Genomic DNA, 72089 nt, shown 5'->3' with positions numbered 1-72089 from the left:
CTGTTTGATTATGCTGTATCTTGGTGTGGATCTCTTCAAATTTATCCTACTTTCAGTTTGTTGATCTTCTTGGATGTGTAAATTAATGCTGTTGATCAAATTTGGGGAGTAGTCAGTCATTATTTCTTCAAATGTTATTTCCATCCTGTTCTCTTTGTCATCTTCTTGTGGGACATTATGCGTTTATTGGTGTACTTGATGGTATCACACAGGTCTCTGTGATTTTATTTATTTATTTATTCCATTCCTCAAATTGGATAATTCATTTTTCTTATTGTTGACATCTTACATATCCATAGTACATTTCTCACAATCAGGAAGCCCCCATTGGTATATTACTATCAGCTAAACTTCCGCCATAATTTGGATTTCACCAGTGTTTTCACTAAATGTCCTTTTCCTATCCCAAGATTCAATCCAGGATACCACATTGCATTTAGCGGGATCTATTTGGAGTTTGAGGGGATTTGAGTTAACTATATACTTAAGTGTTTACTTGAATACTAGTCAAGTATCAACTCTTTTGTCTGGTGAGAGCAGCCAAGAGAGATGTCTTCGGGAGAACTGTGGACCTTGCTTTGGGTTTGAGTTCATGGCGCCTTGACTGGCATGCCATGTCTGCCTCATGGACACAGTTTTAGGAAACGGCCCCATCCACATCCTGTAGTTGCCAAATATGAACTTGATGGCCTGAAGATTTTTAAAGCCACATAGTTCTAATTGTTTTATCTATCTGAACAAGGAACAGGAAATCTTGGGAAAGAAGAGGAGGCAGAGATAGACTTGCTGCTCAGTTCTAGGAGAGGAGGTTGAGTGATAGGTTTAAGAAAAGGACTGTGACATTGCCCATTTTGCTGCATAATCATAGACAAGCTACTCATCTTACCTGTGATTCAGTTTCCATATTGATAAAAGTAGAGATAATAAAAGTAACATTTTTTTCATTTTTTTTTTGGTAAGGAATAAATGAGTTAATTCATGAAAAGTGGGATGAAAATGTCTAGAACAATGTGCAGTCCACGTTAGCTGTCATGATTATTAATAGTAGGACATAAGGATGGGTAGTGGACGAAAACATATTAGAAAGGGATTCAGAATGATACTGAGAGCCTCCTGAACCAGTTGTCCCCAAACTGTCCTGTTTCTTCTGAATTGAGACATTGAATGGGGGGATTGGCTTTTAGGAAATACTATATTGGGCTTAAGGGAAGATGAGTATATCAGAAATAGGAGAGAGATGAGGTCCTGGAAGTCCTGCAAGAACTTGGGATGAGAAATATTCTGGGCTTCAAAAGGATTTTGGCTGTGTATCTCAGTGAGGCCAGTGTCTATATGCGATTAACATTGTGGCTTTGACAAATTAGTTGTGAGCAGAAGGTACATATGCCATCTTGGAACATAAATTTATTGCCATCTTATGGTTCCACGATGGCTTTTTCCTCCCTTTACCATGAGGATGGTATGACCTAGAATGAGGCTGCCCCTTCCGCCTGGATCACATACTGAAGAAGATGTATGGAGCAGAGACACAACAAACTTTACAAGACATAAAGAAAGTAGGATGCTAATATTAGGAGAAGCTAAGCAAGGGATAATGAAACCATTTAGATTATTTTTGCAATTTTTCACAAGTCTAAAAATAAAAAGTTGAAATCACAGTATACCAAAACTTATGGGATGCAGATAAATCAATATTAAGCGGGAAGTTTATAACTCTAAGTGATCACATAAATCAAAAACGACTTTAAATCATCAATCTAACTTTACACCTCAAGGAACTAGAAAAAGAAAAACAAACTAAACCCAATGCTAGCAGTAAGAAGACAATAATAAAGATTAGAGATAAAAGAAACACGTTGAAAAATAACATAAAGAAGTCAATGAAACTAATAGTTTTCTTTGAAAAGATCAACAATAATGACAAATTTGTAGCTAGAATAAGTAAGAAAAAAGAGGGAAGACACAAATTAAGTAAAATAAAAAATGAAAGAAGGGACATTACAACTAATACCATGGAAATAAGGGATTATAAGTGAACACTGTATAATTGTATGCCAATGAACTGGATAACCTAGAAGAAATGGATATTTCTTCTATATCTGGATATATTTGGATATATTCCAAAACCACAAGATCATGAAGAAATAAAAAATCTGTAGGGAGATTGCATTCGTAATCAAAAACCTCTCATAAAAGAAAAGACCCACACCAGATGGCTTCACTGGAGAATTCTACGGAACATTTAAGGAAGATTTAACACAAATACTCCTCAAAATTTTTCAAGAACTTGAAGATAGGAAAACACTTCCAGACTCATTCTATGAGGCCAGCATTACTCTGATACCAAAGCCAGACAAAGACACTGTAAGACAAGAAAACTATAGACCAATATCCCTGATAATGTTGATGCAAAAATCCTCAACAAAAACTAGACACTGAATTAAACAGTACATTGAAAGGATTATATACTACAACCAAGTGGGATTTATTCCTAACGGAAGGATGGTTCAACATATAAAAATCAATTAATATAATACAGTACATTAACAGAATAAAGGAAAAAAAACCCACATGATCATCTCAAATGATGCAGCAAAAGCATTTGACAAAATTCAACACTTTTACAGGATGAAACACTTAACAAACTAGGAAAAAAGTTTGGAAGCAGAAGGAAAGTACCTCAACATTTTAAAGGCCACATAAGAAAAATCCATAGCTAACATCATACTAAATGAAGAAAGATTGAAAGCATTTTCTCTAAGATCAGGAACATGACAAGGATACCTGCTTTCACCTCTTCTATTCAACATAGTACTGGAAGTCCTGACTGGAACAATCAAATAGGCAAAAGAAATAAAAATCATCTAAATTAGAAAGAAGGAAGTATAATTATCACTGTGGGTAGATTATATGACCATTTATGTAGAAACCCCTAAAGATTAAAAAAAATAAAACTGTTCGAAAAAATAAAAGAATTCAGCCAAACAGCATATACAAAATCAACACACAAAAATAAGTTGCGGGCCGGCCCGGTGGCTCAGGCGGTTAGAGCTCCATGCTCCTAACTCCGAAGGCTGCCGGTTCGATTCCCACATGGGCCAGTGGGCTCTCAACCACAAGGTTGCCAGTTCGATTTCTCGACTCCCTCAAGGGATGGTGGGTTCCGCCCCCTGCAACTAAGATTGAACACGGCATTTTGAGCTGAGCTGCCGCGGAGCTCCCGGATGGCTCAGTTGGTTGGAGTGCATCCTCTCAACCACAAAGTTGCCGGTTCAACTCCCGCAAGGGATGGTGGGCTGTGCCCCCTGCAACTAGCAACGGCAACTGGACCTGGAGCTGAGCTGCGCCCTCCACAACTAAGACTGAAAGGACAACAACTTGACTTGGAAAACAGGCCTGGAAGTACGCACTGTTTCCCAATAAAGTCCTGTTCCCCTTCCCCAATAATAAAAAAGAAAGTTACATTTCTCTACACAAACAATAAGCAATCTGAAAAGGAAGTCGAGAAAACAATTCCACTTACAATAGCATCAAAAAGAATAAAGTGCTTAGGAATTAACTAAGAAGATGAAAGAATTGTACAATTAAAACTATAAAACATTGCTGAAAGAAATTACAGAAAACGTAAATAAATGAAAAGACATCTCATGTGCATTGGGTTGAAAGATTTAATATTGTTAAGATGTAATTTACTCAAAGCAACCTATAGATCCAATGCAATCCCTGTTAAAATCCCAATGGTATCCTTGGCAGAAACTAAAAAAAACAAACCTAAAATTGATATGGAATATAAAGAGACTCTGAAACAATCTTGAATGAAAGAACAGACTTTAAGATCTCACATTTCCTGATTTCAAAACATATTATACAGCTACAATAATCAAAATAGTGTCATACTAGGACATAAAGAGACACATAGACCAATTTAATAGAATTTGAAGCCCAGAAATAAACCCTCATGTATATGGTCAAATGATGTTAACCAGCGTGCCAAAACTAGTCAATGGGGAGAGGACAGTCTCTTCAACAAGTGATGATGGGAAAATTGGATAGCCACATGCAAAAGAATAAATTTGGACCATTATCTCACACCATATACAAAAATTAGCTCAAAATGAATCAGAGACCGAAATGTAAACTTAAAACTATAAATCTATTAGAAGAAAACAGGGGAAAATCCTCATGACATTGGATTTAGCAATAATTTCTTGGATATGACACCCATCGCATAGGAAATAAGAGCAAAAATAGATAAATGGGACTACATCAAACATAAAAACCTCTGTGTATCAAATTACATAATCAACAAAGCGAAAAGTCAACTTACTGAATGGGAGAAAATATTTACAAATCAAACAACTGATAAGGGGTTAACATCCAGGGTATATAAAAATTCCTTCAACTCAACAACAAAATAACCCCATTGAAAAAAACGGGCAAAGGCCTTGAATAGAAATTTCTTCAAAGATGACATACAAATGGCCAACAGCATATGAAAAGATGCTCAATATCGCTAATCAGGAGAAAAAGGTAAATCAAAATTAAAATGCGATATCACTTCATATCCATTAGGGTGGCTACTATAAAAAAAATGTTGGTGAGGGTGTGGAAAAACAAACCCTTTGTGCACTGTTGATGGAAAGTAAAATGGTACAGCCACTATGGAAAACAACTAAAAATAGGATTACCATGTGATCCAGTAATCCCACTTCCGGGTATATATTCGAAAGAGCTGAAAGTATCTCGAAAATATATTTGCACACCCTTGTTCATTGTAGCACTATTCACAATAGCCAAGCGATAGAAGCAGCCTAACATTCACTGATGAATGAATGGATAAGAAAAAATGTGGTCCGTTCATTCAATGGAATATTATTTAGCCTTAAAAAGAAAGGAAATTCTGTCACATGCTATACCAGGGATAAACCTTGAGGACATTATGCTAAGTGTAAGGTAGTGACAAACAGAAAACTACCGTATGATCGCACTTATGTGAGGTATCTAAAGTAGTCAAATTTATAGAAACAGAAAGTAAATGGTGGTTGCCAGGACCTGTGAGGAAGGGAAAATGGAGAGTTGTTTAAGGGATATAGAGTTTCAGGTTTGCCAGATGAAAAAGTTCTGGAGATCCATCGAACAACAATGTTAATATACTTAACATCACTGAGTTGTACAGGTAAACATGGCAAATACGATCAATTGTATGTAATGTATTTCTTTTTACCACAATTTTTAAAACTTAAAAAGTTTTAAAAAATGAGATAATGAACCCATATAGAAATGAATTTTATAGCCTCCAAATAATAAATGATGGTACAATTAAAAAGTGAACACCCCATGTACTGGGTGCAGTAGGAACAGTGGAATTACAATGATTACTCTCATTGGGGGACACCCCGCAGTGACTCATGATAGCAGTTCGGAAATACTGCTGGGTGGAGTTAGGGAAAGCTCGTTTCTGGAACGGGGGCTCTGGTCCTGATCTCAGGCGGAGCTCCCTTGTCCAGGGTCCCTAGATTTGCCTTTGGCCAGGCTCTTCCTTGTGTATTTCTCCTCCTTAGTCACTCTGGAAGTAGAACTTGGTGGACATCTGCTTCCTTGGTGACTGTCACTGCTTGTCTCTAGCTCATGGAAGATTCAAAAGTTGGTTGACAATGAAAACAGCCAAAGCCTTTTTTCAGTCTTGGCTTCCGATTTTTTGCAATATAATTCCCTCAAGAAACAACTACAAGGCTATTTTTGAAATACCAGTAACAACATGCGAAGTCTCTCCCTGCGTGTCTTCCTTGGCTGATTTATCTGCTTCCTCCACAGCTGGCCCAGGGCTCTCTTTGAGGCTGAGGATTCCGGGCTTGCACGGGAATGCCACACTCTAACCTGCTGTCTTCCTGAAGACACACTATCCAACTGAAGTGTTTTATGGGTACTTGCTTGTTCAAAGCCTTTTAAAAATTCCATCTCACTGCTTGGCATGGTGAAACAGTTGGATTTTTGAACTCTACACGATTCTAAATTTCTGGACTCCATAGTCCTTTTCACTCCCGCTTGTAAACTTACCAAATCTAGGTCAGAACAAAGTCTAAGCCAGCGACTACAGACGGCAACTCCAGCATCCAGAACTGAGGAGCATGGGACCACACACTCATCATTGCATCTGGAGCTTCTGGGGAACTCATAAAAGGAACCAATGTTCCCCATTCCAACATCCTCAGTCAGAATCCTTGGGGATGTACTGATGGTTTAAAAGGAACTCGGGTGACTTTAATCCACAGGAAACTTAGGAACTATTTGATGCACAAAATAAGTCCATAACCTATGTGCCCACCAAGGAAAGGTGATTTCTACAGGTCCAGGGCAGCGTGCCCAGCTACCTATTGTAAACCTTTGCGTGGTCCCTAATCGTGGTAGCCTGAATAATGACCCTCTCCCAAAGAGGCCCACAACCTAATCCAATCCTAGAAACTGTGATATGTTGCCTGACACGAAAAAAGGAACTTTGCAGACATAATTAATTTACGGATCTTGAGATGGTGAGATTGTCCCGAATTGTCTAGACAGGCCCAATATAATCACAAGCGTTTTTATAAGATAGAGGCAGGAGGGTAAGAATCAACGATAAGATGTGATAACAGAAGCAAAGGGAGGGGGGGGAGAGAGAGAGAGACAGACAGACAGAGACAGAGAGAGACAGAGAGAGACAGAGAGACAGAGAGAGAGAGAGAGATTTTCAAGAGGCTTTAAAGACGGAGGAAGGGGGCCATGAACTAAGGAAAGCAGGAAGCTTCCATAAATTGGAAAAAGACAAGAAAATGAATTCTGCCCTAGAGTCTCCAGAAAGATGCAACCCAACGGACTGATATTGGACTTCTGACGTCCAGAACTTGATAATATATTTGTGTTGTTTTAAGCCATTAATTTTAAAATAATTTGTTATGGTAGCTATAAGAAACTAATACAGATTTTCATACCTGTAAGTAGGGTGCTACTGCAACAAATAGTAAAACATGTAGCTGGGCAATGGTAGAAACTGAAAGAATTTTGAACTTGATAGTAAAAGCTCAAATTTCCTGGAATAAGCTGTTGGCAGCAACTGGGCATGAACACACTTCTTGGCATTCCCTCCTGAAACAGGGCCTGTTGCCAATGCTTTGTGCTCACAGTTTCATTATGTGAAGAGCAAGGAATCCCATGCTTAGCTTAGGGAAAAATCCCGTGCTTAGCCTATGCAAAGAACAAGGAATCCCAGGCTTAGCTTAGGATTCAAGATTTCCTGAAAATGAATAGAGGTGGCTTGAAAAGGGAATGTGAACAGGTCATTTTGGGGCTTGAGCACATGGTTCACTGCCTCCCTCAGTTTCCTCTCCTTCCAGACCCTCCACCTCACTCTGCCTGGAATTAGAGAAACTGCTGATCAGTAAACTACATGGTGATGCCCCATTGGTTTGCAGCCCACTCCCTTCTGGCCTCTTGGCATCCACTGCAATTTGAGATTTACTCCTGATTGGCGATCAAGGCTGCAAACTGGAGGGGAAGAGGAAGGGCAGGGAAGTGTGTTGGACCAGGCACAAGGGACAGTGATTCCATTAAGAGCTGCCAATAAATTGTCCGTTGACAGATGTCTCAGGGCACTTTGGAAAGTGTTACTTGAAGCTTTGATGGAATCCTCAGCCTGAATCAGGGACCAGTTCAGGAATATGGAAGCAGAAGCTCTTCTCTTCCTCTCCAGCTCCAGCTGGTCGAAATTGAAGTTTTTCAAGAGACGTGCTCCCAGATTGTAGACTCTAGGTTTTCCTGCGTTTCTATTTGTAACACATTATCATCCCTATTTTATCGACAGAGACTCAGCATACCCAACCTGCTCTAAGTGACAGAGTGACTCGGTGCCAGTTCTGGGTTAGAACCCCAGTGTCCTGCTCGCCTCCCAGGGTTTTCTCCAGCATCTCATGCTGCTAAAGGCACTGGCTGGTCTTGACCCAGTAACCGTCTCCCCACAAGAGTGGGAAGGTACCGTGCAAAATGTACTTAATAGGGCAGTGTATCGTACACCTGGTTTTATTAGTAGAGGGACCGTCTATGCATAAATAGGTCACATGCCACACAAGAGAATACAGACTTTAGGAAAACGAGGCCCATCCATCTAAGTGGATGATCCTGGCCTCCTGGGATTAGGAGGGCGGATAGTGCTAGAGAGAAGTACATTCTGGTTTCAGGGAAGCTGACCCCTTAAAACGTGGGTTGAAGAAGGGGCTTCTTAGCTGAGGTCACAGGTCATCCTCCTCCATCTCCTACATCTATAACACTCATGCCTAGCTCATTCTTTTCCAACGCTGCCTCTTAGGCTCCATATTCAGGCCCTCATTGTCTCTTGCCTGGACCCCTGCAGTAACCTCCCCTTTGTCCCGACTTCTCCAGGTCTGCACGAAGCCATATGTTACATTTCCTGAAACTCACCTCTGAACCTTTGAAATTGGCATGTCCTTCTTCAGTGGACCAATATTTTCAACATCTCCTTTTCACCTATGACGTTGAGTACTAACTTACAGCCTTGGCGTTCAACATCCTTTACTCAACTTTCCTTTCTCAACTTCCCCATCACTTGACCCAGCCATGGACCGCCAGCTCCCATCTGATTGGTTTTCTCCCTCTTGGATGTATATGCCATCGTAATTTCTACCCTTACGTACTTGCTTCCATTCTGCTTTCTCCTTTTCTTAATAATCTTGTAATTTTTAAAGAAAAAAACTCATCATTCATCAAGGATAAATTCAAGTGGTACCCTTTTTATGAAATCCTAACCTAACCATCTTATTGGAGGACATTTAAGTCTTTCCCTGATTTCTCAATATCCACAGTGTCTGCATTACTCCAAGTTGGAGGATTAGTTAAAGGGGGAGAGAATGAGGGCAGGTCCCCCAGTTAAGGGACAGTGGCAATAGATTAAAGAGGCTGTGGGCTGGGTTCAGGGGCTATGAGAAAAGAAATGGGGGTGGCATTCTTGCTAAACAGGTGGCACGGGTAGCTGGGATCTGGGCAAATGGTGTTGGGGTCTGGAGTGGTCGTGGCCTGATTGGGTCTTGCCTTCAAGGTCTTTCACTCAGATGAGCCCATCCAGTGAAAAACACCAGAACAATCCACATTTTCCTTCCTTTGAAACATGAACCCTGCCCTCTGAAACCTCGCTTCTCCCTTATCACCAAACATACTCCGCTTTTTAATTTTCTTCAAGAAAACACCAAAAGTCAGGTTTTGTATAAAAATATATATATTGTTCAATAGTTACATGTCATACATTTCCACAATAACATTTTTCGCAATACCTTGGAATTTAAAACAAGTGTTTGCATTAACGATTCTTGCAAGGATCCCCCTACCGTCCCAGGGTGGAATTGGAGTTCACAGAGGAAAGCAATTCACCTATGTCTCCATATCTAAAAAACACTAGTAGTCAAGATAAATGTAAACATTAATAACTTAAATAAGGTTAAATTTACCTAAAGCATCATGTTTCATATCGATAAAAAATGTTCACACTCTTTCAAAATATAATAAAATAATATCGGGGTGTATTTAGGGAAAACCAGAAGAAAATAAATTAGGTTCAGATTCTCGGGTTGCGGAGTGACTGTTCAAGACTTTGGAGTTTGAATTTTCTTGTCCAGGTGCTTCATGGCGTCTTGGACCCACGGCGCCTTAGGGTCGGCACAGACTTTCTTCATCTGTCTCGTCTGGAAGCTGTGGGGAGAGAGGGGTACGATTACATGGAGTTCCACTGAGATTTCAGCCCAGGAGCGCAGCACGTTCTGCCCTAAGAAGCTCCCATGAGAACTAGAGGAGGAAAGTGGGTGGAAGGCGGGTACCCAGCACACGCTGCTCCTAGAGATGTCCCAGTGACTTCAGGCTAAAGAAATTGGGATGGTCTGAATCAGCACCCAGATGGAAAAGGGTCCCAGGAGTCGCTTCTCCCCTCGTTTTCCCACTGGGCACCTTTGGATATTGGATTACACTCTCTGAGTCTAAGATTGTGAGGCTCCCTTTTTCTTCTGAGGAAGCAGTGGACCAGAGAGAAAAGAAACGTGTGCTCAACTCACATCACAGCTTCTTTGGGACAGCGGCTGCTGGTGACTCTTCTGTAGCTCACCAGCTTCGGTTTGGGGATGATCTTATTGATGAAATCATAGCAGCAGGTGACTGCGAAACCAAATGAATCTGTAAATAGAACCACAAAGAAAAAACATTTCAGGATGGATTAGATTCTTCTGATCTTCATCGGAGTGGGAAAGAGTAGTAAGGAGAAGGCAAAGGGAAATCAGGAGTAGAGGTAGAGCCTATTACATTTCAACATTTCTGCCTATACCTCAGAGCTAGAATGGTACACTGACTCAGTTTACTATGCTGTAAAATGGGTAGAGAGCATTGATAACAGACTGAGGGAAGGGGGAGCTGTTAAAAACTACATAAATCCTGGGAGTGTCATTAGGAGGAGCTAATACTCCAAATTATCCGAGTCAGAGAAGATCAGTTTTGGGACCCCAGGTATAGGTCCCCCTTTAGGCTCCAGGTAATCTATGCCTGGTCATGAGCTTCTCTGACACCCACTGCCTCTGCAGAGCCGCGTCTCTGGAAGCTGGACTGAATGAAGCATAGTCCAGATTCTGGGTCTCTTCTTCTCCACTCCACTGTATCTGGAAATACCCTGCACACCCACCACCAAGCCCCGCTCTTTGATCACCCCAATCTCCTAACATTGTTGAAAGGAGCTGGGACAGTAACTATACTGAGGGTGTGTTTCCAGAGCTAGAATCTTGGAAGGAGCTATATTTGGGGTTCACAGTTGGATTTCTCACTCAGGCTCTGCCCCGCAGCAGCTGTGTGGTCAAGCTTACTTCTTATCCTTCTCTGAGCTTGCTTGCCTTGTAAAAGCAGTTGTCAAAGTGAGGCTGTGGATACCCTTTCTGTTCTAATGGCCCAGGATAACCCAGAGATGGGGTGATGTGTTTCAAAGGGAAGGAGGGAGGCGGCTTACCTGGCTGAGCCAGCACCTGGGTGCTGAAGGTGGACACAGTGAGCAGCAGGCACAGAAGGGCAGCGGAGACCTTCATGGTGGAGGGTGAGGGCGTGAGCTTCAGCCTGAGAGTTGTTGGTGTCTGGGTTTCTCTCTCTCTCTCTGCTCCTCTGGCTGCTCTGCCTGCCTTTTATTGAAAGCCATGGGTGGAGCAATGCTTGGCCCAAAGCAACGTCATCCTCGATGAATGACTAAGTGGAAGTTTAAATGTGCTGAGCAACTTTAGTGTCCTGAGAAGTTTCCAGGAAATAGGAGACGGAAGCAGTGGGTTGGGTAGGACACTTTCTATCCAACGGGTGACCAAAAGAAGTGAGAGTGTGTGTGTGGGGGGGAGATGGGGGAGGGGGGAGAGGCACAGTTCTATGGAGAGTGATCACAGACATGAACCAAAGCGGTTATTCTTAAGGATTCTGCTTTCTGTGAAGTGAATCTTACAGAAGGAAAAGAAGCTACTAGCAAGCAGAGATCAAAGGAGAAATGAAAGCATCCTAGGGCTTATCCCTGGCCCACCTTCAGACAACCGCCCAAGGGGCTTCCATTCAGGAAGGGGCCCTGGGGTCTTGACAGACTCCTCAACAGCATATTAAATCCATTTGTCTTTAAAAGGCAGATGGTAATGGAAGCTTAGCAGAACCACAGGATTTTGTAACCACAGAACTGAATTGTAAGAATCATTGGATTCTTGGAAGAAGCCATGTAGAGCTGCAAAAGAAATTTTCACGTGATGCTCGTGTAGTGCTTACTCTGTGCCAGGAACAAGTGCTCATTTTTCAATTCTCCAATCCCATCGAGTCAGTATTATTAATTCCCATTTTATACATCAGACAACCGAGGCGCAGAGGGGTTAAGCAACCTGCCCAAGTTCCCCAGAGCAGGACCCTGTGTCTGTGTTGTCACTACTAGGACATACTTCTGGAGGAAATGTCCAACTAGCTGCCTGGATATTATCTCAGCATCGTCCGAACTAGCAGGCGAACTAGCAGGTGCCTAAAGGGGAGTTGAGACATTCCTGGGGGTTATGTCACTGTGACTTTGGAGCCTGCGGTCAGCACAGCAGGTGGCAGTGAGCAAGGAGGTGTCCTGAGGTTGTGGCTGTTATCCCAGCTTCTTTCTGGATTTCCAGGGAGCAGGCGTGAGCAGAGGGACAGGACTATGGGACTTAGAACACCTGCTTTCATGCTGCAGCTCTGCCTGAGATTTCCTCAGAGACCACAGAATCGTAGTAACAAAACCCGCAAAGACCTTAGAATTCACTTCAGTGAACTCTGTCCTTTTACCAATATGATAGAATTCCTTCAGGCATGTTAGCATCTGAGCCGATCCTGAAATTCTGGTTTCTTGAGTTCCTCATTCTTCTGTTTCATGTTTCTGAGCCTTGCTTTGCCTCTGCCCAGTGGTCATGGAAGGATCTAGTGACTTTTCATTACTAAAGGGTCATTGAGACTAAAGTGCATGGAGCTTCTTGGCAGACATACCTGCCAACCACTCCCTTTGTAATAAGAAATGAGTTATACGGAACAAACGTCTGTGTCTGGTCAGTAGTAAGGGATCAGAATGGTTAAGAAAAGGAATAACTGTTACTGAGTACTTACTAGGGGCCAGGCATTGTGCTGAGGTGCTTTCCAGCATTGTCTATTCGTCCTCCAAACAACCCAACCTTCTTTGGCTGGAACCAAAGTTAAGTAACTTGTCAAGGATCTCATAGAATAGCAGGTGGGGCGGAGAGTCCTATTCAAGACACTTTAATTCCAGAATCCCTACTCCCACGCACTAGGCTTAATATCTCATGATGGATATTGGTTTCCTAGAGAATCTAAGAGAGGAGAATCTACAGAGAGGCCATTCCAGACTCTTGGGTATCATTCCAAAAAGGCAGAATGAACAGAGGACAAATCAACTTGTGCACTGCTTTGCTGAGATGTCTCTCAAAATCTTATTTTCACTCTGCCTAAATGTTGCTACCTGTCCCCCATGCTGAAATCTCTGTGTTTGGCTCAGTGTTCTGCCAATGGCTCAATTCATTCTTCTTCTTCTTTTTTTTTTTTTTAAAGATTTTATTGGGGAAGGGGAACAGCACTTTATTGGGGAACAGTGTGTACTTCCAGGCCTTTTTTCCAAGTCAAGTTGTTGTCCTTTCAGTCTTAGTTGTGGAGGGCGCAGCTCAGCTCCAGGTCCAGTTGCCGTTGCTAGTTGCAGGGGGCGCAGCCCACCATCCCTTGCGGGAGTCGAACTGGCAACCTTGTGGTTGAGACGATGCACTCCAACCAACTAAGCCATCCGAGAGGCAGGTCAGCTCAGGGTGCCGTGTTCAATCTTAGTTGCAGGGGGCGGAGCCCACCATCCCTTGTGGGAGTTGAGGAACCGAACTGGCAGCCTTGTGGTTGAGAGCCCACTGGAGTTAGGAGCACAGAGCTCTAACTGCCTGAGCCACCAGGCCGGCCCATCATTCTTCTTAAATGAGCAAAATATTTTCAGAAATGGAGATTGTGCAACTTCATAAGTCATTCCAGACTGTCTCACCTTAACTTCCAAGAAGTTTTTTCTCATATTAATAGAACCGCTGTCTAATCTGTTAGTGTCCTTTTCCATGGAGTTGGAAGATTGCATCCTGTGTCCCTGTGGAATCCAGTCCTTCTTTGGTTTCTGTCTAGGTTAACTGGTTTAAAGATGTGGAGAGTTTGGAACCGGGAAGGTCCACGTATATGTGCTTTTCCCCCAATAAATACGGGAAACGTACTTTCTCTTCTTTACATTTTCTTAACATTTTCTTTTCTCTGCCTTACTTTGTCATAAGAATACAGTATAGAATATATATATATAACATACAAAATATATGTTCATCGGCTGCTTATGGAAAAGCTTACTGTCAGTAGTAGGCTATAAGTAATTAAGTTTTGGGGAGTTAAAACTGATATGTGGATTTTCAACTGTGTGTGTGTGTATGTGGGGGGGGGTGGTAACCCCAGCATTGTTCAGGGGTCAACTGTATCCTCTCCTGGTTCAGCCATGCCGCTCTCACTCCTGGTATCCTAGAATCAGAGGGCCTGTAGAGATTGTGTACTTCAAATTCCTCTTTTTATGTGAGGAAACCACATTCCAGAGAGGAAGACCAATTGGCCTGTGGTCACACTGAAACGCTTACTGGCTTTTCCGAGTATTTAGGCGGAATTTTGAGTTTGTGAAGCTGTGTCTCTACTTCAGAAAGGAATCACTGTTTTTTTAGAAAGTGACTCGGTCACTGCAAGTGTCAGACAATAAACAGAGCAGAGGTGAAAGGGTATGAATCAGAAGAGAAAGTCTCTGGAAGACGATAACCATCTCCTTCCCATTTCTGCTCTGTCAAGAAGAGATGCTGTCCTCTGCTGGCAGGTCAGTCAGGCTGTGGGAGAAATGAGTGGAAATTCCCACTCTGAGGCAGTTTTGGAAGTTCCCAGATCTTATGGAGATGCTTGAGGAGCCTACATTCCAGATGCCGAGTCTGGAGCCAGGGATGTTTCACGTGGTCTGGGTTGGAGCCCAGCTGTGTGTGTGTGGAGTGGGGGGGGGAGGCCCCACACAAGGGAAAGGCCCGGAAAGGGGCATGGGAGGAAGCAGATCAAGGTTTTCCGTTCCCCAGAACCTCAAGTTCCCCATGGGACCCCCACCCCTTTAAATCATAGATGAGAAATGGGAAAGTTCTTGGTGAATAATCCTTTATTCCTTCCTCCCAATGAGCTACCCACCCCCAACCTGCATCCTCTGTGTGGGCCTTTGTCATTACCCAAGACTCCCACTCAGTGTCAGGGGTGAAGGAAAGAGGAACAAAGAGTGAGCTTTCTAGAAACATCAGAAGCCAGAGCCTAGCCCCCTGCCTGGGCCCCTTCCGCACTTCCCTTGCTCCTCTTCCCCACCTAGTGCTCCCTAGCCTGCGCTTGCTCCCTGGATGCTGTCCTCCTCCCCCCACAGGCCTTTGAGAAAGACCCATCAGGTCCCTCCCAGACAACTCCCCCAGGCCTCTTCTTCAGCCTCTCCCTTCTTTTCCTCCTGGTTAGCTCTGAGCTCCAGGTAGACCGGTGCCTATTTCCCCAACTCTGCACTCCTTTTCCGTTCAAGGACTAGAAGTCCGTTCTTGACTCTTGCACAGAATATCAGATATGAATAAAACCTCAGAGAACATCTTTCTGTTTCACTGATGGGGAAACTGAGGAAAGAATCAGTGACAGGCCTGAGGTGACTAGAAGACACATGGCAGAGATGGTGGGGGTTTGTTCATTTCTGGGCTCTCGGGGTAGCACGCTGTCTGATATACTGCACTAGCTACTTATTATGATATACAGTCAGCATCTACTCTGTGCAGAGCCCAAGACAGGGGGCTAAGGGGGGATGGAGGGGAATTCAGTTAGAGGCGAAGCATGCTTCTCAGAAGAGATGATAAAGTGAGATTCCATAGGACCCAGGGCTCAGTCTGTGAATAAACCTGAGCATTTCCTGTGTTCTGGATGGATCTGCTCCAGGTCTGTTTGCGTGAAGCAGGCAGGAATGTGGGTGGGGACAGTGACAGGGATAGCCTGTGGGAAGAGAAAGGGAAGATTCCTCTGCAGGGGCCCGGGGAGGTTGGGGGTGGAGGTGATGTCTCAGTCAAGTGGGGCCTGTCACTTAGGCTGTCTTCTGGGCCCGCCCTCACACACTGGCCCCCCGGGGTGAGGGGGCTTCCATGAGGGGGCTGCCGTGGGTGAGGGGTGGAACCTAAGGAAACAGAGAGAATGGCGGCAGCATAAGACATGCCACCACTCCCTCAATAGACGGCAACCAAGGGTTGCACAGCGGGGGAGAAGCCGCTTTTCTCACTTGGGGCTCCCATTGCCCGAGGGGGCCTGAGCAGTGAGATGAGGGGGCCAAAGGGAACTGTGAGCCCATCTGAGGCACCCAGTGAGGGCGCCGAACTGGGGGAGTCTTAGGGAAACAGACCTCATGAAGAGCAGGTGGTGGGGACAGAGAAACACTGTTTGGACAGCCTTCCACTGAATCCTGTTTGAACACCCGTGCTGAGGCCACCTGAGGAAAACTGAAGTGACACGCAGAATCCTTGCAGTGGCTGGAGAGAGGCAGAGCTGTGACAACCCCACTAAGGGGCTCAGGGAAGCCTTTATGGTAGTACATTTAAGACAGGCTTGGGGTTGGCAGCTTTCGAAGCTTCGGTGACTATTGGGTGGAAGAGGAGCACATTTTGAAGGAAGCTTACAGAGACTGCAAATTTAAAGCGCTTACACATCCTCTTGGGAGCTTGTTCACGTACAGATTCTAATTCAGCAGGTCTTAGGTGGGCCTGAGATCCTGTGTTTCTACGCAGCTCCCACGTGATGCTGATGAGACCACTACAGGTCCAGGATCCCATTCGAACAACCTTTAAAGGGCTCAGCGTGGGAAATGCTGGTCGGGGATGGGAAACAGCGAACAGTTCCTTTGGTCTAGACTGGAGTTCTTGTCTGTGGCTCTTGGCTAGGCTGCAAGACCCATCTGGGATTGTCTCCCACCTGTACGTGTCTGTGGATTATTCTGGAGAGAGGGCCCAGGTGTTCCATCGGGTCAGCAACAGCACACATGACCTCCCCATAGTTCAGTGCCAGTGAACTTATCAAACAGAGAGCGTTCTGGTCCTCACCCCAGACTGGTGAATCGCAATCTGTAATTTTACTCTGTCAAGCTGTATTTTTCCTAAGCTTTCTTCTCCCCCTCAGGTGACTGCCAGTGTGTGTGTAGGCTACCCTGGGCTAAAGCATAGGCACATGAAGTAGAGGCTCTGCTGGCTGGGCTGGGTGGCACTAACAGGAAAGAGACACAGGCAGAAAAGAAAGAGAAGGGGGAGAAAGAGGAGGCAGCCTGGAATCATGGAAAGAGCCCCAGGCAGTGTCCGATCGCTAGACCCAGAGGCCTGGCTCTGCCTCTATCTAGCTGTGTGGCCTTTGCACAAGCCATTTGACTTCTCTAAGTCTCTTCTGTGAAGTGTGATGAGTAAAACAGCTGTTTTGCACATTGTCATGAGACCTGTGTGAAATAATAAACCAAGGGTGCTTTGTAAGCAATGTGTAAACAGCTGTGTCAGTCTAATGTCCTGTGCAAGCTGCAGTCCCCAGGACACACACAGCCAGTTCCCAATTTGTATGACCCCAAATTACAGCCCAAGCCTCCACTCTTATTTCTTGCTGTGAAAGTTTATGGGGCATGTATATCAGGTAGTGCAGCGAAGTTTAGATTTCCTAAGGTCTTTCACATCCCTGTTCTCTTGTCTGCTGTGGACAGAGATAGAGCCTTTGGGGCTGACAGAAAACAGAGTCAGAGAGGGCAGCCCCAGCCTTGAGTTAAGGGCCGCAGCTCGTCATGCAGCAGCAGACTGCTCTCACCTGGCATTCATATTCGGACAGGCCTCTGTGGGCCTCCAAAACTCATGTTACCCTTAGCCTCATGCTCTGCCTCTAGAACCCTCCATGCTCCATCCCCCTCGCGGCCCTTGTCCACACTGGACCCCAGCACCTGGTGCAGCGTCTTTCATATAGTAGTTTCTCAATACATATTGTTTGAACCTATGAACACTCCGACAATCTCGTCATTTTCCCCAAATATCTGAATTGTGGGATGGTGTCACAGCAGACAGGGAAGTGAGTAGAGAAGTAAGACTTTTGGTTTCCTGAGTTCCCCATTTCTTCTATTTAGGGAAGAGACAGTGGCAGCACTGGGGGGACAGTGAGGAGTCTTAGCAGACAGTGATTTTCTGGGGCCCCATGGATCCTTCTCAGGGGATGATCCGTTTCTCTTTCTTGGTCGCAAAATGTTCCATCCTGAAAAAGAGAAAGTTCAGATGCCCGGAACAGGTCCGTGCTAGTTTAGTTTCAGCTGGCTGTTTGGTGGAGCCTCCGGTGGCAAAGCACTGGCTCTACTCAAAAGCTCCTCCTGCACTTTTCTACATGGGAGCGTCTGAACGAGAACGCAGGTGACGGTTGTCTAGGGGAGACGGAGAAGCTGGGGAACATGGTCTTGCAAGTCACACACACCTCTTCTGACTTAGATGCAAGGACTTAAAACATGACCAAATAATTCAACCCTACAACTTATTTATTGCTTAAACATATAGCCAGGGTAGTGAGAGAAACTTTTTAAGTGCAGTGTTGTCCTTGGAGCTCTTCACAACGGGATGGGAACAGCAGGCAGGCATGAGTTAGATGTGATCAGAGGGCAGGGACTTTTGTCTGTGCTGTTCACTCCTGCATCCCCAGGGTTCATTACTACCTAGCATTAGGCACTCAACAAGTATGTGATGAGTTGGGTGGGGGGAAATCAGAGCTGGAAGGTGCCATAGAGATCCCAGAGTTGAAAATCCCTGCCCTGCTTAATTTCAAATGGGGAAAAGAAAGTTGCCCAGGGTTTTAGTGCACTCCGAAATCGGTGCAGGCAGGCAGAATGCATGAATGTGAGTGTGTGGCAGGAAGTGATTGGGTCACCGCTTAACATTTTCCAGTGAAACTGCCAGCTGCATTTTTCTCTAGGGGAAACCAGTCTTTGTTTAGAGAAATCTTACTGAGGCATTCATTGTAACTAGGCACTCCTTGTGCTGGAAGAAGGAAGGAAAGAAACTCTGGTGGGCAAAGAGAAGACTGCCTCTCCTAACACGCCGTGGTAGGCAGAGCTGGACATAGGGGAGGAAATGGATCAAATGGGTACTTGCTTAAGAAACAAGAGACCTCCTAAGAGGAGAGGAATTGAAGACCTTTTTGTTCAGTCCCAAGTTCTTGGACACTCTGAGAGTCTGAAGAGGTTCTAACGAACTTGGTGTCCAAGCTGGGCTGAGAAGTCAGGGGGTGAGGGTTAAGCTGGTGGGACCTGCTGGACCCTCTATGTAGATCCCGTAGTCATGCTTTGAAGGCAGTGGTCAAACTGAAGACGCTGTGACCTTGGGAGCCCAAGGGTGGCATCGTGGCCCAGACTGGAGGAGGCATCGTTAGAGCAACGCATGGGGAAACACTTGGGATTGTGTAGGGTCAATTATCCACAGTTAGCCCTCAGGTCAGTGACAGAAGCAATGGCAACCAAGAGCCATGGTCCCTGACTGGTGTGTCAGATCACCCAGCTCTCCCTGTGCTGGAAATTTCGCAGCAGTATTTGTCAACTGGAATGAATTGGTCCCCAAGGTTGTCGGGCACGGTGACAAAGTTGGGAGAGGGTGCTTAAGCACAGACTATTAGATTTCCTCCTACTCTGGGCAACTTGGGGTGCTAGTGACTAACTGAACATAATAGGAGATAAAAATCACTTGTGCCCTGAGGTAACAAAAGGGCTATATCCGTTATGCACACATAATTCTTTATTATGGACAGTTCACTGCTGCAGTACATCACGTGCCCACTTTCTTTTCTTTGATCTGTTCCCAATACAGTTAGGATGTACATATATTCCAAAATTATGACAAGCTGATTTCATGATGGTGATACACATTATTGTTATGTATTTACTGAACACCTTCTAGGACTTATATGCAGTTAATGAGAGAATATTTCAAAATTGTGGGCCTTGAGGCACCCACAACTATCATTTCTTATGTGTGCTTTAGGATTCATAAAGTCATGTGAATCAAACATGGGCATTGTAATGTGGGTGAGACTGGTATCATTGTCCCCATTTTACAGATGGAGAAATTGAGGTTTAGAGGTTGACTTGCTCAAGGACATAGGAGCTGGGAAGTAGCAGTGCTGGGATTGAAATCCAGGCATTTTCCCTGGAAGGCCTGTCTTCTTTCTGCTCAACCAGTTCTTTCCTTCTCCTGGTTATTTTTCTTTCCCTTCGTCTTAAAGATTGCCTTTTGAAATCACCTCCAGCCACCATGTAAATGGAAGGCTCAGTAAGCAGGTAGAAGGTTAAGGGAAGCAAAAGTTTAGGGGATGTGAATGAACTGATGGGAAGTTCACCCTTCTGGGTCCCTCTTCAGATGGATTCATCATCACACCATTTCAGCCCCTGCTTCATGGTCACTTTCTGGAGTTTGTCATCTCCCTGAACTTCTCCATTTCATGGAGTTCAACTTAGCGATCCATTTCTTTGACCGCAGCCTTCCGCTTCCTTCCCCTTCAATAACTCTTCATGTGCTGCGTCAGCTCCTCCAGGTTCCTCAGTCCCTACCTGGCTTCCTTTCCTTCCTAGCCCAGCCTGGCGTTGGTCACACTCTCACCACCATGCTGATTCTATCTATCTATCTATCTATCTATCTATCTATCTATCTATCTATCTATCTATCTATCTATCTATCTCTGTCTGTCTATCTATCATCTATCTATCTACTTAAAGACTTTGATTTGCTTCTCTATTTCTACGACTCTGTCTCCCCACTCGCCAGTGCCTAAATCCAGGTCGCCTGAGTATCCCCCTGTATTCCTGATCACTCCCACCCAGGCTGTCAGGGTTGTGGCGGTCTTGCCCTCCCTGCTGACTCTGCTAGCAATCCTTCCCCATATCCCTAGTTCTGTCTTTCCGACGTACTCCACAGTGACACTCCAAACCTTCGCCATTCCCTTACGTCTCTTGCTCCGGCTTCAGGCTTCAGCACTCTAGGGAGACAACATACTCCCATTAAAAGCAGAGACTGGAAGCATTTCCTCCACGCTCACCCCCATGCCCATATCAAAACTGAACTCCATCTTTATGCCATTGTGTCTCTTCTTTCTTCCTTTAGAAGAAGAAGAGCTGGTCCCTCTTGTGGAAGGTCCCTGATCAGTCTATATCCTTAACCTCCTGCAGCCTTTTCCAGAAGCTGACATTCTCCATTATCTCTCTCTTTCCACTCTTCCCTTCCCTTCTTCCAACCGGCGTGTTCAAGACTTCTTCATTGTTACAAAATTATATTTCCCTTAACCTCATTGTCCCTCAAGCTACTCCCTTCTCTCTTTCTTTCTTTTCATGGAAAAAAACGCTTAAATAATTGATCTCTACTTGTGGTCTCTACATTCTCACCTACAATTAATCTCTTACCTTGTTGCCATTTACTTTCTACATCCATCACTCAACTGCAAATCCATATGGTCTCACCAGTGACCTCCTCATTGCTTAATACAAAGGATGCCTCATAATTCTGATCCAACGTGAAATCACTGCCAGCTTACACTGTCCCCACTCCCTTTTTCAGGAATTGCACCGTCCTATTGTGTCTGAGGCTCTGTTCTCACGCTCTGCTTCTTCTTTACATTGTATTCACTGATAGTAGGCATAGATTTGCTGATTTCTCTTCTGTGTTTATTTCTAAATACTGGTCTTCGCTAAGGATTCATACTTTTACTCACTCTTCACAACAATTTGCAAATGGGTGGCCCTTCCGATGAAGCATATAGTCACAGGTTGACCAGAGACGCCCCCTTCCCCCACCATCTCTCCACTATCTATGGCTTGACTCCCTCACTCACTGGTCTGCCTGGCCCCTGTTGTAGCGGAATTTGTTACCCTAGGTCTACACTCTTTTTCCAACGGATTCTCACAGGTAATCTCTCATTACCCGGCAAATGACTCTTAGCTGTAGGCTGGTATTTCTATCTGACCACTGGGCATGTATACCTGGATGCCGTCCGACTTCAAGTTCACCCTTCCTTCTTTGCATCTGTCCTTTCTACCCCGTCTTCCTTCTTTCTTTCTTTTCTTCTTTCAACAAAGATGTAATAAGCCCCTGTGGCAAATGCAACATTTCTACCTACGAGGGCCTTGAGGAATCAATTTGGTTGCAAGATGTGGTACAGGACTGGTGCTGAGGTTGTATTTGCTTAAGAAGCACACTATTTTCCCTTAGTTTATTCGTGTGGGGTCACTTCAGGTGGGGAGTCTATGGAGAAGTTTTGAAGAGGGGTTTTAAAATTCCCCAAACTATCCCCTGATGCTATTATCACTGTGTGTGCGTACTCTTCGAGGTACCATGCTGGGTGCAAGGAATGCAGAGAAATCCTCATCCGTAGCCCTGGGCTCATCACACAACTCCCAGTTCTGCTTCCTCTACTAAGCGTTCAGATGCCGACTCACCCAGAGGGCCCAACGAGAAAGCAGAGACCCACCTTTAGATTTTCTTCCCCAGGTCCCTTCACATCCAGTTCATCACGAAGATCTCTCCATTGCACGTCTGAAGCATTCATTTCCTCTTCTTCATCCCAAATGACCCTGTCTCAGGCTGGGTTCTATTGAAGCAGTTGAATGTGATTTCCTGCAAGAGAAACTCTATCTTCCAATCCATTCTTTGTCATGATGGCAAATTTATCTATCCCAAGCCATCAATCTGATCTGCTAAAAATGTTTCAGCAGCTCTCTCTGTCTATTTGATGGAGCACAACTCCTTAGTATGGCGATCAAGAAGCTTGACCTGGACCTAACTTATGACTCAGGGCACATCTCACTCATAAATAACTTCTTTTAAATACCCTATGCCATAATCACGCCAATTGGCTAATCTTTCCCAGAACACAGCCTTTGCACGCATGATTTCTTTTGTCTGGAAAGGGAGCTGGACCTTCTCCAAGAATTCTTTCCAAACACCCAATCCCTTAAAATTCTATACTTTCCTCTTTACAACACTTGCTTGCACCCTGTATTTTAAGGTTAGTTATAGGTATGTCTTCACTACACTGTAAGCGAGGATAGGCAGACAGTATCCATTCTTCTTTGACTCTATCTCAGCACCGAGGGTGGGGCTAGCATCCATGCATTCATTCATTCACTGACCATTCATTTATTTATTCACTTAACCAGCAGTAATTAAGTGCCTCGTCTGCTAGGCAGGAGCTCTATACTAGGCATATATTTGCTGCATAAATGAATTGAGAGCCTGGGAGGGGTGAGACCTCAGCTAAATAGGGTCAATATCTAAAAAACTCTGGTTCCTGAATTTTGACTATATTTTGACTCTGACTATATTTTGGGTCTGAGCTGCACTGGGCATCCACCCAGGAGACTCACCCTTCCAACTGACTCACTGTGATACCTTGGCTGAGTGGTTGGCTATCGTGGGCCTTCATCTGCAGAGGGGAAATGATCAATCTCTGAGTCTCTTTACAATTATGAGTTTCATTTCTTCCATCACTACTTCACTTCTCAGGCATCTGCAGAGGAAGGAATACCTCAGTTTTGGAAATCCCCCATTGGATAGGACTTCAGGCTTGCACCGGCATCATTTCACTTCAGACCCGCAACAGGTCTGCAGGATGAGCAGGTAAGGGACCATCATGCCATCAGACAGAGAGGTCAAATGACTTGCCCAGTGTCAAGTGCAAGAAGGTGAGAAAGCAAGGATTGGAAAGCAGGTCTTCTGCATCTACGCCCAGCCCAGTTTTGTCTCTTCCAAACTGCTCACTGCTTTGCCATGTTTCTTGGCAAGGAAATGGGTCCGAACACCCAGATTTGAAACCTGGTAAAATCTGCAGAAGGCTCTGCTCTCACATCTTGGCCCAAAACCGCATCCTGCTCGTCTCTGTTTTCGGATGTGTTTTGCAATGTAATTCTTTTCTTCACTGCTCTGGGTCAAACATCCAGACTCTGGTTCTCTGTCTGCTTCCGCTGTTCATTTTTAATTAGGCTTGTTTTTTCTAGTTCTCCATTTTTTTCCTGTCATTTCATTTTCATCTCTGGGGACTTCTTATCACCTAAACTGGTAGTTTCGGTTACATCAGAAATCACATTTTGAAGGATGACAGCGATTTGTTTCTAGGCCTTCTAGGAAAGAGAAAGTCAGAAAAAGCCTTTCTCTCCCCCGATATTTGCATCTTGCAAAGCAAACAAGTCTTCCATCTTGCTGGGGTCTGCTGGATTCTTAGCCAGACCCTTGGGGAAATCAGGAGGAGACTCTGACTCTAGACCCTTACTCTTTGTTCGTGCCCTTTTCTCTGTGCCAACCAGAGCTCAGCATTCCTGACACCCCATCATTTTAAGGTTCAACCACAAGTAATGGTTGACATGAGCACTGCCGGTCTACGTTGGCTGTGGGAAGGCATGGAAGAGACAGTGACACTCAAGCCACATTTTGCAGATTGGAAATCCTGAAGCACGGAGAAAGCAGTGACATGCTCACAGTCACCCAGCAAATTAGTGACCAGGGCTTGGGCTGAAACTTGGGTCTCTGACTTCTTTCCTGGGAAGGAGTCTTTCCTCTAACACAAGGTTCTTGGAGTATCAGGGGCCTCTGGTAACAAATTTGCAGGCTCTCTGAGCACGGACTCTGAATAAATCTCTTGCAGTCTTCATTCCTACTTCCTCGCTTTCAACTTGAAGACGTTGCGTAGAGAAGATCATGTCTTTGGCTGACATGCTGGCCACAGAGCTCTTTACAGACATGGTTTTAGCCATGCGAAGCATTAATGAGGGAAACTGAGGCATAGGCATGTTAACTGTTGGCCATTGACATGCCTGTTCCAAAGCCGCAGAAACCACAAAGTGGAGAAAACTCGAAGGCCAGTGAACGATCTTTTCCCAAAGCACCATCAGCAGGTTGCCTCTCCCGTTGTTAGATTAGAGGCATGTTGCATTTTCTAGTTGATCAAGCTTATTTGTCTATTGTCTCTCATTTCCGGTCTCTACACAGCCTGCTGTAATCGGCACTCTGTTTTCCCGTTTTATAGTTGAGAAGCTAAGGTTTAGAGAATTTAAGCACCTTGGTCAGGGACACGTAGCGAACCACAGAAGCAAAGCGCTCACTCTGGGGCTTTTTTGCTGGACTGCTTTCATACACAAACTCATAGCCACTAAAGTCATCGGTACTAAGTATCTTCAACAGCCTTGCGTCTTTAGATTCTTCTAGCATCCTCTGAAGTCGCCCTCAGTGAAGTTCAGGGAGTAAATGACTGAATGGGAGTATACATTCAGAGCACTTTCCACAGCCTGGCTGTGTCCCCCAAAAGAAATCCCAGCTGTGCTCCGGGGAGCCCTACAGGCAGATGGCCTGGACCAGAACAGTGACTAGCACCCCACTTCCTGCCCAGCGCTCTCTCTCTCCACTGACTCCAGCTGGTCCTTTCTGAGAGAAGGAGGGGGTTCTTTAGTCTGAGCAGACTGAAGTTTCCTGTCATCCTCATCTATTCAGTACCTCCACTTTCCCTAGAGGGAAGCTAAGACAAGGTGTGATAACCAGTGTTGATCAGATAGCAGTGACACCCCGAGAGAGGTGTTAGAGAAAGATTTCATTCATTCATTCATTCATTCATTCATTCATTCATTCATTCACTCACTCACTCACCACTCATTCAGCCTCCCATCCTTTACCAAAGTTTCATCAAAGATCTATTCTGTGCAAGACATTATGCTAGCTGCTTACACTATTCGGGAATTGATCAAATATAGTACGTGACTTCAAGGAATCGAGTTTTGGTTCAACAGATTGAATAGAAAACTGGAAGTCCTCCTGGGCTCTTTTATCTACCTTACACTCCAAGTCCAGCTCCCTCCTCACTATCCTACTTCGCATTACTCCTCTTTGGGTTCTTAAAACACTTTTCCTGGACACTGCATGGCTCCCAGCCGGGCTGTTAGCTCATAGTTCACACTTCTAATCCGTCCTCCACCCTGATGTCAAAAGCCTGAGATGCCAATCCAGTGGGCCCGTTCCCTGCTGAGACTCCTTCTGTGGCTCCCTATTGTCTTCAGGATGAACTTCAGGGCCCTCAGTGTTGGAGCTTGGTCCTCGTCTCTCTCCACCTGGAGCTTGGCCTTTTTCTCTCTCCAGCTTCAACTTTCCTCTCTTGCCTAAGGCACTCTGGCTTTCAAGACGCCAAGCTGGTTTTCAGGGACACTCCCTCTCCTTCCCCTCTACCAGGGACACACTCTGGGTCTTTTCACAAGTTGTTTCCTTTTCCTGGAGGATCTTACCTTACCTCTTTGCCAGACCAACTTCTACTCATCCTGCAAAACCCAGCTCAGATGTCCTTTCCTCCTGGAAGCCAAGGCTGGAAAAGATGCCTTTCTTTTACATTTCGACGGCATCAATGTTTACTCAAAACAAGTGTTTGTCTACACTGTTGCAATTATTGGTCTTGCTTGTGCCCTCCATTTATCTGGGGGTTTCCTGGATTCCTAATGCATAGATAATGGCTGGACCAAGAAGCTGCTTAATCGTGTTGTACTGAGCACAGGAGAAATTGCAGCAAAAGGAGCTATTTATCCTCTCCAAAGCAGTTTTCAAAATGCAACCAACTTCGTCCACACTTGTGGGTGGTTGGAGCTCAGAAGGAAGGAATGTGTCTGTGTCTGTTTTTCTGTAGAACAAAGGGTCACATTGAAGACCATAGATGTTGCAAAAAGCAGGAGCAGCGCTTAGTCATTGTAACTGGGAAAGTCCACATGCTTTCTTGCGGCTTTTTCCTGTAATATATGCCCTTGGATGGGTCTCCAGAGGAAATTAATAAGCCATTTGACATTTCTTTCTTGCTAGCCAGTGTTTCTTTCTCTTTGTTCCATGGTCAGGGTTTTAGCCCAGACTCTTGCTGCTCTCCCCACTTAGGGAAAACTGACAAAGCTGGAGCTCGGGTGGCTTGCCAGACCTGGGAACTGGGATCCATGCACCTGCCAAGTGTTACAACTCTGAGAATCCACAGAGAACCACTGAACTCCTCCACTAGCTCCCCTCATAGCTGTCCTGCTGTGGATTCATCTTCATTGCAGAAAACTGCTGGTGCTGGGAGTAGAGACCGTTATCATTAGAGCTACCATTTTCACGAACCTATAATATGGGGATGTTTCTGCTGGATACGTTACACTTTAATTCATGAAAATGATTAGAACTTACCACGGGACAGAGACCAGGTCTACATTAACTCATGCAACAGGCATGGTTCCTGCCTTAGTGAAACTCACTTTTAATTCTCTCAATAGTCCTATGAACTAAGACATACTATCCATCCCTGCCCTTTTGCAAATGAGAAAACTGGGGTCTGGGATGGTAAAGCAACTAACTTGTTCAAAGTCATAGAATCAGCTGGACTTAGAACTGAAATCAGAGTCTAGGGCTTCTGACTCCTTTATGCGTGATCTTTCTGTGACAAAGTTTTAATAGGTGACACCCCATGACCCCTCCACTTGGCCCTCTGACACTGATGCAGGCCTGTCTGGGTACGTCATCCTCACTCAGACATCTCGCATGTGCAGCGGAAGCTGATGCAGGCCTGTCTGGGTACGTCATCCTCACTCAGACATCTCGCATGTGCAGCGGAAGCACCTGACCACATAATTTGGAGGCCCACATATGCTTCAGCCTGCCTCCAACCGATCCAGCTCTCACCTGACTGATGAAGCCAGACCTTGCCAGGCAACCTGTAACTAGGGAGACGCCTGACGACATCCATCTGTCCTCTCCCCAACTTCATCTCCCAGAGGCCGGACTTGGTGCTACATGGGTCTCCTTGATGAGCAAATTTTGGTCTTTCGGTCTTTTTTTTTTCTTCTTCTTTGTAAACACATTTACTTGCTGAATGAATGAAAATGGACAGAGGGAAAGAGGTGGAGTCCATCCCAAGGGTGTATGACACCTGCAGAGCTGGGATGCGAGGGCATATTAAAAAGCTCTGGGACCGGCCCCCCCTGACCAACTGGCCGTAAGGGCCTAGGATTCTCACTGTTATGGGGTGTCTTTCAGCTAAAGCAAGTCCCCAGTTTTGGCTTACTACCTTTGAGATATTTCACAAGTCTTTGTAACAGTGTTCTCTTATGTTGTGTACTCAGTGGTTGTCTTTAAAATGACTCCTTTTTTAACTTACATCAATTCAGTTTGAAAAGAAACATTTTATGGCAGCTATACATTTGAAACCAATATTGCTTGCTAAAAATACAATCAAAACAAACGTTGTTTTTCAGTTTGAACTCGATGCAGCCGCCTGTCTGATGTTCTGAGCCCTGAGTTTACTCTCTCATTGGAGAGAGAGAGAGAGAGAGAGAGAGAGAGAGAGAGAGAGAGAGAGAGAGAGAGAGAGAGAGAGAGAGAGAGAGAGAAGGGAGGAGATTGGCAAGCACTGAGGGTTTCTCCTGATTAAATCAGAAAGATTAAAAGATGACTGAAAAGGGAATGCCTTTCTCTTCTAGGGATTCACTGCTGTTTCCTGGTCTCGTCTAGAATAACAATGGACCAGGCTCTAACTCCTTCCACAGTTATCACCAGGGGACAGTGGATGGACCGCCTCTCACCTATTAACACATTGTGAAGCTCAGTGGAGTAGGTGCCCTGGCAATAAAGCCTCTGAGGACTCGCACATTTTGCTGAGGGCAGCCAGGGTACAGCCAGATGACCTGGACCTCGCCAGGCGAGCGACCAGAGGCAGCGTTTGGAAGAAAGGAAACTGAAGTCAGAGTGTTCTTGAAGTGCCAAGATCGTGATACTAGGTGATGGGGAAGCCCCAAGGAAGCCTTGGCTCCCTCCCATTCTGCCCAGCCGTGACTCTGGGAAGACCCCAGGGGACTGGGAAAGGGGGAATTGACTGCTGTCCCCTAGAAGAACTTGGAGAAAGAGAAGCCTTGTCAGAGACCCTGGACGCGGTCCCTCTGTGAACATGGGGGAAAGGCCCTGGGATGCAGGACTTCCTCTTCTAACGACAAGGCAATACTTATTTGCTGCCCAATTCAAAAAACAAGAAATTTCTCAGAAAACCACATGAGATGTGTGGAGGGTGGGGCAGAGGAGGTGATGAAAAGGCACCGTGGGTGGTGAATAGAATAAGGGACCGCATCCAGGGTAGGGAGAGAGACAGCAGCACACACTGGCAGGACCCCACCTCCAGGCGCCCAGGTGGGGATCTCAGGAGCACTGGCTCTTTTAACGCTACGATTTAACCATCAATAGTTAACACATGAGGCAATGGAGGTCCAGAGAGGCTAAGCATTGATGGAGACGTAGCTGGGAGAGAGCGAGCCAGGAGGCAGACCCCCAATCTTCTGACTCCAAGGTGAGGGTGTGGATGGGCCTGGTTGCCCGTAGGGCCTGGCCGCCCTCCCAGGAATAGACAAAGCATGGGTAAGACCAGGCGGTGGCCTTGAACCATCTGAGTTCACAGCCAAGCCTGTTCCTCAGACCTCCTGCTCTGCACACATTTTATTCAGCTACATCCCTAATTCTGTGAAGTCCCTCCTTTCTCACTTTCAGGAGTGTGGGAAGAAAAGCCGTGTAGGTGACGCGTATGTGTAGAAGCCACTTTGGCCTCCCTCTTTTTCTCACAAGTGTCCAGCCTACGGGAGCATTCGCAATGGCCTCATCCACTCCCCTGGATGGGGAGGTGTCCCCAAGGATCGGGGCTTGGATGACTGCAGGCGGGAGCAGGGAGAGAAGAAAGGGGCTGGGCGGCCGCTGGGCAGCTCCACAAGTTGGCCTGGAATGAGGCCCCAGCCATGACCTTCCTGCCTAGCAGTGACCTGCCTTGGGGCTCCGAGCACAGGTCTGGGGCGTAGCCTACCTTTGGGGACAATCCACATAGCTGGGACTTGCCCAATTTCAGAAAGTCTGGAGGAAATTCCAGACTTTCTCTTGCAGGGTCAGAGCATGAAGAGAATCTCGCCCCTGGAAACAGGCCTGCAGGGGGAGGGGGAGGGGTGTACAGGAGGAATCAGGCTTTGGCATGGACGCCTGGCCCTAACTGCTTTTGTAATTAGTGAGGAGAGGGCGGCAGGACAGCGGCTGTCAGAAAGGTTGTTGTAGCTGCTGCCCCTCGGGCACCAGCTCTGTGGGGGGGCGATGAGTGTGTGGCCCTGGCATTGCCTCACTCTGTCCCCTTGGCTTGGACTCATCTCCCCCTGCAGGGAGCCCACAAGGATGTTTATAAAAAACGGCCTGAGAAGACTAAGTCCCATGACCTTCCCAGGGGGAATCCCCTTCCCGTATTTCCCATCCCTCCCAACGGCACCCAGTGTGCAGTGTGCAGGAGCTGGAGTCCAGGGGGCTCTGATTGTAGAAACACAGCATGTCCTTTACTAAGACAGGGCCGTAAGAATGTGGGTGTGATGGGAGGGGAGAGTGAGGAAAAGGATAACACACAAGTTTCAGATGTTCTGAGGGGGGAACCTCCTGTCCCCGTGCAGTGGTCAATACAGCGAGACAGAGATGGTGCATGCTGGGGAAATAGGCCCACTGCGAGAGGAAGGGCGGTCATGCCAGAAAACACTGAAATGACTTGCTTGGGCATCTCTTTCCTTCCCTAAGTCCCTCTCCGAACTGTCAGCACCCAGGCGGGATCTAGGACAGAGGCATAGCCACTTTCACAATTCCTCGAGTGTCCAGGGCAGATCAGGCCTTCTCCACATTGAAATGAACTGAATCATAGAGATCAGAGCCAAGGCGTCAGGAAGAGAGTTGACCAAACAACGTATTTAATTTGCTTGTATTCACTTGGATGCATTTCAAATCGATGTTCATTTAGTGAGTTTCTACACAGTATCTTTGTCATACTCGTATTGCTTTCACCTTGTCCCAACTCTGTGGGGCTCTGGAAGGAGGTGAAAGACTAGCTAAGGGATGGAGAGGAAAAAGAACAAGTGAGATGTGGAGGGTTTTTGGATGAAATGGAGAGAGTGGAAGTTTATGGAGCTTTGTCATATTAAGTATGAGGCATCGTAGATAGGCTATTTCATTGAATCCTTGTAATACTCGTATTAAGTGTGTACTGCCTTTTTGCAGCGGAGGAAGTTGATGTGCAATGAAGTTAAATGCGTTGCCTGAGGGAATCAGGCTAACAGGTAACATTTCTGAGGGGTGACCTTGAGAGGGCTTGAATGAAAATTCGGCGTTCTGTCCCCTCTACCACACTTGCTCCCAAGAACATCCTACAGGTGCACCCCTAAGCTACGGCATCCTATCCAGGCAAATCGTCAGTTCTATTTTAACACATAGGTACCTCAAAACCATAGAAAAAGTGAGAAGAATTTTTTCAGTTTGTTCAGTGTTGGAGATTGAGGCATGAACAGTGAAACAGAGTGTCATTGGGAATAGAGGTTGGAAAAACAAGTATCCTGCCTCATGCTTTGGTTGTTACCACCCACCTCAAAATGTGGCTCTGTCTGTCATGATAACGGGAAAGCTTCCAGAGACAACTCAGAAATGGACGGGTATGGCTGTGTTCCAATAAAACTGTATTTTTAAAAAGAGTTGGCCACTCCTCAGGCAATAGTTTTCCAAGCCCTGGTCTAGACAAGCAACAACAAAAAATAAGTCAAGTCGTGATTTGGCATTTGCAGTTTTCCATGGGTACACGTGCTCCCACCACCGTCAACTGCAAGGTCCCAGTGGGATGTCACTGATGTCAGAGTTGTATCTGTCTTTTATTGTGTCTGTATATTGTATCTGCATTTCTATCATACAGATCCAATAGATATTCACAGCTTAAGAGTATAGGCAATAGTAAAATAATTAGAAACGGGAAAAAAAAGAAAGTGTGGCTTCAGTTGGAATCCTAGATTTTAAAACATTTTTCTTCCTGGTTTTGTAATACAACTTCGAAGGCTGTCACCACGTTTAGTCTAAAGCATGGGTCTGCTTATTCACTTCTCCATTTCTTCTGAGTTGCTGGGTGTGGCTTGGTTTACTTGGTTTTCATCACTTACTGACGAGGCCCTGTAACTGCTTAAAATAATCAGGTCACGGGAGTAATTCCACCTCAAATCAGGTCATTGCGTCTGTAAGACAGAACCCTTTTTTCCACTGAGGATTCATACATTTAGCTGAAAGTTGGCAGTTTGGGCCACTACATCCATTTAGTTTAGTTACTATCTTGGAGACAGTTTTCATGATTGAGTTGGATATTCTATACTGCCTATCGAAAATCTAGTACATTCATTTCCTCATTCATTCATTCACTTGGCGAGTCTTTTATTGAGTGCCTACTAGGCCCTGGGTATTACTGTGATGAATAAGGTCGTTATGAAGGTGCCCAGGGTATGTGGACCACCACCAACCTGTTATATTCAAACAGTACATTGACTGCAACAGGATTCTGTATAGCACACACCATCCAGATTTTCCAAAGAAAGGTATCTTCAGTTTTGAATTTTCAGAACCTGGATACTGCCTTTGCTACTGTGTTTCCCCCAAAACAAGACCAGGTCTTATATTAACTTTTGCTCCAAAAGACACATTAGGACTTATGTTCAGGGGATATTATCCTGAAAAATCATGCTAGAGCTTATTTTCCGGTTAGGTTTTATTTTTGGGGAAACACGGTATGTAAATGGGGTTTACCTTGGGATCTGTTTCTTTTCTTTTGAGGCAGGAAGACCTTAGGGTACCACCATACCCCCAGCCCGCCAGAAATAGGTAGGCAGTTGGGGCAGGCGTGTGTGTGCCACGATGGGGGAAATCATCCTTCTTGGGGTGAAATGGGACTTTGGGTGTAGTTTCCTTTGGCTTGAGAAAGGGCAGGGGGCCAATTTCTTTCTGTATGCAGCACCAGGTTCAGCAGATTTCCTGCCTCAGCTTTGACGGTAACCTTGGGGCTGTCCGGGCCATGGTCTGATCCACCTGTTTGATGCTGGGATTTCAGGGCTGGACAGATACCATCCCTTCTGCACCCCCTGTCCTCTCCCTGCCAGAGTGTAGTAAAATCTCAGACAGTTCGGGAGAAAGGGTAACCCACGGTAGTGGCTGTTCATCTGTGACTCAGGATGAATGAGGAACAGAACAAGAGCCCCTTACAGGTGATGAGGGAGACTAACTTCTCAAAAATAACTGCTCTCACCCCCATTCCTTAACCCAGCTAGGAGATGTGTCAGCCAAGCACAGAGGAAACGGGCCTCTCTCCCTTGGTGGGCTCTAAGTATGAGTACTACATATGTGTGTACATGTGTGTTGGTAGTGGAGAGAGCTTCCACACTAGTGTGCCACTAGAGTCTTGCAGGAGACAGAGAAACGAGACACTTGGAGGCCAGTTCTTTGGGTTGGCAGGTTCTTGTTTTCAAGTATTTATTGGCAGTTGAGATAAACTTCCAGACCCACACACACTTTCCCACTCATAAAAATGGGTATGTTACTATTATTTTCACCTTGTCCCAACCCCCACACTGTCCCAGGGCTTGGTCTCTGGCTCTGAAGTAGCAGGCAAGATAATAGATGTGGAAGTAAAGATGAATTATCTTTGAGCTTTGCTGTTTTGATAGATAAAATACATTGTGGGCATCCAAACTTGTGACTTCTATTTTCAAGCAGCTTATCAGAGTGCTGTGAGATTGAGCTCATGTTCCAGAGATTAACTTTTCATCTGCAAGAAAGGACATGTTACCACGTCAGTCTATAAGGTATGTGCTTAGACTTCAGTTTTCTATGTGATAAGAAGGAAGGAGAGAAGGGGTTGACATGAGGATAACACGTGATGGGAAAACATTATGGCTATCTGTTGTCATTTACGCAACTTTCTGGACCACACAAATGCACTTCCATCCTGTGTCCAGGCCTGACCCCTTTTGTGAAACTCTGGTTTTTCAGAATTAGCTGGTGGCTTTCCAAAAACACTGATTTCTGGGCTCCTTCCTCAAGATCCATTAGATCTATGTATTCATCAGGGAAGGCAAACATTGCACCAAACCACCCCACAGTTTCAATAGCTGAACAAGATAATGGTTTGTGTTCACTCCGCAATCCAATATGGGTCAATGGGGACTGAGTTCTCTATTTCACTCATCATCCCGGGAACTCGTCCAGTGGTTCTACCATACCCTATGACCTCAGAGTCCTTTACTGGGTCTTCTGTGTTCATACCACAAATAAGGGAATGAAGTGGGGCTGTGGAGAAGACACACCTACTCTTAATTGCTACGACAACGAGGTGACCGTGTCACTTTCACTCACATCCCATCAGTAAAAACTAGTCTCCTGGCTCCTGCAGTGGTCTGGGAAATATATTCCCCAAAAGGGAAAGGAAACTTAGTGAGAAATTAGCCAGTCTCAGTCATGACCTCGGATGGGAACAGAAGTATGTATTTATTAGAAGTGTTCATGGGAAATCTAACAAAGGTGGATTGCAGCCCATGTTCTTGAGAAACACCCATCTATAGGTACCTGTGTGGGTAACAGCAGGTGGGGACTGATCCACTTTCAGATCATGGAGAGTGGCTCATCGTGGCAGAAATGTAAATATACAAGCAAACACCCACTAGCGCCCTATTGTTTTCTTGTCTGCAATAGCTTCTCCAGGGGCAGCTCAAGTCCACGAATCCACACCTCAAGGATTGAGAGACTCCACATGTCTCTCTGGAACTCAGGTTCTTCATCTATAAAGTGGAAATGTGAACACATCAAATCAATTAAGCTAGTTGAAATGCCTCTTACAGAGCCTGACATAAAATAGGTATATAGTAAATGTTAAAAGTACATTTTTATACTTAAGAGGGTGGGCCAAAGGTATAAATTTCCAATTATAAATTTAATAAGTTGTGGGGATATAACGTACCACATGGTGGCTATCAGTAACAATACTTTATTGTATATTTGAAAGTTGCTAAGAGAATAGATCTTAAAAGTTCTCATCACAAGAAAAAAAAATGTAATTATGTGGGACGATGGGTATTAACTAGATTTATTGTGGTGATCATTTCACAATATATACATATATAAAATCATTATCTTGTACACTTTAAATGATTACAAGATCATATGTCAATTATATCTAAATTAAACTGGGGAAACATAGGAGTGAAAATTAGAATTTTAGAAAACGTGTATCCACCACTGTGAACTTGATAGGTTACTAGTACTTAAAGACTTTGCCGATGTGATGGGTGGAGATACTAATATAATTTTTGACATTATATAATGAAACATGTCAACATTTGGAAGATCTGCATGACTTAGTGTAGCAATATTTTCCAGAAGATCAATGTCTAAAAAAAAAATTCTCTTTGGTGAATGTGTTGATCACAGTTCAACATGTCTATGAAAGAATAATTAGTCTATTTTAAACTGTTGAGAAGACATTACTTATTTTACTATAAAGTGTCAGAATGAAAAATAAATATACACTCAAACAAAGTTATAGACCCAAATAAACAAATACCAAAAGGATCAATTTGGCTCCTAAAAGCCAGATCCGGCACTCCTGGCTGTTATGTCACATTGGTAAATTGATTCATTGCAAGACATGAGCAAATTTTGGAAGCTAAGTCCTACAATGATCGCATACTACTTTTCCAAAATATGGTGTGTAAAAAAGTCATAGCCCACTCCCATGGGGCTGGAAGAGAGCATAAGTCAGCACCTGCAATAATAATCCATTTTTGATCTCTATCTCTCTCACATTATATAAATCCTGATAACTAAAGTAAAATAAACAGATGAAATAGCAACCTTTTACTTGTATAGAGCTTTGTAACATACATAACGCTTTTTAGTCATTCATTTAGTTAACAAATACTTGTTGAGCATGTATACTGTGTATCAGAAACTGGACTAGGTACTGGGAATATAATGGAGAAGGAAACAGACATAGGCACTTCTCTCTATGAAATTTATGCTGAAGAAGTTTACGCTGTAGTGGGTTTGGCTTAGTTTCATTGAGCAATTACTATGTGCCAGTGAGAGTGCTAGGCACAGTCGCCCCAAGGAATCCTCATAACGTTTCTCCGAGGTTGGCACCTTTATTTTCTGCTTTACTCAGATAGGGTTAATAGTAGTGCCCAAGGCTGCAAAGTGCAGGTGACCTACTCAAAGAGATTTAGGTAGTTGTTGGTGGGGGGGGCAAGGAAGAACCCAAGTTCTTGACTCTGAGATGCTCATCCATCATGAGCTTGATCTGTACATATTCTACCAATAACAGTGGTGATGAGCCTTGAAGGTTGAGTAAGGTTTTGGAGACAGAGAAGAACATTCCAGGAAGAGGAGCTTAATTAAGTTGGAGAAGGTGAAGACAGTGCCCCATGGGGAAAGGATCATTTTTGGGATTAAGGTCTGAGGCCTGCAAGTGAAGAACGCCTTTGGGAAATGACATTGTCCATGGTGGCTAGAGTGTAACAACTTCAGGTGTTATGGATAGAATGGAGGAGGGGAGCAGATTGGAAAGGGACTGGAATGACATTCCAAGGAGTTGGTCCTTTCTCCTTCAGGCAACAGGGAACCATCAACAAATGGGAGTTGTGTTGAGGGGCGAGTTCTGTTTACGATCACACCCACTGGAGAATGAACGTGAATTTGGCACAGTTGGGCAGGGATTCATTAGAAAGGTGTTGCTGTACCCACTCCCAGCCTCCCCTATCCTCTTGGACGGTGAGCTCATGACTGCTTCTCAGACTTGATTGTATATTTGAATCCCAGGCAAAGTGGTTAATATGCAGATCCTGATTGAATAGGTCTGGGGTGGGGTGTGAGAACATGCATTTCTAGCAAGATCTCAGGTGATACAGATGCTGCTTCTCTGGGAACCACATTGTAGAGATGCAAGATGTAGAGAATGATGACAACGTGCCTAAGTACGTAGAGTCCCCATTATATGTCAGTCACTTTGAGGAGCCTTTTACACTACATGTTTATTCCGTGTTCTTAATAATAACCAAGAGACAGTTACAATTGTTACCCCTGCTTTGAGCTAGCTCTCAGAGGGGCTAGGTAGCTTGTTCAAGCCACACAGATATTTTAGCCCAGTCTCTCTGAATCTTTTCTGCCATATAGAGCAAGCACCACGCAGTCAGAAAGTCCATGAACTTCTCGTTAAATTTAAATTCTTTCTGCAGAAACCTTGTACCACATTCTAACCACGAGAAAGTTTCAACCATTACTCATATCCAGAAAGGAAGGAAGAAGCAGTTTTCTCTTTTTGTCTCGTGACTAAGGGCGTGTCTTTAAGGAACCGGCTTGCACGAAAGCAGGTGAAGGTAGGGAAGTCCACAAGATTTGTGAAGCCAGCGTCTTTCAATGCTAGTGTCTGATGCAGCCTCCTGGTGCCCCGGGGTTCGGGGGTGCGCAGGCAGCAGCCATGATGGGCCGTGGTGGGAAAGAAGCCACTTGTTCTCTGTATAAACTCTTGTGGTTGAGAACAAGGCCTGGCAGGCAGCCCAGGAATGTCTCATTTTCTCCTGGGGGGATTCCAGGTTCCAGGGTGCAGGGAGTGCTCCAGTTATGTTAACTGCTGTGCTGTTACAACAGCCACATCTGGGGTTTCCCACTTCCTCTGGCAGATCTGGAAAGCGAATCAAAGGTGACAGAAGGAGGCAATGTTTAAGGTCTAAGCTGAAAACTTTAATGGGGCAGCAAGAGGCAGAGGCTGGGAAAGACTTATTGTCTCCTTTTGGCCTCTGGGAGAGGCTTGTTGTCGTTATTTGTGCTGGTCTGCTCAGGAAGGGAGCCAAAGTAGACTTGACCACAGGGCAATGCTTGAGAATTGACCTTAGGGGCCCAGTAGCTGGGGTGGAAAGGAAGGTTGTTGTGTGTGAACCACTAGTAGCCTCAGAATCACCTCATGCTTCTTCAAGATGTCCAATTCTCACTCTGGACTTAGTGCATTAGAATTTGGGGAGTGAGGGTAAGTTTTTATTTTAACAAAGTTTCAGGGTGATTCCCATGCACTTCAAAGTTTTGGAACTACTCATAGACTCCATTAGCAAAATGGGGAACATGGACAAGAGAGGGAAAAGAATACAGGCTCCAGAGTCAGCTAAACCCAGATTTGTGCCCCATCCCTATACCACTCAGTGACTCCCATCTGTGAATGGGTTTTTGATGCCCTCTGCAGAGGGTTGTTGCGAACGTCAGGTCTGCAAGTGCTTGCCCCATGTCAGGTGTCCAGTACCTGCTTGTGGACTTGAATGCAGCATCTCTCAGACCCCAGGCTTGTTTCTTGTTGAAATAGCCTCACGTGCTCATCTACAGAAGACATTTGCAGGGCATAGGGAGATGGGGGGAGCTTGGATGACGTAGTAGAATTTATTCTCATCCTATTTACCAGCGAATAGACTTGAGATGGATGTGAAAACAGGACCTCAGCTGCCTGGGACATGTGCTGATTCTGACAAGATGCATTTTAACAGGGGCAAGAAAGATATTGACCTTGTACTCCACAAATATAAGTGCAAACATGAGGTTCTGGATAATCCCACAATGTGGCATCGCTAACAGAAAAGTGAAAGTGAACTTGGACTGCATTATTAGAGGTATAAGCTTTGGAATGAAAGAGTAAGAGATGTCCTTTTCTCTCTCTGCTGGTCTGAACAGCCTTAAGGCCTTCCCACACCGTGAGTGGGAGTAGGGGAGATAGGTCTTATCTTTAGAGGAGAGGAAATAAGGTGGTGAAATAAGTCAAGGCCGTATATTTGAGGAGTTGTTTGGGAAGTAGAGTGGTGGTTTACCCCAAATAAAAATAAACAATGCAATTACTGTATGTAATCATCTGAAAGTACAAATCGAGGAAGTGAGCCGAGGGGACAGAAGGAGGAAAAATGAATGGAAACTGCAGAGACACAGACTTCATTTAGTTCCTTGTATGGAAGAATTTTAATAAGAGCTGCCGTTAATGAGCTCCTCTGCCAAGTACAGCAAACGGCTTTATGTCATCGTTCCTTCAACAGCCATGCCAAGTAGGCATTCTTTTTTCCATTTTTCAGAAGAGGAAACAGGTTCAGAGAGAGGAAGTGACTTGGCAAAGTCATACAGATCAGGATGGGTGGAGCCAAGAACTAAATCTCTGGGTTCTGAAGACTCTGATTGCCCTACTGTGCTAGGCTGTCTGATAAGCACAGAAGCCTGAAGATGGAATGTGTTACCTTGTGAGGTATTGAGTTCCCTGTCATTGGAGGTGACTATTTGTCAAGTATTCCATAGAAGGGATTCCATAAAAGCAGTTTGACTTTAGAATCATATGCCACCTTAGTAGCTCATTTGCTGAAATTTTCTTTTGCTGTTCTGTTTCATCGACCTACTATAGTCTGTTTGTCATGGGGCCAGGTACCTGTAGTGAGGGCCCAACAAATGACAGTTTTTATAACAGGCTAAAGGCAGTTGTGATAACCTTGAAAGTCCCTCAGTCCTGAGAAGGCACAGCCCCTGCTTATCACACCTGGGGCAAGCCTTCCTTCCTCTATCCTTGAGATTCCTTGGAGTCAGCTTTGACTTTAAGTATCTACTCCAAGGTGCTTACCAATTCCTTCAGTCTCAAAACTTGGTGTAAAGGGCTTCCATGCTGGATTAAAGCCAGGATTACCAGTAAGCGTGGACGAGGAACACCCATGGAAGTTGTAGATGTATTGCTTCTTGGAGCAAGAAAAGCATGACTTTGGATTTGAATCTAGTGTCCTTTATTGCTTTATGGAGATCTTATGTAAATCACTTAATACCTTTGAGCCTCATTTTGTAGATCGTTGAGTGGCATTAAAGACTCCTCAAAAAATTATCCAAAATCTAGAAAGCCACGCATATGCATAGAACTGTGCACATGCTGAGGAAAGACCTGAAAATACTCTAAATTCTCATCTTTGGCTAGCCTTGAGGCAAGCAGGAAGTGAAGGCTATAAACACCCTAGCTGATGTTGAAGGTACGACACAATACACACACAGAGCCCTTTCGCAAAGACTCGGAGACTTGTTGGTTCTGGGCACTTAAAAGAATCTGTCCAATCATTGTCTATCAACTAGGCTAAGTGAGAATAGATTTCAGTGGCCACATATGAAAAAAAAATTATAGACTTTATAGAATTATTTCAGAAAGGTCACCAAACAAACAAATAAAAAAACAATAACAAAGCTTGGACAGGGGAAGAATCTGATTTTAAGATTTGCCTCATTAAATTACTTAAAATGTTCAGTTTCCAACAAAATTATGACACATGAAAAGAAACAAGGATGTAGGACATATTCACAGGGTAAAAAAGAGAAGTCAACATAAACTATCCTTGAGGAAGTCCAGATGTTGAACTAACTACACAAAGACTTTAAATTAGGTATTTTAAATATGTTTAAAAACTAAACAAAATCATATCTAAAGAACTAAAGGAAAGTATGAGAATAGTGTCTCACTAAGTAGAAAATATCAAAAGAGATATAGAAATTATTAAAAACAACCAAACAAAAATTCTGAAGTTAAAAATTACAATAACTGAAATTAAGAAATTACTAGAGGAGTTCAACAGCAGATTTGAGCAGGCAGGGGAAAGAATGAGGAAACACAAAGAAAGATATATTGAAACAAAAGGGAAAAAAAGAATGAAAAAAAATGAACAGGATTCTGAAACTTGTGGAACACCAAAAATTTTCACCAACGTACGTGTAATGGGAGTCCTGGAGAGAGAGAAAGAGAGAGAAGGACTATATGAATCAATAATGGCTTAAAATACCAAAATTTGATGAAAAGCATTAATTGACACATCCAGAAAGCTCAACAACCTCCAAATAGGATAAACTGAGAGATTCACACCAAGACACCTCATAATCAAACTGTGAAAAGCAAAAGACAATGAGATAATTTGAAAGCAGCAAAAGAGAAGCAACTCATCACATATAAAAGGTCCTCAATAAGATTAAAAGCTGATTTATCATCAAAAATTACACGGGGCCGAAGGCAGTGGCATGATTTATTCAAAATGCCGAAAGCAGAAACTGTCAACCAGGAATTCTATGTTGGACAAAATTATCCTTCACACGTGAAGGAGCAATTAAGACATTTTCACATAAATAAAAACAGAGAGATATTGCAGGTAGCAAACCTATCCTGCAAAAGCAAAACAAGGCCAAAAGGAGTCCTTCAGGCTGAAACAAAACACATTAGACAGATGCAAAAATTCACATGCCCCTGTGCCCCTCCCCCCACCAGGCGTTGTGGACCAACAAGGGCCAGAAAGAGGAGACACTGAGCGTCACCCAAACGCTGGCGAAGATGATGGCCAGGAAGAACATGGACGGGGCCCTCGACCTTCTGAAGAAGCTGAACAGCTGTCAGAGCCCATCCAGCTGCTCCAGACAACCAGGATTGGCGCCTGCAAGCACCGCTCAGGCAAGGAGGTGGCGTCCTTCGCCAAAGTCCTCATCAAAAACTGGAAATGGCCGCTGGACTCCCCTGGATTCTGCAAAGGAGAAAAAGGAGAGGAACGACAAAATGCAAAGAAGAAAGAAAAAGGGCTCGACTGTTCCAATTGGAAGCCAGAGGCCGGCCTTTCTCCACCAAGAGAAAAACGAGGGGAAGAGCCCCAAAGACGGGAGAGATTCTGTAGACTCTAAGTCTTCGTCTACCTCCTCTGCTAAAAGGCCACCTATGGAAAGATCAAACCGCAACAAATGGAAAGTGGAGACCCCCCTCAAAATACCCAGCAGCCCCTGGAGCCCCACCTTTGCCCCCTCTGTCTGCCTCCGGGTGCCCTGCTGTCTCACTGGGGACTCTGTCCCAGACCGGTGTGTGGAGATGCTCTCAGAGCCTGGAAGGCGGATTACAAAGGCTATAGCGTCAACTGTGACAAGATGGCATCAGAAGTTGAAGCTCACATCTACCAGGAGCTCAAAAGCACAGACAGGAAGTACCGGAACCGCGTAGGCAGCCGCCAAATCAGCAACCTTAAGGACCGTAGGAAGCCCGGCCCGCGGCGGAACACGCTCAGCGAGGCCATCTCCGCCGGTGTCATTGCCAGGATGACCGCAGAGGAAATGGCCAGTGACGAGCCGTGGGAATTGAGGGACGCCATGACCCAGGAGGCTGTCCGTGAGCACCAGATGGCCAAGACAGGTGGCATCACTCCTGACCTCCTCCAGTGCCACAAATGCAAGTAGCGTACCTGTAACCAGGTGCAGACACGCAGCGCTGATGAGCCCATAACCACCTTTGTCTTATGCAATGAATGTGGCAATTACTGGAAGTTCTGCTGGCAGAACTGCCAGCTAGGATTTCAGTGAACACAGTGAGAAAGAGAAAGCACTAAGCCAACAAAGCTGGGGGAAAAAATTAAAATTAAAAAAAATTCACATGAAGAAGTAAAAAGCATCAGTAAGCTCTAATGCGTCTTTTGGAGCAAATCTTAATATAAGACCCCGGTCTTATTTTTGGGGAAACAGGTACATAGGTCAATATAAAAGACAGTATGAATGTATGTTTATTTCTATTTTTCTTTTTTGTATTTTTGTAGTTTGTTTGGATTTATTTGTATTTTTTATTTGTATTTTTGTCTCCTAAGAGAAGCAGTATAAGGCAATCATAATTATGTGTTATAGACATGCAGTGTATGAAGATGTGATTTGTGTGACAATAAGAGCAAAATGAAGGAGGGTTAAGGAATGAAGTTAATAGAAACAACATTTTTTGTGTACTATTGAAATTAAGTTAATATTAATCCAAACTACATTGTTGGAAATTAACATATTAATTGTAATTCCCCAAAGAATGCACTAAGAAAATAAATTTTAAAAAGAATAGTAAAGACAGGGACTTTGAATGCGGCATTTGAAAAACACCTGCAGAGAGTGCCAAAAAAATGTATACACATTTTAAGAAAGGAAAAAACTGTATTAAAATTGTAATGCTCAATATACATGGATAACAAAAGATGAATACAAGTCATGTGTATGCTTTTTTTGGCACCCTCGGTATTTAACACAAAAGAAAGCATAGAGGAAGAGAAGATCAAAAAAAAAAAAAAAACATGACACATAGAAACAAATAACATAATGACAGATTTAAATCCTATCTTATCCGTAATTTACTTTAAGTATAAATGGATTAAATACTAATTGAATGGCTGGATTTGGCAGGATGGACTAGAAAAAACATGACCCTCAAAGAAGATATAAAAAGAAAATGTTTAATAAACACACAAAAATATGCTCGACATCATTAGTCATTACGGAAAAGCAAATCAAAACCACAGTAATACACCACTTTGTACATACAAGGGTGGCTATAATAAAAAACGAATGTATGGTTACAAGTGTTGATGAGAATATGAAGCAATTGGAACCCTCATACATTCCTGTGAGAATGTAAAATGGTACAGTCACTATAGAAAACAATTTGGTAGTTTCTCAAAAAGTCAGACATAGAGTTACCATGTTACCCTGCAATTCTACCCGAAGGAGCTACCCAGGAGAATCAAAAACATAGTTTCATACAAAGAGTTGAGCATGAATGTTTATAGCCTCGTTGTTCACAATAGCCAAAAAGTAGAAACAACCCAAATGTCCATCAAGTGATGAAAGAATAAACAAAATGCAGTATATCCATACAATGGAATAAAAAGGAATAAAGTGCTGATATATGCTACAGCATGGATAAATCTTGAAAACATTATGTTAAGTGAAAGATGCCACATATAGCATGTGAAATGTCCAGATGCAAATTAGTAGAGATAGAAAGAAAGTAGATTAGTGATTGCCAGGGCCTGGGAACAGGGAGAGGGATGACTAATGGATATTAGTTTACTTTTTAGAGTGATGAGAATATTCATCACTCTAAAATTAAAGAGTGGTGAGGGTTGCACAACTTTGTAAATGTACTAAAATGGAATCATCCAGTTTAAAAAAGTGAATATGAATTATGAATTCATATCTCAATTTTTGAAAAAGCATAAATTATATCTCAGGTTTTGACAAAGTTATGAGTTAATGTATGTAGATCCCTGACTATTACTTGGCACGTATTCAGTAAATAACATAGTCAGTGAATTATTTTTTTCTCTCTTTCTTTTCATCTTCCACTGTGCACCTTAAAACCTCAATCTGAACTACTTGCCTCTGAGAGTCTCTGCCAGGTGGCGTCAGCTTTTTGGGCTGTGAAGTCAAGTTTGTAATCTCAATTTCCTGAAAGCCAGATGTCCCTTTGGTCTCAGACTCACTTTAATGGTTTACAGGCAGATGTCAGATCCTCAGAACTGGAAATGACGCAGAGACTCTGTAGATATTCTCCACTCCTCAACTAGATGCCTGAGGATACAGTACCCAGAGAAGGTGTGGCATGCCCAGGCCTGACCTAGTACCAAGCTCCCGTCTGGCGCTTGAGCTTCTGCATTTAACTCCTTGCTGTCTTTCCTTCTCTGCCTTCCTGCCTCTCTGCCAGGATCCCACAGGGTCCTGTCCAGAGGTGATGTAAGGGGTGTGACCCGGCCCAAGCAACTGAGTCAGTGTGTGGCCTGTATCTTCGAAAATGTGTGTGTAAGTGGCTCAAAAGTCAGACAACAAAAGTGGAACCGTAAGCCAACAGCAATCATTCTCCAGCTGTCTGGATGTGGAAGGAAGCTGGCTATTCCACTGGGGAAACCACTTTCAGGCTCCCTGCTATTCAGCAGTTTCAGATCAGGCCTCATTGGAAAAAGGAAGGGTTGGAAATGAAGAGCTCATTTCTTTTCTTTTTCTTTTTTTTCCTCTTCGATTTCTTGCTTTCATTTTCTTTAAATATATACCCAGAAGTGGGATTGCTAGATCATACAGTAGTTCTATTTTTAATGTTTTGAGGAACCTCCATAGTGGCTGAACCAATTTACATTCCCCTCAAGAGTGCCCAGATATCCCTTTTCTCCACATCCTCGCCAACAATTGTTATCTCTTGTCTTTTTGATGATAGCCGTTCTAACAGGTCTTAGGTGATAGCTCACAATGGTTTTGATTTGCATTTTCCTGATGATAAGTCATCATGAGTATCTTTTCAAGCAACAATAGCAAAAATTAATAACTGGGACTACATCAAACTAAAAAACTTCTGCACGACAAAAGAAACCATGAACAAAATGAAAAAGAAACCTGCAAAATGAGAGAAAATTTTTGCAAATTACATATTTAATAAGGGGTTAATATCCAAAATCTATACAGAACTTACACGATTCAATAACAAAAAACCCAATGTGATTTAAAAATGGGTAAAGGAAGTGAATAGACATTTTTCTGAAGAAGAGCTCATTTTCTGATGTAAGAAAGTGAAAAGGGAACTTCATGGCACAGAGATAACTTTTACTAGAGAGGCATTTTTAGTTTCCATTAGTGGGTGTAATGACGAGTGGGTGTAATGACTAGAGGGAGCCAAGGGAATGAGGAAAGAGGAGATGGAAGACAGGAGTGAGTTCAGAGGACAGACCCCATAGTGTAAGGGCAGGTTGGGATCTAAGGTGAGAGCTGACCCAAGAATGGAACCTGCAATTTCATGTTCAGTTGTTTGTTCTCCTGCATGGTGATTCCTGAAAACTTGGTCGCAGAGCAAGTAACATAACCCGTCCATGAGTTAGCTCGAGAATGCCAGGAGGGAGAGGAATGGAGGCTGAGTTTACATTTGGGTTTACAGGAGAAGAGGTTGGACGTGACGGAAGAAAAGCTCAGAGTAGCATTTCAGACTGGGCCGTGAAAAGAGCCACATCTCGGAGCATGTAGCACTAGGGGAATGCTAATCCTGGGGAGCGGTTAGATTTCTTTCATCAGTGTGGTGTGTGGTCTCGAGTTTTGGCAGATAACCAAGGAAAGGTAACCACAGGAGGCTGGCAAACACAGCACTGAAGGGTGCTGGATTCTTCTGAAATGTCAGAGGCTCCATGGGGAGAAGCCCGCTGGGCACACAGGGGAGGGAGGGACGTGTGGTGGAGGGGAAAGGCGCGGGCAGAGACAAGGAGTTTGGGATGAGTAGGTTTCTTGGGCTTGTCTGAGACAACATCACTGATGTTCTAGCTCCGAGAAATTCTGGATGAATCTGAACAGAGGAGCTAAGGCTACAGAGTGGTGAGATTGGCATGATAGGGAAGGGGGGCCCAGAGCAAAGGACGGGCTAGATGGGATGGGGGCGCAGACTAAGGACAGGAGATGGGGGTGCTTAGGAGCAGGCAAGGGGGAAGGTGCCTTCGTGCAGGGGCCTGGGGTGTGCAGCACAAAGGAAGGGACAGTGTCCAATGCCAAGCAATGGGGGAGACTTAGTGCCGAAGAAGGACTGGTACTTAGGACTGGTTACATAAAGGCCAGCGACGGGAAAGATTTAGTGCCCAGAAAGAGGACAGAAATGCCAGAGCGGGGAGCTAAGGCCTAGGGATGAGTAAATCCCTAGCTGGGAAGTTGGGAGGTCAAATTTCGGGGGGAGCTCAGTGACCAGGGTAGTGAGGCCAGAGCCAGGGCTGGCCGGGAAACGACCTTCTATGGGGGCTGAGAACTCTTGAGACCTGGCCACACGCTGCCACCTGCCCCACTCTGCCTACTCCTTGCTTCTTCCTTCCATTCACTGCAGCAGCCTCTCCTCACTTGGCATACAGCGGGGACATGCAAGAGTAGACATGAAGCCCCACAGGGGCAGAGAAGCTGAGGCAGCCTGCGGGCTGCAGCTCTTGACCATGGGCCCCACCCCAGGGCTGAGGCTGGTGGCTTCTGGGGCTGGACAGGCTAGAGCAGAGAGTAGGCAGGGGCTTCTGCCTGGCCCCACTGACCTCTAGCCAGTATTCCCTTCCCTTCTGCAGCTGTCCAATGACACCCCCGCCTATGAAAGAGCTTGTCAAACAAGGCCTGCAGGCCAGGGAAGGGGGCCGTGTTCTCCTAATGCCAGATTTCCAGGGCCTGGATTGCTCTTGCGTGGTGCTGAGGCACCCATGCCTCATTCAGCTGCCAGCAGCCAGCAGCCAGCAGCCCCAGCTGGGTTCCTGTAACCCATTCAAAAGAGAAATGGAAAGGACTTTGAACCATCTCATCCAGCTTTTTACAGATGGAGAAATAGAGGGCTTAGACAGGAAATGTGCCAAAGGGCTCTTAGGAAGTCGGTGGCAGGGCCAGAACAAGAACCCAGGCATCCTGGCTCCAGGTTACTGTCTTTTCCCACACATCTTATGCCTCCCAAACCTGCATGGCTTTCAGATCATGCCAGGGGATGAACAGCTCTGCCATTCATTAACTAGGTGATTTTGGCAAGTCAGTTAGCTTCCCCAAAGCTCAGTTTCTTCATCTCTACTATGGGTGTAATGCAAGCAGTGTCATCAGGCTTATTAGATTCAATAGGCGGTCACATTCTCCAGCTCTCATCCTTCACATACATGGTAAAGGTTCTTAGCCTTCTGAAACAGTTCCGAGGTCACAATTAAGCCTAGAGGGGCTTTTGTGCAGTGTCACACATATGAAAACAGAGACATCCATGAGTGCTAGGCTCTGCCTCTGCCCTAAGAAGCCTGGTAGCATTCTGCTGGGGCCTACTGGTGTTTCTGCTCCTGGTGTGCTGAATCCCATGATGTGCAGTCGTCTCTGGGGAGTGACGTGCACCTCCCTTCTTTATGCGAAGGTTGGCCGGAGGAACAGTGTCCAGGCAGCGTGGCTGTACCTCAGTGCCTCATGGAATTTTTAGTAACATAACACCTCTAGTTTTTATTCAATGTTCTCCAAGAGACTCAGTAATAAGAGCATTAGGAGCTAGGGCAAGAGATTTCTCTGAATAACAGATGCCAGGCTCTGCTAAATGTGGCAGAGATGGTAGAGCTCACCAGACATCCCATTTGCTCCTTGACATTTCCCAGCTCTCCTTGCATTTGGTGGGGCCATGTGACTTGTTCTGACCAATGAATGGAAGTGATGTCATTCCCACTTGACGCTCAGGAGACCTATTCTTTCTTGCCCTCACTCAGGAACTGGGGACATTCCAGATCCTGGGTCCATGAATGAATATGTGGAACAGAGTCCTCCTGCAGTGGACTCTACATGAGTCCAAAGGGAATGAACTTTTAGGTACAAACGCCACTCTGATTTGGGGCTTGCTTGTTACAAAGCACAACTTAGCCTCTCCTGACTAATGCAGCCAAACTTTGCTTCTCCTAACAGATTAACCTCATTAGGCCAGGCTTCTTTGTACCTTCAAGTGTGATCTCCCCAGGAGCTGGCTCAGTTCCACAACTGGCAGGCTTCTTGTGAGCATTCTCCACGAGCTCATCACAAGTGCTCAAACCTATCAAAGGCTCACTTAGAGAGGGTAACTTGGCCATCTCCACACTACTCTCCCTCACTGCTGCCCCTGTTTCAAAAGTCTCTCCTTTTAACAACGGGATCCCATCTTGGAGTCCAACCTTCTAGACTCTGAAAGCTAAAGAGTACAAAACAGCGTGTGTTTCAGTTTCCCCTAAATTCTCATGCACTGCACATCCTGCTTTGCCATTGGCTTTATTCCCAGTCTCGTCCCCTGGAGACCAGATACGTTGCATTCCTCTCCCCCATACACGCTGCCATCTCTTCCTGTGGTTCCCACGCGCATCATAGCATTGGCAAACTTCATGGGGGCCTGCTGTGTGCCAGCTATTGTGGCATGGCTGTTGTAGCTTCGGACAGGACTCTGCTTGCTTCTGGAGAGATCCCTTTGAGACTTGATGTCACAAGCTCAATCTGCAGTCCACATCTTCAGCCACACCCAAAGAGCTGGAAGGAGAGGTTTCCATGTCCTTTTAGGAGTGCTTCTGGCCCGCCCTACCCCTGGGCCTACAGGTATACCTAGACTTCAGGTGTGGCAGGAGAGGGTTCACTTCTTCCCTCTCAGGGAACAGGTGAAGGAAATGCTTAGCATTGGCCAGGCTGGTGCATGTCTCTGATGGCTTCTGCCTCCTGGGGGCCACTCTGGCTTCCATCAGCTTTGGAGGAGAATAGACAACACCAAGCACCTGTTCCTATAGCTTCTGCATTCACAAGCTAGGTATGGTCCTTCTAAAATTCCAGGTATGGATCTCCAGCTATTTGTTTAGATACATTGAATATCTCGAACACTGTTGTATCATTCAGGGCAAAGTCCCAAATACTTTCACCAACCCTACACCCTCAGCCTTGCTAGATATCCCAGAGGAGGCAAAATATCTCGCAGACTTAGCGAGTCTGGATCTTGCGTTGTCAGGGATGTAAAGATGACATGGCACAGTGATTAAGAAAGTGAACATTGGTGTCAGACTGTGTGGTTCAAACCCTAGTAATATTGGACTTATGCCAGGTAACTTGGGGGGCTTCCTTAAACCTCAGGTGTCTTCCTTTAATCTTCTGTAAAACAGGTGATAATTGCACAGATTTTCTAGGCCTCTTGGGAAGAGTAGATGTCAAAATGAATGCTAAGCACTTAGTGCCTGCCACATAGGAAATATTTGACACAACCCAGTTCCCTTCTTCCTTCCCTCGCGGGCTCTTTGATTGCATTCCTTTCTGTAAAGACTTGCTTACTTTATCTTCCCTGGAACTGGCTTTATCTTGTCACTTCCTTCCTACACACCTACAGTGGCTTTGAGCCATCATAAAACATCTGTTTATAAAATACCTTTAAAGGCTCTCTCCTGGGCCCTCAGGACCCACCACGATCTGTCCCCAAACCTCCCCTCCAGTCTTAGTTCCAACCATCCCCCCCAGAAACCTCCATCCAATCCAGCTGACCTCTCTATTCTCATCAAAGTCCCCACTTATGCCAAGACGGTATTCTGACCTCTTACCCCATCTGTTTAAGCCTCACTCACTCTTGAAAGCTCAAGTAGAAGGCCTGCCTCCTCTAGGAAGTCCTCCCTGACTAGGCAGAAATTTTGAGCCATCCATGTGCTGATTAGTCACCCACAGAATTATCCTTCTGTGGTTTTGTTTTTGCTTGTATTTGCATGGGGTCATCCTCCCAACATACGAGTTCTTTGCGGGTAGGCACTGCGTTTCCATAGTTTATGTTTGGCATTCAGTAAGTACTCAGTAAAAGGTAGACAGATGGGCAGTCATGGGTCTGAGAAGACTCCCAAGGGCTGGGGACACCAGACAGAGATGACCGTGAACCCCCTGAGTGCCCTGGGCCCCCTAGAGAACATAGTGGAGGGAGAAGCCACTCTTTGCTACCCCTGGGCATTTGGAAGGAGCTGGAAGAAGTGGACTGACATGACCTCTCCAGCCCGTAGCCTCCTCCACTTCCCCACAAGCCCTGTGAAAGTGGTCATTTAGTAAATAGTGCGGTAGTTAAGCATCTGAGGTCCAGCTCCAAACCCAAGTTTCCAGTGCTGGCTCCAGCTCTTCTTAATGGTGTGACCTCTGCCAGCTTGTGAGTCTCTCAGTGCCTCCGTCTCTCCACCTCTCTTTAAAATGAGAATACGAAACAATCCCTACCTCATCCCGATGTAAAGATTAAAAGTGTTAATGTAAAGCAGTTAGAATGCTATTTCAATGAGCGCTCAATAAATGGTAACTACTCTTGTGAGGTGCTCCCGTGATCTTTGTGGCCTACAGGTGTGGGCAGTGTCACGTGGAAAGAGAGCTCAAACTCAAACCCCATCTCTCAATTCTAGCTCGGGGCTTAGGAACCCACTCTCCCTCTCTGAGCCCCTGTTTGCTTATCTTTAAAATAAAGAAAATCATACCCATGATACAGGATTGGGGTTGGGTATGAGATTTCGCTTATTTAGTGTGGAGAACAGGGCCCGGCATACATGGGGCTTATGGGTATGTTCCCATTCTCTTTCACTTAAGTCTCCTGTTTCCGCCTGTCGACAGGCTGGGCAGAGGTAGTGGCAACCGGAAGAAAGAAATACGGAGGAGACACGCAGGGAGCAAAGGAGACTGAAAAGTCAACGTGAGAGATTGCTGTGGGCCTGCTTCCCCCTGCTGGATTAAGCAGGGATGGCATCCCTCAGTGCTCTCTGATGCCACCTGATGGGAGAAGAGGTTTGTGACAGCGAACAGATCTTGCCAGCTCCTGCTCTGGCTTGGGACTCGGGTCCTTCCTGCACTCCTCCAACAAAATGCCTCTCCCACCCTACCCCACCTTCTCGTAGTCTCTCTCTCTACGGAGTACTAACCACGTGCCAGGAATTGTATTAACTGCAATGAAAAGATAAAGGGGACAGAGAGAAGTGGTGCTTGCCCTTAAAGAACCTAAGAAATACTTGGGCAACTTCATGATTCTTTAAATCAATATTTTTTTTAGTGTACAATTTATTTACATATGCTAAAATGAGTGCATTTTAAATATACATCTTGATGAATTCTGACAAACGTATATACCCATGGAACTACCGCCACAATCAAAATTGCCCCAGAAAGTGTTCTCGTGGCCTTTTGTAGTCCATCGCGGCCACCTTTATACCCCAGGCACCGCCGCTCTGGTTTCTGTTGCCACAGTTCACTTTTGCCTCTTCTGGAACTTGATATAAATGGCGTTGTACAATATGTATTCTTTTGTGTCTGGCTTCTCTGGCACAACAAAGTGTTTTTGAGATTCATTCATACTTTTTTATGTATCAGTAGTTTGTTTCTTTTTTTTTTTTAACTGTTAAATGATATTCAAATGTATAAGCATATCACAATCTGTTTATCCCTCGCTTGTGATAGGTACTTGGGATGCTTCTAGTTTTATATTGTGGTGCCAAAGATTGCAGGAACATTGTGTGCAAGTCTGTGTGTGGACAAATGCTTTTACTTATCCCGAGTAAATTTCCGGAAGTGAAATTGGTGGGCCACAGGGTGGATGCATGTTTAACTTCATGAGAAATTGACAAACGGTTTTCCAAAGTAGTTTTTGCATTTTACACAATGAATACGAGTATGAGAATCCCAGTTGTCCGCATCCTTAGCAGGGATGGATGTTTTGAATTCTTTTTTTTTTTTTTTTTTACTTTTAGGCATTTTAATGTGTGCGAGGTTATATCACATTTTGGTTTGAATATGCAATTCTTTGATAATTAATGATGTTGGGCATCTTATCAGCTGCTTATGAACAATTTATATGTTTTTTTTTGAGAAGTGACTCTTCATGTCATTTGCCCATTTTTATTACTAACTTGTAAGGGTTCCTTTTATATTTTGGATGCAAGTCCTTTGTCAGATATTTGTATTTCCTCCATTACGTGGCATGCCTTTTCAGTTTCTTAGTGGTGTCTTCTAAAGAGCAAAAGTTTTCAATTGATTGAAGTTCATTTTAGCAGTTTTTTTCCCTCCTTCCTTTTATCCTTTCTTTCTTTCATGCCTTCCTTTTTTGGGGGGTCAGTAGTGCTTTTTGTGTCCTCTTTAGTAAATCTTAGTACCAAGGTTGCAAAGATACTCTCCTATGTTTTCTTTAAAAATTCTGTAATTATAATTTAATTTTTACTTGATGGTCCATCTTGAATTAATTTTTGTGTAGGGTATAAGATAGGCCTTAAGGCTTATGTTTTTCCAGATGGAAAAAACAGTACCATTTGTTGGAAAAGATCACCTTTCTCCTGAATAACCTAGACCAAATTCAACTGACCATATATGTATGGATCTACTTCTGGACTTTCTAATACATTTCATTGATATATTTGATAGTACGAATGCCACGCTGTCTTGATTTCTGTAGTTTATAGTAAATGCTGAAATCAACTACTGAAAGTATCTAACTGTCATAATTGTTTTATCTATTATTGGTCCTTACCATTTTCAAATAAATTACAAATCAGCTTGTCAGTTTCCATAAAAAGGCCAGCTGCCATTTGACTGTATTGCATTGAATTTGTATACACATTTTTTTTTTTTTTTTTTTTTTTAAGGAGGGTGCAGCTCACAGTGGCCCATGCGGGGATGGAACCGGCAACCTAGGTGCTATCAGCACCACACTCTAACCTACTGAGCTAACCGGCCACCTGCATTGAATTTATAGATGTGTTTGGACAGAATTGGTGTTTAAGCTTTGATTCCACAAACATGGCATAGCTCTCCATCTATCTGAGTTTTGAAAAAAATTCTCTTTGCAGTCTCTTTTAGTTTTCAGTGTAGACGTCTTGCGTATATATTGTAAAATTTATACCTTTAGCTGCTATTGTAAATGATATCTTTTATTTCATTTTCCATTTGTTTGTTACTAGTATACAGAATTACAGATTTTGTACAGTGATCTTGTCTCCTGAATCCTTGAGAAATTCACTTATTAACTCTAGTACTTTTTTATAGATTAGGGTTTTATACATTAAAAATCATTTTATCTGTGAATAAAGACAGCTTAACTTCTTCCTTTCCAATCTGTATGTTTTAAATGTATTTATCTTGCCTTATTCTCCTGGCTTGGACAGGCAATGCGATATTTTAGAAAAGTAGTTAGAGCAGATGTCCGTGCTTTGGTCCTAATCTTCGATGGAAAGCATTTCATTTATTACTGCTATGTATTTTGTTACTTGTAGGTTTTAAAAATAATTATTGCCCTTTATCAGATTGAGAATGTTTTGTTTTATTCTGAGTTTATGGATACTTTAAAAAAAAATCATGGATTGGTTTTGAATTGATCAAATGATTTTTCTGTATATTTTGACATGGTCATCACATGATTTTCCTCTTTTTTTGAATGTAGAGAATTTATTTTTAAATGTTGTCACTCCCTTGTATGACTAGGATAAACCTCACTTGATTGTGATGTAGTCTCATTTCTCTGTGTTGCTGGATTGATTCTGTTTGCTCTTGTCTGAAAATGTTCATGTCTGTGTTTGTGGGTAACAGTGATCTATAATTTTCATTGCTTAGGGGTCTTAACTGGCTTTGGTATCGAGGTTATGCTGGCTCATGCAATGAGCTAGGAAGTGTTCCTCTTCCTTTATTTCTGAAGTGGTTTAAGGACTCTTGTTATAGAAGCATAAGCCCTACACTGACAAGACGCTCAGCCATCTGACATTGGACAGTTAACTTGAAGTCTCTTGGTTTTCGTTTTCGCATCTGTAAATTGGAGTGGATACTGCCTACCTAGCCTGCTTGGGATGAAGAATAAATGAAGTGATATCTGAAAAACTGCCCAGTAGTTCACCTAGTGGGCCCTCAACCCATGGGACGTGTTTCACTAATTAGTATGATTATTATTATTACATCACTAGGGTGCACAAGATGATTCTCAAGGTGCTTTCTGCTATAAAATGCCAACACTCTTTTCTCTCAAAGAGTTTAATGTTGCACAATTGTGTTGCATTTGCAGAAGAACTGTAATAACTGATTTTAGCTGTTGTCTCAGGTGATGCCACAGTAGCCTCCACAGGTTGCCAGGTAATCTCATGTTTCCCTTGAACAGTTCTGAAGAAACTGAAGTGTAGGCACCTTGCCTGAGGCAACATGGCAGATTGTTTACCATCACTCATTCTGAAGCCAGAGTTACAGGCAAGAGATCAAGAGGACTGGAGAGGCACGGGTTCTCCCAGCTTCTTTGCCACTAGATGACCGTTCTCACACCACTTGGGGGTCCCCTCAGGAGAAGGCACCTTCAAAGGTTTCCAACATGAAGAGTCTGGTCACACAGTCAGCCATGCTTTCCATCCAGCTGTGTGATCTTAGGCATGTTTCTAACCTAATAGAGTATCCGGCTACCTATATGGAAAAGACAAAATCCCCAGCAACAGGCATTATTTATTGGGTGCCTAATGTATACCAGGGTCTCTATGCTTAGTTACACACATGATTTATTTAGTCCTCTTGAAAACTCTGAGATAAGTATATGAGCCATAGGTGAGAAAATTGAGGTCAAAGATATGAAATTATTTACCTAAGGTCAAGAAAGACCCAGATCCAGAATTGAAACCCAACAATAACTGATACTCTTTTCCATGTTAAAACTGATCAAGTTGTACCTTAAACATATTGTAAGTCATTTCCTCAATAAAACTGTTTTGAATCAGCATCCAAAATTAAATATGAAAGTTGAGGAGAGGAACAACAACAACCAAAAGTAATTACATTCACAGGAATATGTAGGTGCCAAAATTCATCCATCTGTCCACTTAGGATTTGAGAATTTTATCATATATAAAATATGCCTGAATAAAGTATTGCTTTTAAATGAAAAAGTAATCAGACCTAAAATAATAATTTAAAATATCCCCTGGATCTCTCATTGGCACAAAGATAACACTAGACTGTATCTAAAATAAATTATTCTCTTAACTCGTGTTCACGCTTAAAAATTGATTTTTTTCTTATTATAAATGCAATACATGTTCATCATAGGAAAATTAGTAAATCCAGATGAGTAAAAATATAAAAAGATAGCCTTGTTTCTACATTCAGATAAAACAAGATTTTACACTCTGGTGTATTTCTTTTCACTACTTTTCAGTGCCTCTATGTTTGTTTACATATGTGTATATAATTAGATAATCTATGGGGAGTTTCAAAAAATGGGATCTTATCCTAAAACTTCTGTTGTAATCTACTTTTGACACTTACGAGTATAACATGAAATGCTTGCTATACCACTGAATAGTCGCCTACAATAAGAGTTTTGAAATTATGATGCCGTGGGGTTCTTTGGAAGTGTCTCAAGTGATGGGGGCAGGGTCAAGGAGAAGATGAGTCTTCTGTGAAGGGCAGGAAGGAGACCAAGCAGGTGAGGTCTGCATCTGGCCTCTAACTCAGCAGAGATGTTTTTCTAATTGTTCGAATATTCATCTCCTGTGTTAGATTTCCCTTGGAAAGGAATTCCATGGCCAAAAACAATTTTTTTATAAAAGAATATCATGATCTGTAACATCATTCTTCTTTCTGCTTAATTCCTTTTCAAAATGAAAATCACTTTATTGTGTTATACCTATGAAAGTAACACCTATACATTTTTCAAGATTCAAACAATTCAGAAATATAGCAATAAACCACTGAAAGTCATCCATTAATCTCACTACTCTTTGTACACACTTTGGAGTATAAGTGTGTATCAAAATATACTATGCACATATTATATCCTGTCTTTTTTCCTTAACACGGTCTATTTTCCCACATAACCTGTTAGCCTTTAAAAACATGGTTCTTGACCATTTGCCGTTTGTATTGTTATTAGGTTTATTATTAGGAAAAAAACCCACAAGTTAAAGGTTTAAGGAGAATTGGGTTTTCATTTTTTAAATGTGTGATTTTGACACATTGAATATCCAGCTAAACACTGCAAATGGAACGCTCTACACATAAATAACTCCCCCAGCTTTAAAAGTCCCATGTTGGGACATCATTATGACTAGAAGAGCTTCCCAACTTTTCCTCTGAAATGCCCTTAATGACAAAGGAGAATGTGATCAAAAATCCCCAGAGGTCTGGTAAAGGGAATAGTTCTGGTGGCATCTTCCAGACCCAAAAGGGCTTTGAATTTTTTTGTTTTTCTTTGAATTTGATTGGCTGAGTATTTTTCCAACCCATGATTATTTAACTAGCCTTTTCTTGTACATTTAGTTGGCTTCAACTCTTTTTTTATAATCATAAGGAGAGCTGCAATCAATCTTCTTTTACATAGTTCCTTGACATCATCTCTGATCATCCCCTTACGAATAAATCCTCAAAGTGGAATTATCAGGTTAACCAGTAGAGATAGTTGATGACTTTGTATGTATGTTGTCAAATTACCTTTCAGGAGGGAAGTGCTCATGTAGAATCCTGTTATTTCATCTCATCCTCACCCATATTGGGTGGGATCATAAAACGTACAATGGAAATGTGAAAATGGCGTCATATTATTGTCTTAATTAGTATCTCTTTAATTATTATTGAGATGAAAGAGTTTTATGAGTTTATTAGACATTTTTTTCCTCACTTTCTAGAATGTATACTTTCATACTTTTTATATATTTCTTTTGGAGTATATCTATACTATTACTATTATTATTATTATTTAGAAAGAGCTTTTTGATTTGAAGGGCATTAATCTTTTGCCATTATAGGGGATCTGTCTTCCCAATCTTTAATTTACATTTTATAATTTCATAATTTACATTATACGTGTAATGCTTTGCCTGTAGTTTTTCATCTCTTTTTTTATTGAGACAGGTCTCACTCGTTTCTTACTGCCAACGTCACCGAACAGCCTTACCTGCATTTCCCTTTTATAAGCAAATAAAAATTTAAAGACACACAATATATATATACATGTTACGTTCATCTGGACTTTATTTTAGTAGTGACTTAAGGAAAGTATTTAGGTTTCTTCACTTCAACTAGTTAATACATTGTCCAAATACTATTGTCGAGTAATTCTTTGTTTTTCACTACTGATCCAAAATACCATCTTAATTATATAATTAATTCTTATATGTTCCAAGGTATATTTCTTGGCTTTCTATTGTGTTCCATTTTTCTATATTGCTAGTCTTGTGCCAATACCACACTTTTTGCATTATTGTAACTTTATAACATATTTTAATATCCATTTCTCTGTTCATTTAATCACTTTTCTTTCTGCGAACATTTTAAATATGTTTTTAATGTGTATTTAAATGCAATATATGTATGAAGAGTGAGCATGTCATAAGTGAATGGCCCAGGAAATTTTCACAAACTGACCACATCTGCCTAATCAGCAGCCAGATCAAATTAAGCAACAGAGGGTTATCAGCACCCTAGAAACACCACTGCCACCACCATGCTGTCTTCCAGCCATTCCAAGGATGATCACTGTCTTGACTTTGATCAACATTGGTTTTGCCTGGTTTTGAACTTCATATAATAACAATACTATTGCCTGCACATTTTGTGTCTGTCTTCTTCCATTCAACTTTATGTTTGTGAGATTCATCCATATTGTTGCATATAGTTTTAAATTGTTCATGTCCTTTGTTATATAATATTTTTTGCATGAATGTACCATGATTTATTTATTCATTATACTGTCTATAGGTATTTGGGTAGTTTCCAAATACATTTGGAGCCACTACAAATAATGTTGTTATAAATATTCTAGTACCATATGTGAACATATACATACAATTCATTGGTGTACATACATATGTACACAGGTCTGTTGGGTTTGTTGTTGGGGACAGAATTATTGGGTCATAGACTAAGTATAGATTCAGTTTTTGCAGATACTGCCAAATAATTTTCCAGAATGGTTGTAGTAATTTACAACTCTCCCAGCAGTGTATAAGAATTCCAGTTATCCACACTCTTGTCAACACTTAGTACTTTCTGTCTTACTTATTTAGCCATCCTGGTGTGATTGGTATTGAGATATGAATTTCCATTTCTATGATGACTTATGAGGCTGAACACATTTTTATAGCTTTATTGGTCATTTGTATAAACTTTCTAGTCAGCTGTCTCTCCCTGTCTTTTAGGTTCTTTTATTGAGTTGCGTAAAAACACTGATTTGTAGGAGTTCTTCATATATTTAGGATTTGTGTTTATTTTCATGTATGTATATTGCAAATATAATTTCTTACTCTTTAGGCTGCCTTTTCACTCTTTTAATTGTGTCCTTTGATGATATCACTAAAATTTTAATATAAATTAATACATTATTTTTTTTGTATGGTTAGCACTTTTTGTAACATATTAAGAACTCTTTGCTTCCTCCCATATCACAAACATGTTTTCTTATAAAATATTAATGGCTTTAACCTTCACATTTAGATATCTAACCCATCTGATATTGATTTTTGTGTATAACATGAGGTAGGGGGGACAAAATACATTTTCCATATGGATGTCCTATTGACCCAGAACCATTTATTTAAATGACTGTCTTTTCTCCACTGCATTGGAGATGCGTGTTGCATGAAAGAATACAACACCGCAACACGAATGCATAATTTCATACTATATTCAACAATATGGGTGAATCTCACCAACATAAAGTTGAATGGAAGAAGACACACAAAGAAGCAGGCGATAGGATTCTTTCCCTGTCAGACAGCAGGCAACCGTATATGTGTAGGGTAGTTTGTGATTTCTTTTTTGTTCCATTCATCAGTTTATTCTTGTGCAAATACCACAATGTCTTAATCAGTAAAATTTTAAAATAACTATCTGGTAACATAAGCCCAGTAGTTTTGCTTTTCTCTAAGATTACCTTGAGGAAGGCACTAGTTTCTTCTTTTCATTTTCATATAAACTTTACTATTAGATTATCAATTACCACACAAAAACCTGCTGGGATTTTGTTTGAGATTGCTCTTGTATGTTTTTGATCTTCCAAATGAACTTCATTTTGTCAAGATTAAAAAAAAAATCCCTTTAGAGTTCTGATTTGGATTTCATTAATCCTGTAATTTAATTTGTGGTATATTGATTCTTTTTTGATTATTTCATGGCTGTGAATATTGATTTCTCCACAAGACCATCAGCAACCTTTGGAGAAGGTCTCTATCACACAATTCTTTTATTTTATACATAATTTTATGGCAACATATAGCCAAGTAGCATTTAATGTGTGTTTCTTAAATGGACCTTAAAAACTCTTTCAAAATGACCTTATCACATTCTTTTGTCAAATATTCAGGTGTGCTCCTTGGCTTCTTCCTTAATTCATTTAAATAAATCATAAAAGTATTTTTAATTCACCCAGCAAAACCACCAGCATAGCCTCATCTTTTAAAAAGGCTTCCTTTTCTCTAAGGAGCTTTCAGTCCAATAAAGGCAGTGAGCACAAAGCCAATTATCTAAAATGTGCTAGATGTTTTATCTTGAGATGTGCTAGAGACTTAGAGCTACAGGAGTGATTAACTCTAGCTGAGAAACCACAGCGAAGTTGATAAATTTTAGTGAAGTGGACAGTTGAGCTGGGTTTTGAAGCATGAATAGGAGTTCTCCAAGCAGTAGAGTCCAGGAGTAAGGTAGGGGATAGGGAACATTTTGGGTGAGAGAAGCAAAAGACATGAAAGCATGGTAATTTATCCCATGTCTAAGAAACATGAGTATTCCAGTATGGTTGAGGCCTAAGGGGATAGAATGAGAGATAGGTGAAGGTAAAGATGTAGGGTAGGATCAGACTGTGAATGGTTTTTAAATATAGGCCCCCAGTTTTTTGACTTTATTATTTAAGATAGTTAGTATAAGACAATGTCATGATCAGATTTGCATTTGAAAAATATTATTCCACTAGCACTGAGAAGTGTGTACGGTAGTGTGCAGAGGTAGTTAGGAGGCTATAACAGTAGTTCAGAGAGCAGATAATACGAACCTGAGCAAAGTCAGTGAAAGTGGGATGGCGATTGCAGGTTATTCTAGAGGTGAAATCAGTGAGACTTGGTGCCTGATTGGGTGCATGTAAATTGGGGGGCCTGAGGGGTGTGGGGAGAGGCGGTATCCCATAGGTCTGGGTGAAGGTTACGGGCTTTCGCTGTGCTAAGACCCAAATTGTCATGTGGATCCTTGGGTTGAATAGAGCCGCCATTCTGAAAGTATTCCTAGGTGTACCTCTGATTGGCAGCTGTGTGAAAAGGCACAGCTAAATGCCTGTGGAGTTGTTTTATCCTCTTCCTTAGAATTACCACGTTTTGCTATGTGGTTTCATTTTCATCTGTAGGTTCTTTTGTCCCCTGTCCATCTGTATATTTATCCCGAGAAGAGAGAAGAGAAGTTATTTCGGAAATACGAACCCAAACCAAACACATTCCCTCCCCACCGCTGCTCTGAAATTAGTTTGTCAGATCAGTTTGGCAAGGACTCTTAACTCCTCGAGCACATACTGCTCATTTTGTGGATGCGGAGGTCAAGTCTGAGAGAGGAAAGGGGATGTCTTAACCAGTAAGTGGGATCGCGGGGGTCGATCTGCACGGGGTAGGAGGCGGTAGATCAGCAGGATTTGAAGGAAGGCGTGAGGCACGTCTGGGCTCTGCCACCTACCAGCTGTGGGATCTGGGGACTGTCATTTAGCTTTCACTAACCCCCAGTGTATACTTGGCTATGAAATAGGGTTGTGAGAATTACCTGGAAAATGTGCGTGCTCATCGTGATGACCCATTTAAGCGCTCAGTGCATGTCAGTGATGAAGATGAAGATGAGGAGGAGGATGATAGGTGATGAAGATGACGGTGGTGATGAAGATGATGTCAGTGCAGGAACACGAGGTTCAAGGTTCGGCATCAGAACCCCTGCGTTGAAGTATTTATTATAGCTGTTTGACCTTGTTAAAATGACCTAACCTCTCCACTATACATTTAATTGTATGCAAAATCGAGATCACGATCTCTATTGTTGCGCTATTTTGAGAATAAAATAAAATAAGATATATTTAAATTACCGACCACAGTGCCTGGCCCAAAGAATGTGCTCAAGTAGTGTTTTGTTCCCCTATCCCTGAACTCAGGCTTCCTTCCGCGTCCCCTTCTTCTCCTTCCCTTTTCCTCTTCTCTTTCTCTTCATCCTTCATCCTTCTCCTCATCCTTCTCCAAAAGCAATCTTAGTTTTCACTTTAATACTATATTGTCATGCATCCATTGGCTGCACATCTGGAAACATGTGTTGCCATCGTTGCGTCTACCGCCCGTCCACCCAGATTTCCACAGGTGGGAATTCATTCTCTCAGAATGAGATGGACAGTGTCTGTCCATCGATCCTGCCGCTTGTGATGAGACCAGATGCTGCCACTCTACTCAGAGCTTCCCTGGGCATTCACTTCAGGACAAGGAAACTTCCTCTGGGGGAACTCGTCATCCTACGAGAGATATGAGGCGGTATGTGTGGTCTCCCACCAGGTTCCCACATCTCCATCTACACAGTACTTGGTGGATCCATTGAATGATTTGTTGTTTGGAGCCTTTTGGCAGTTTCCTTGCTTCAGTTGTTAAAGAAATATTCTATCTTTTTGGGGGGGTTGTTTTATGGGGTTCCAGGAATGAGAGTGGAACAAAAGTCTTCTGAACCTTTTCCACGGAAACAGGCTCGTTTCTTTCATGTCATAGGAAAGAATTAATGAGCTACGTATTCAGGCATCTTTTGTAAAAGCAGCAGCTCTAATGCAGACAGACCAGCTTGACAGCTCACTGTGGCTGAACACGACTGAAAATCAGGTCACAGAGTGTCACACGAGGAGGATGCAAAGGTCAGTAACCGATACGGGAATGTCCCTGTGGCTGATAGATGAGCTTCGTGGAATTGGCAAGTACCAGCCCGGGGCTTCCATCTTGTCTGGAACTGCAACATCCCAGCTGTTTGCTTTTCTGCTTTGGCATCCCCCAAATCACTCCCTCCACGGGCTAGAGAGCATGTATTTATTTAAATTGGGTAAAATTTTATTTAAAATAAAGTTTTACTTAAAATGCATAGGTTTGAGGATTTCAAAAGAGAAAATGGAAGACATTCAAGGGGTTACAAAATCAAAGATGGAAAAGCTTACACCAAAGGGCATTAGGGTCACAAAACTCCTTCCAGGTTCCCTGATTGATCAAAACAGCATCAAAACAGCAATGGGGTCAGGGGAGGGAGGGAGGAGAATAGGTCCAGGAAGGGTACAAACTCGGTTGTAAAACTGTTTCAAAAAAAAAAAAAGAAAAAGAAAAAGAAAAAAAGAAGGAAGAAAAGGATAAAGAAAGAAGAAACATTGAAACTAACATCTTTATTTTTTCCCAAATGGATTCCATTAGACTGTAATATGTCATTCTAAGTGCACCTGAATATAGCTGTGGATTTAGATAACGCTCTCTTCCTCTTCTGACCTTTAATACGACTGCAAAAATTCTGAGTGTGAGGAATAAATAATGCATGCTCTCAGCCAAGAAAGGAAAGAAGACCCAAGGAAATGTTGCAGAATAGAACAAGCAACGTTTTTTATTTTACTCCTGACCCACTTCCTCCTACCTCCATCCTCTCTCTGTTACCCATCAATTAGGAACTGAAAACCCCAAAGCAGAAGTATTTGAGAACACAGATTTGGGGGTCAAACTTGCGTTAACATACTTATAGCAATACAGCTAATAGTATATCAGCTCTATGATCCTGAGCAAGTCCCCTCTTCCCTCTCCGCCTGGATCTTCTCTGTAAAATCAGGACACCCATCTTGATATGCACTGTATCAAAGGCTTTGGAAAGATAATAAATGAACCTGTATGCAAGTGAATCTTGTGGCCTGGGGAAGAGACAGAGGAAAGAAGGTCTATTCAGGTCAGTTGTGAGTCCCAGACATCAGGGGCTTCAGGGAGGGGGGCACCTTCTCAGTGAGCCTAGAATGAACTGGAGGGGGTAGTTGAGAGCCCAGAAATCTGGTCCTCGCTTTGGATCCTCCAGGAGGGCCTCTGTGGCAGCAAAGTGAACCAAAGTTCTCAACAATACCCTCAGAGTGGAAAGATGGGATTTCTTACCATGTTCAGAAGCCAGAACGCTCTTTTACTTGCAGTTATCACAGAAACAGATGGAGGAATAGAACTGAACTCTAGTTTCAAGCTAGATTCAAAGTCGAATGTTACTCAGGAACAATTCCCGTGTCTGCACGTGTACCTCTGTTTCATTGAGGGGTAGGGACCAATAACTCTTTTCCAGTTGGTGGTTTAAAAAAGAGCCTGAGCACTTTCTCCTCAAGCCTTTGGATTAGAAAGCGAGATAGGGAAGGAAAATACAGTTTGGATACTTATCATCTGTGGAAGGAAGTTGGAAGTCATAACAAAAATGAAGTTTGGGGACTATTTGCTCATTGACACATCATCTACAACTCCCCAAGGCCACAGCTAATTAAGAGATGGACAAGTAGGCAAACAGTTTAAATGTATGAGAAGGGAGTTGGGATGAGCACACAGTGCAGGAAGAGGCACGTCTAGTCTTGAGAAAAACGTGGAAAGAAGTGGCCCTGCAGTGTGTCTTTCCGAGCCTAAGCCCCCGCTTCTCTACAGGCATTTCTGATGCCTTCTGGACACTTCTCCAGCTCCCTGCGCCTTGTCACGTTGTCGCTAACAACATTAAATGTTGGAGATAGAAGAGATCGCCACAGAGCAAAGAAACAAAATCGCAGGAAAGCAGTGAGTTGCTCAAAGGGATGGGAGATCCAGGACGGCACCAAGGTCCAGTCCCGCGACTTGTCCCCTTTCCCTTCCATTGCTGCTCCCATTTCAATCTTGTCATTGTCAATGGTTCTGCTCTCTCTGTGAGTCCCCATCTCCCTCCTAGACTTTCCTGTTACCCCTTGTAAAACTAGTCCTCAGAGCCTGATTCCCTCTAATGTTGATAAGTCTACATAGAACGGGGACGAATCTGCCTGGTATATAGGAGCATCCCTCCGGACGCAGGATTATTTTGATTTTCCTGGGGTGCTGGTCCCCACCACGGCTGGTCTTTAAATCTGTGGGAAGATGAGTAGGTCAAGCACCCCTGTGGGCTCTCTGTCCACACCCATCCACTAATGCCCCAATGTGAGTTTCCTACAGGCACCAAATGGTTTTGTGTAATCATTAAGGAACCCCCTTGCTTGTTCCTGCTCCAGTTTTACCACCTATTTCGGAATGACTGTCTTACAAAAGGTATCAGACTCAAAGAGGGGAACTGGCTTGCTCTACATAGTGGACTTGGGACAGAGCTGGGGTGAAAATGTGGACAGAGCTGGGGTGAAAATGTGGTGACCAGTGTGCCAGTTTGAAAACGTCAGGGCCGTTTCTATTACCCAGAGAAATCCTTGGCTAGATGCAAAGGGTAATTGGAGAACTTGCTCTGTGTTTGCCTGAGGAAGTTGTAGAATCAGCTTCTTCCATTCTTACTTCCTATTAGATGAAGCCTTGACATTTCCATGGCAACTGAGAAGCTTGTTGGGATTCACCGAACCATTGTCTGGGGGGCTATGGGAGAACAACTTGGGGGGTAGGTAGCTACAGAGGCTGAGACGTGTGAATCTTCCCATTGTACCCTTACCTCAGGCTCTCCCCCAAAACAGGTGCCGGAATATAAGGATCATTATTCATTTTGTGACCTCAAGGCCCCGTATGCCAATCCCGAGAGTCGCACACATGCCCAGTGATGGAAGCTGGGCGCCGAAACATTCCTGAGCTTCCTATTGTGGCCTTGTCTACTTTTAGGGCTCCCGTTCTCTCTGCCCATCTTTCCTCTTTCTCCTTTTCTTCCTTTAGCTTCTTCCCCAAGCCTCTGGCAGAGTCCAAGCTTAGTACCAGAGTACGGAAAAAGGCATACTTCTCTCTGGGTAGGCACTGGGTGACATGGAGGGAATGGGACATATAGCCTAGAGCAAGAGCAATGTCTACTTTCCAGCCATGTGACCTTGAGCTTCAGATTTTTCACCAGTAAAGTGGAGCCAATAGTTCCTCCTTCTTAAGGCTGCTGTGAGGATTAAATGTGTTAACGTATGTGTGGCTCCTAGAGCAGCGCCTGTCCTGGGGACGATCCTGTATAAGCAAGGTGACCTCCAACCCAGATGGGTCTAGGACAGTCCCATTTCACGCTCACTGGCCCAGCACCGTTATTCACAGTGTTCGTGTCAAAGGAATTTGGGATTGGATGCTAACCGTGGTTACCCTACATATAGTTAGCTATTTTACTATTGGGTAGTGATGCAGTATTTGAAGGATGTGCGGGGTTGGATGCCACAGGCGAGCAAGTGAGGCAGGTAGAGTTTGGCTCCAGAGCCTCTACAAGGAACCAGTTCAGGTTACGCTACCCTTATCTTGGCAGACAAAAACAAAACAAAATCCGGTAACACTGAAATTTTGCTCTTCCCCACCCCCACTCTCCTCCCTGGTGAAAGGTGCCAAGAATCAATAAGGGGGCAGCGCCACGGGGGTCCCACCCATAGTGCACATGCAGAGAGCAAGTTTGAGAGCCCAGAACTGGGAGTTGCTTTCTGCTCTGCCTCAGGCCAGATAACTGGGTCCGGGGTGCCATTGTAACCAAGGCCGGCAGTGCCGTGTATACCTGGATAAAACAAAAAAAAATATTTAGAGATAACCAAGCTTCCTGAGGTCCAGTCTCGTGACTTTCTATCCTCCCTGGTGATGGGCTGTGGTCAATCTCGGCAGAGTGTTTCCACAGAGCCTTTTTGTTGCCAGAGTGGCAGACTGAGTTCTTCTGGAGTGAGGGCCACTGGCTTCACTTTCTCACCAAGTCCCTGAAGTCCTGGGTACCTCAGATCGTTGTCTATCTATCTATCTATCTATCTATCTATCTATCTATCTATCTATCTATCTATCTATCTATCATCTACCAGTCTCCCTATATTCACCGTGATCTTCAGAAACACTGTCTGTCATCCTAATAACTTGGACCCTGGAGTCAAATCCCAGGTCCTCCACTCACTGGCCATGCAACTTTGGGCAAATTCCTTAACTTTTCTGTACTTGGATTTCCTCATCTATTAATATAAAATGAGGAAGATACTGTATGTACCCCATAAAGGTATTGTGAGGATTAAACGCTATTTGTATCATACTCAGCACATGTGCTTGGCACACAGTGAGTGCTTTAATTATTGCTGTTGTTAACCCATTATTTTCTTGTTATTTTCCTTGTTAGAGGGGCTCCTGCCCTTCTCATCCCATACCTTTGGTTATCTCAATATGATTTTAAACTAACAGAAACCTATTCCTATGTTGTTAGGAAGAATTCCCTGGGCCTGTTTAGGCCCAATCATCGTTTGCGTTCAGCATTTTACTACACAGATGGGGTCCACCAGGGAAACAGAACTTGGCCCAGAAGGGAGTAGGGCGGCCTTGTTCCTGTTTGGATCTTGAAGAAAGAAAGTGGTGAGAATTGCACAGTTTTGGAATGAGACCGTGGTTTGACTTCTGGATCTTCTGATTTTGACCATGCGACCTTGGGTAAAATATCTCACCACTGTGAACCTCCGTTTACTGATACATAAAATAGAGAAAATTGCATGGTTGGCCTGAGGGTTCATGGATGCAAAAGGTCCCAGCACAATTTCTGGCATGCACCAGCTAGTCCCAAAATGCTGATTCCTTGTCCCCTTTTGTTATCAGACTGTCAGCTCTTCGGGGGAATGGAGGCCGTGTTTGTTCACTGTCGTGTCTCCCAGCACTCAGCTTGGTGCCTGTTACTGACCAAGCCGCAGTAAATCTCGGCTAAGTGAATGCAGAATGAATCGATTCTTCATGTGTTACATGCCTCCTTATCCATAAACATATTAACTTCCTGCTTACTGCATCATGGCTAATCACTGCTCGAGATGAAGGCTTTGGGGACTTAATGATTTTTGAAAACTATATTCAAAGTTAAATTATGAGTCAAGCCAAGACTCTAAACTGCGGGAAACAATTTCCTCCTGTTTCAACAGTTGCTCAGCCTAACCTGCTTTATTTATGGAAGCCTGCTGACCCCTCCCCCTCACGTTCACCCTGTGCACGTCACCGCGGCCCCTGACTGGATTTCTCTGGAAAGGAAGCAGGGGCACAGAACACAGGTTAAGGCTGAAGCGCTTCAGGGCTTGTAATTTCAAAAGGAATTAAGTAGAAGAGTGTGTGTGTGTGGGGGGGCGAGTTTGTCCTGGGCTCAAGTCCTTTCCCTTCCTAAATTCTACATTTACTCACAGCATATGAGGGGTACGAAGGGGAGACTGATTTAGAAATTGGCCCTATCCACAGCCTAGCTAGCTCATGAGCCTCAGGCCCACCTGAACCTCTAGAAAGGGCTATCTCCTGGTGGGGTGACAGTAGAGATGGCTAAAATAGTTTGGGGCTGCTCAAGGCAACTGTCCCCTGCATACAAGTTCAGACAATTAAGTTAACGAACTCATCCTAGAAAAAGTGCTACACACCTCATTGCTGAATATCACTATAGTCACCTTCGAAGTACTCCCCTTGGGAAGCTATGCACCGACGCCAGCACCTAGTCCACCCTCCAAAGCAATTTTGGAACTCTTTCTGGAATGGCCATCAGAGCTGTCCCATATTACCCTTGATGTCCTGAATGTCATCAAAATGTCTTCCTTTCAATATTTCCTTTATCTTTGAGTAGAGAAAGAAGTCATTGGGGGCCAGATCAGGTGAGTAGGGAGGGTTTTCCAATAGTTATTTGTTTACTGGCTAAAACCTCCCTCACAGACAGTGCCGTGTGAGCTGGTGCATTGTTGTGATGCAAGAGCCATGAATTGTTGGCGAAAAGTTCAGGTCGTCTAACTTTTTCATGCAGCCTTTTCAGCACTTCCAAACAGTAAACTTGGTTAACTGTTTGTCCAGTTGGTACAAATCCATAATGAATAATCCCTCTAATATCAAAAAAGGTTACAACATCAGTGCAACAAAGTTCGCAAACTTAATTGTCAGGCCTCATATGTCTTCATGAGCATCTTCTTACTTTTCTTGGGCACCTAGGATGTCTTTGTCCCTCTTAGGGCATTCCTAAAGGGGAGGGATATGGTGAACTGCACAGAGCAGTGGTCTGGCGGTTATGTGACATTTTATTAGAACTGTAAAATCCTTGGGGCCAGTGCTTTGTTTGTTCATTTTGCTTTGTTTGTATTTTTAAAACCTGACTGGGCACCTGGTCATATACAACTGCAATTATGTAGGGGAAAGAAAAAAGTGTTAGCCCTCCTCTGTGAAGGAGAACCTAGGGGCAGGCATGGAACAGACCTTCTCTTACGGGAGAAACCCATGGTCCTACAGGAAGGAAGATGGTAGCTGGGCTTTGTGTGTGTGCTATTAGAGGATTTATTGGGACCTAGCAGAAGCTGCCTCTCTGTGTTCTTGCAGGGGCCCGGGGTGGTGCGGACTGATCAGCAAAGAGGTCCTATCGGCCCACAAGGTGGAATGGGGCTAAGATGGTAACGCTGATCCTGGAGGCAGGTGTTGAGGGAAATCAGCAGGACGGAGAGTGATGGTCTTCACTAAGCTCACAGGCTGGAGAGAAGGGGCCGTGTGAGCTGGACAGAGAGACTTGACCCAGTCAGGTTGAAGCTCAGTGTATGAATGAGTCTGGAAGCTTTTTAGCACCTGACTTCCCAACATGGTGTACAGACCTAGGGACAGTGGCTAAGCATGTGTGCTTGTGAGCTAATAGAACTATAGTCTTGTCCTAAGCACATTTCCCGGGTGCAGCCCGTATAACCATCTAGGCCAGTACCTGCTGGCATTGCCTCAGCGATGCTGGGAGAGTGTCTCTGAAGCTGCAGGAGACCATTCTTCCCCAGTGACCTCCTGTGGTGATGAGGAGAAATTGCACTTGCAGTCTGAGGAGTTCGCACTAATGTTGGATAGACAGAGAAGGCCCTAGGTTTCTTGGATAAGGGGTGGGAAATGAGGACGGGGGGAAATAAAATAGCATCAAGAGGGAGGAAGATTCTGGACTTCATGCTGATGAGGAGAAATGTCTTGAGTGATTTATTTCACAACAACAAAATCATGTGACTGTAATTGTACCCCCAAATGGTGAAATAGGTCATATCAGTTACAAAATGTATACAGTACACAACATTTTGCATTTAGTTGGATTTCAGTACATGTTTGTTGAATGAAGAGGATGGATGATGGATGGATGGATGGATGGATGGATGAGGGAATGGAATTAATGTTCATTGAAACCCACACTCTGAGAGCCACTGGGGGATGGGAAGGGGAGACTGACTTAGAAATTGGCCCTTCAGACACTTCTCCAATTTATTCCTCATAATATGGTAAATATTGTCATCCTCATGTCAGAGATGAACCCTGCAAGTGTCCATGTACAGCAGCAAATCGTGGAAACAACATGTGAACCGAGAGCCGATTCCCAAAGCCGTGCTGGTCCTTGGCCAGACAGGTGCTGCAGGCGTGGCTGCTACAGCCACAGACACTGAGTGGTGAAAAATGTTATTTGGATGTGTGTAGAGTTCATGGAGGCCTGGGATTAGAAAAGGTGATGTAATGGAAATAAAGTCAAGAAAGGCCTTTACGAAGTGAGAAAGTCTGGTTTTCTCCTGAGAGTCATGAGCTGATGTGAGAAGTATGGTGCTGAAAACCAAAACCCCACCAAAACTATCACCAGCAGTATCTCTGGAGGGGATGGGAAGAAAGAAGGAAGTGAAGGAGAGAAGGTAAGTCAAAAGATATACATATGGATTGAGAGCCAGAAAACAAAACAAAACAAACAAACAAACAAATGCACAAACAGGCAGGGTGGTGGGAAAATAAGAGAGGAAAAGAAGAACCTTTTGAAAAAATGGATACATTTAGATTACTTCACTGAAAGAAACATTAAGTGCAATATGGGTAATTTTGCAAGGAGTCCTGCCAAAATTGTGTGAGGTTAATTATTTTGACCTCCATTTCCTGCTACACATTTGACTGAGGGCATCCCAGACTGGAAAGGACAGCACCGCCCCCAATGACGTGTTTACAGCCACTGATGACCTATCTGGAGTGTAACTCAAGTTCCTAGAGTACAACTGTAACTTTAGAAGCAAATTGGCTTTGCGGTAATGGCTTTGGAATAATTGCTAGTGGTTTCTGGTCTATTTTGGCAAGACACATAAAGAATGTCATTGTTAAGGCTCCTTTTTTTCTTTTCTCTTTTTAAAGGGCCTGTGGTCCCTCTTGCAGTATCAGAGAATGTGTGACTGTTGGAAGCTCGTTTGCGGAAGCACTAGTTAGAGGGAGCCTGAGGAGGGTGGCAGCCGTGGCTGTCTTACGTGCATTGTACCCAAGAGCCTGGCACATGGGAATGAATCATTGACTATTTGAATCAAAGGGTGACTATGTGCTGAAGCTTTGTTTCTTCTAGACCATACTTTTTTCTTTTTTTCCTAAATAGTTTTGAGCCTTTCTGCTGTATTGAGCTCTCTGCTAGCCTTTGAGGATATAATTCTCACCGGGGCGTGTTCTGTATCCTCAAAATGCTTGTAGTTAGAAGGGCAATTCTCCTGTTTGAGAGACAGGGGGCAAGTGATATGAGACATTCAGACACTATAGGCCTGACTTCATTACTTTTTAAAGAAAATTCTTCTACCTCTGGTTGGATATCTGTCTGCATAGAGGACTGCAAGACGCTGGGCACTTTTGGAAAATCAAGAAGCATAATTGTTTGTTTTAACAATTCAACAAATATTGATTGAGCCTCTACCATGTGTGAGGAGCTGTTTTTGGTGCTGGGAAACTGGCATGAATAAGGTAGCCCCAAAGCCTTATCTTCCAGGGGCTCCTATTCTACCTGGGGAGGCAGACGACACAAGAGGGAAATAAGAATAACAGAAGAAATATTGGTGACGTTCCACTGGAAGAGGTGCAGGTCATTGAAAGAATTTTACGTTTTATTTTCAGTGGGCAAGTTAATAATTCTTCTCCAAGTCTCTCTCATTTCCTGTTCAGACAAATAGACCCCTCAAGCCTTCTCCATTTTTTCCGACCACATTTAATACGCCTTAGGAGAAATTCTGACGTATACACACCCACCTACCGTTTCCTAATGCTCAAAATTCCATCAAAACCATGCACAAATGAATATGTCCGTGCTCCTCTCGGGCCTCACCTGTCAGATGACCATCACAATTCCTGCAGGGTTGTTGCGTGTCAAGACAGAATAGATGTGAAACAGCGGAAGCCCAGGGAATGCTTGATTACTGTTTCTTCCGAAAGCAAATGAGATTGTCTTAGGAGACTCTTTCAGGGTTCAGTAGAATAGGTTTAAATGCAAATCCTTTTGCTATGTTGATTCCACAAGGAGGGGAAGGTCAGAGTCAGCACTTTCAGCGGAGGGAGGATCTTCAAACAATGCCTCATAGGTGCACTTGTCTGTTTCCCATCCATTTCGGGGGACAAGGCCTGCACTGCAACCACTTGTGAGAGTCCTCTCCTGGCCATGAGATCTAGGTGGACCCTGGGCACCTGGGGTTCTTATCTGCTCTCACGTTTAAACCCAGATTTGTGACTGCACACTTCTCATTTTGCATGGGGACAGGGTGAGTAGCATGAGGGCCAAAGAAAGCTCACAAGTCCACAGAGTGTGGCTCCACGTTAGCTGGGTCTCCTGTTGACAATAGCAGTGATATAATAATAATGGTGCTCTAGTTACTGAGCTTTTCTTAAATACTTGTCAGGGTTTTCCATGATTTAGCTCAGCAGATCCTCCCATCATCCCTAAGAGGTGGGTACTGGGATTATTCCCGTTTTACAGATACACACACCAAGGTTTAGATAGATCGCATAGCATGCTTCCAGTACTAGAGCTAATGTGGTAGATTCAGGACTTAACCTCACAGCTGGCTGACACCAGCACCTGAACCCTTGACTGTAGCACTCCACAGTCTCACAAGGCGCATGGGCAGTAGCGTGATTCAATGACCCTGGACTCTAAGGGGAAGCGCATTCCCACACCTGCTGTGGGACCATGGGCAATTCACTTAACATCTTTAAGCCTCAGTCTCCTTGTCTATAGAATGGGCAGAATAACCTCACAGGATGAAATGAGACGTTGGCTCCCTAGCCATGTTGATTTCCTTCCTTCCATGAAAATCCAGCCAGTGCAGAAACTTAATAGAGCATTTCATTGTCAGTGGGGATGTGGCCCACAGACTCACTTGATGCACAGATATGTATGTGGTTACTTTAGAGTAAGATTGCCCATCAAAGGGCTTGAGCATTG

The 72089-nt window shown here is 43.7% G+C and overlaps 1 protein-coding gene and 1 pseudogene across 1 annotated transcript; one reads left to right on the top strand and one right to left on the bottom strand.

Annotated features, from left to right (window-relative positions):
* Positions 1–9260: 9260 nt before the first annotated feature.
* Positions 9261–11159, bottom strand: LOC117013470 (C-C motif chemokine 2-like). The gene is made up of 3 exons (XM_033090652.1): positions 11024–11159; positions 10089–10206; positions 9261–9732 (listed from the first exon to the last, which is right to left on the bottom strand). Exons 1-3 carry the CDS (start codon positions 11097–11099, stop codon positions 9627–9629), a joined length of 300 nt encoding a protein of 99 aa, XP_032946543.1. The 5' UTR covers positions 11100–11159; the 3' UTR covers positions 9261–9626.
* A 29608-nt stretch (positions 11160–40767) lies between these two features.
* On the top strand, positions 40768–41864 carry LOC117012922 (transcription elongation factor A protein 3-like; annotated as a pseudogene).
* Positions 41865–72089: the final 30225 nt, after the last annotated feature.

The sequence above is a fragment of the Rhinolophus ferrumequinum genome, chromosome 21 (genome assembly GCF_004115265.2).
Source record: "Rhinolophus ferrumequinum isolate MPI-CBG mRhiFer1 chromosome 21, mRhiFer1_v1.p, whole genome shotgun sequence".
In the NCBI taxonomy this organism is placed as follows: Eukaryota; Metazoa; Chordata; class Mammalia; order Chiroptera; family Rhinolophidae; genus Rhinolophus; species Rhinolophus ferrumequinum.
Note: the sequence above shows the minus strand (reverse complement) of the source record. Positions and strands in the feature narration are given on the sequence as shown.

Bases quoted from the DNA above. Each gene is read 5' to 3' on its own strand.
- LOC117013470 (XM_033090652.1), bottom strand. From the start codon at position 11,099: ATGAAGGTCTCCGCTGCCCTTCTGTGCCTGCTGCTCACTGTGTCCACC. The intron at 10,207-11,023 runs GTAAGCCGCCTC...TTCTATTTACAG, and splicing joins CCAGGTGCTGGCTCAGCCAG to ATTCATTTGGTTTCGCAGTC. The intron at 9,733-10,088 runs GTGAGTTGAGCA...CTCTCCCCACAG, and splicing joins TGTCCCAAAGAAGCTGTGAT to CTTCCAGACGAGACAGATGA.